This window comes from Pantherophis guttatus, chromosome 12 (assembly GCF_059756535.1).
Source record: "Pantherophis guttatus breed Tessera chromosome 12, ASM5975653v1, whole genome shotgun sequence".
NCBI classification, from domain to species: Eukaryota; Metazoa; Chordata; class Lepidosauria; order Squamata; family Colubridae; genus Pantherophis; species Pantherophis guttatus.
Genome location: NC_142074.1, coordinates 15,686,448 through 15,758,536, shown reverse-complemented (window position 1 = coordinate 15,758,536; position 72,089 = coordinate 15,686,448).

The window sequence follows — 72,089 nt, the reverse complement described above, 5'->3', positions numbered from 1 at the left end:
GAAAAGCTCAATAAATCACATGCCGGCGGGTGTCGCACATTGGTGGTTGTGACACATATTTTGAGTGCCAGGGAGCCGCAGCAGAGGGGTGAAAGAGCCACATGCGGCTCCAGAGCCGCAGGTAGCTGACCCCTGGCCTAAACTTATGCATGAGCCTTTTCCTGTCCACCTTCAAATGTTCCATTATTGATCTGACTTGGTATTTGGTGGAAGTCACAAAAGTAGAAGGGCTAAGTAGAACTTGGGTTCTATCTGTGTAGTTATTTTCAATCAAGTCCTCTTCAGCCTCCCCTTAAGGCTTTGCTAAATGAATAAACCAACTCACTGTGTGCCTTCTCTGTGCAAACAAATGAGGTTGTGGCTCTGTGGCAAAACAAGGATACTGGAGCTTGATGTCCATGGAGCGTCTCAGTTATCCAGGTCATGGTTGTCCCAAAGAATAGAATGGAATGGAATGGAATGGAATGGAATGGAATGGAATGGAATGGAATAGAATAGAATAGAATAGAATAGAATAGAATAGAATAGAATAGAATAGAATAGAATAGAATAGAATATTAGGAGTAGAGTAGAAGAGAATAGGGAATAGAATTAGGAGTAGAGTGGAATGGAATGGAATGGAATGGAATGGAATGGAATGGAATATTAGGAGTAGAGTAGAAAAGAATAGGGAATAGAATAGATTTTAATTTTCCTCGATTTCCAAATCAAGTTCTAATGATATCCATGCCATGTCAATCCTGGACCACGTATTATGTCTGCCCGAGTAGAAAGTGTATTGTTTCTCTTTCCCATTCCTTTCTCTCCAACTATCTATGATACCTAGCTCCTCAACCATTTGAAAAAATGTGATGGGCAATATCCTTTTAGTACTTTTCCTCTTTTTGTCACTCTTATAATCTAGATCCGTGATGTCGAACCTGTGGAGCCGTATCAGTGGGCACACGAGCTCAGCTCTGCCAGCTGATTTTCAGGTCTTCTGGGCCTACCAGAAGTTGGCAAACTTCCAGAGGGCCTCCAGTGGGGTGGAGAAGGCCGTTTTCGCCCTCCCCAGGCTCCTAGAAAGACTCTGGAGCCTGGGAAGAGCAAACAACAGGCCTACCGGGACCACCGTGCCATCACATGCCAAAAGCAGGGAGAGCTCAGGGGGGTTGCGTACGCATGTGCGGGGCGCATTGAATTATGGGTGTGGGCATGTGCGCGCATGACCCTCTTGTGCTCCCCGCTTTTGGCATGCAATGGTAAAAAGGTTAGCCATCACTGATCTAGACAGTTCAATTAAGAGTGAGTAAATATGACATACAATGACATGCATTGTATATATTTTTTGCTTAATATTCAAGTTCTTTCCATTTCTCCGCCTCTCTCTGCTCTTGGCTGTTACCCATTCAAGTGTAGTAGATTGTGTTAGGAAAGATACTTCAACTTCATGGTCTTATACCTTGGACTTTGGCCTTACAGATAACCCAGTTCACACCTCAGATTGTGAGGACTATTTGGCTTTGCGTTACATTTCAGGGCCATTTCATCTAATCTCAGATGAGCATCTTTGGTTCTTCAATAGTTTTGAAGGGGTAAAAAACCTCCATTCAATCATTTCAAAATAGAAACCACCCGATAAAAGGTTTGTCTGCTTTCCGATATTTCCCTAATGTGACACTTTTTTCAATAGGGGAAAATGACATGGGAATAATTGAAGGAGGGAGAGTCTAAAAATATTTTTGCGTGCCCTAAAAGTGCTTTCTATTTTTTCCCTCACTTTCTTGCACCTCCATAGGACTATATTATCTAACATCGGGCTCATTATTTCTGGATTCAAGACTGCTTTCCCCGCCCCAAAAGGCAGGGGGAAAAATTCTTCAGAAAAAGGTAAGATATAATTGGTATTGTGAGAGAGTCTTGCTCAGAACTTGCTTGCGTGGTGACTCTTGAATAGGTCCTGCACATTCCGAGCATGTTAAGAAGCTGGATTTCTTGTAGGATTAAGGAGGTTGTAGTATACTCTGGGGAAAGAAATATGTAAATCCTGTGAAAGTGGCAGGAAACGAGAAAATTATTGCGAAACGTCAGTGTGGGGCGCAGGAATAGATTCAGCGAGCAGCCTTCAAGTCTGTCTGTGAATGTAGGTTGACCAAGCATCTTATTTACAAGAGATAGTCCTGTGCTTGAAGGACTGTGACCAGGATGAGATCACCAGGCTGTAATCTAGAAAGAGTGCAGAGAAGAGCAACAAAGATGATTAGGGGACTGGAGGCTAAAACATATGAAGAATGGTTCAGGAACTGGGTATGTCTAGTTTAATGACAAGAAGGACTAGAGGAGACATGATAGCAGTGTTCTGATATCTCAGGGGCTGCCACAAAGAAGAGGGAGTCAAGCTATTTTCCAAAGCATCTGAGGGCAGGACAAGAAACAATGGGTGGAAACTAACCAAGGAGAGAAGCAACCTAGAACTAAGGAGAAATTTCCTGACAGTTAGAACAATTAATAAGTGGAACAACTTGCCTGCAGAAGTTGTGAATGCTCCAACACTGGAAATTTTTAAGAAGATGTTGGATAACCATTTGTCTGAAGTGGTGTAGGGTTTCCTGCCTGGACAGGGGGTTGAACTAGAAGACCTCCAAGGTCCCTTCCAACTCTGTTATTCTATTCTATTCTATTCTATTCTATTCTATTCTATTCTATTCTATTCTATTCTATTCTATTCTATTCTATTCTATTCTAATTTGATCTTCTGTTATCACTGGATTCATGGGGGGCAACCATGTACAGAGGAGCAGATTATAAATTGAATACATATATAAAATTAAAAGTAAGTCTTTTCAGGCTTAAGAAAACAATGCATATCGGACATTAATACAATTGAGCGAGTCCAGAGGTATTTCACGAGAAGAGTTCTCCACTTCTCTGCTTGCAACAGAATATCTTATACCACCAGGCTTGAAATTTTGGGCTTTGACAAGTTAGAACTACTCCACCTTCGGTGTGACCTAAGTGTAGTACACAAAATTATCTGCTACAATGTCCTGCCTGTCAATGACTACTTCAGCTTCAACCAAAACAATACACGAGCACACAATAGATACAAACTTAAGGTAAACGGCTCCCAACTCGATTGCAGAAAATACAACTTCAACAACAGAGTGGTCAAAGCCTGGAATGCACTACCTGACTCTGTGCTTTCGTCCAGTGGTGAAATTCAATTTTTTTCTACTACTGGTTCTGTGGGCATGGCTTGGTGGGCATGGTGTGCCTTGGTAGGCGTAGCAGGGGAAGGATACTGCAAAATCTCCATTCCCTCCCCACTCCAGGGGAAGGATACTGCAAAATCCCCACCATGCCAGAGGTGGTATTTGCCAGTTCTCCGAATTACTCAAAATTTCCGCAACCGGTTCTCCAGAACCTGCTGAATTTCACTCCTGGTTTCATCCCTAAATCCCCATAACTTTAATCTTAGACTGTCTACTGTTGACCTCACCCCATTCCTAAGAGGTCTGTAAGGGGCGTGCATAAGCGCACAGTATGCCTACCGTCCCTGTCCCACTGTCCCCATTTATTCGTGTCCATTTCCTGTATTTATAATCGTGTTTATACTTATATCTGTAATCTTATACATGCTCGACAAAATAAATAAATAAATAAAATTAAACATGGCTTAGGCCCAGGATATTTGGCGGACCACCTGCAGCCAGCAACAACATCCCATCGCCTGGTTCGCGCCCATAGGGAGGGCCTACTCAGGGTGCCATCGGCGAGACAATGTCGGCTGGCGGCCCCCAGGGGTAGAGCCTTCTCTGTGGGCGAGCCCACCCTCTGGAATCAACTTCCCTTGGGGTTTCGGCTGGCCTCTGACCTTCGCACCTTTCGCCGCGAATTAAAAACTTGGTTATTCGAGTCCCCCGGCCTGAACTGATAGGGTTTCTTATCGGTTTTTAATTGTATCTGATTCAATTAGGCATTTTAACTTGTATTATGGATTGTGATTTTATTGTTGTGAGCCTCCCTGAGTCCGTTGGAGATAGGGCGGCATATAAGCCTAATAAAATAAATAAATAAAATAAAATAAAATAAATGAAATGAAATGAAATGAAATGAAATGCTGATGGCCTCATTCTCTATTGTGACCATTAAGCACTTGCATATTTTTTTATTTTTTATTTTTATTTGATTTATATGCCGCCCTTCTCCGGAGACTCAGGGCGGCTTACAATGCGTTAAGCAATAGCCTTCATCCTTTTGTATATTTATACAAAGTCAGCTTATTGCCCCCACAAACTGGGTCCTCATTTAACCTACCTTAGAAAGGATGGAAGGCTGAGTCAACCTTGAGCCTTGGCGAGATTCAAACCCTGCAGTAATTGCAGGCAGCTGGTCTTAATAAGCTTAATAACAGGGTGCCTTAAACCCCTGTACTACCAAGGCTCTCTATAAGGATTCTTCATTACCTACATTTGCTAATGTAAAGTTTCTAGAGAGGTGAGACACCCGAAGTTCAGAAAACCCTGGAGTTGGACCGGTTGGTCGGTGCTGTAAAAGATTGCAACAGATGCATAAATAATCTTCTGAATTGATCATCTGTCTCTAGTAAAATGGTCTCAAGAACTGAAATGGAAGGACCAAAGGTGTGTGGGGAGGGGGAGGAAATGGTTTGGAAATGAGTACCGTGGGCAAAAAACCCTACGTAGCCCTGGGAATGTTCATGTGTCAAGGAATTAAGGCAGCATCCAAAGCAAGAAGATTGGCCAGAGGGCAGAGAACAGTTCACAGAAGGCTGAAGCAACACCTGCAGAATAATCAAGGAGAGAAAGAATTTTGATGTGCTTGAAAAGTTGAGCATTGCAGGAGTGGAGTGACTGTTTTCTGCAGACCATAATATGAATTATGGATTTTCCTATGAATTAATGGAACTGGTGAAATTCCCAGAGCAAACTGAACCCCTTCAGTTTTTTTTTTTTAGTTTCTGTGTTGGATGAATCCAACCAATCTCATGCAACAGATCAGAGTTTGAGAGTTTGGAGATTCTATGTAAAAGAAAGACCCAAAGATGAACACACAGGGATGGACGGTGTTGTGACCCAGGCCCAAGTAGGTAGTAATCGACGCAAACAGTTCCAAAACAAACAGACTTTATTAGAACAGCTGAGAATTAGCTCATTCTCAGCATAGTCCAAACTAAATTAAAACAAACTCTTCATAACACAAATTCTTCAGTCTAATCACCAACCTTGGTATAATTAGGCAAACTGCCAAAGGCTTCTCTTGGCAAAAGTTCAAAAGCAGAAGACGCCGACAAGAGATAAGTGCAGCAAGACTATCAACATTGTTTTCTGACAAAGAGCACAAGAGCCGTTGCTGGTCTTTTAAGCCTTATGGGAGGGGCCAATCATCTCTTGGCCCTACTCCCGAGTCGTTCTCTTTGCTTTAGCTGCTCTTGCCTTCTGGCAGCTCTTCTCATAGTGCACTAGGAACAGGCTCCTCCTGTTCCTCTGCCTCTCTACTATCAGCCTCTGGAGGCTACGGAGTCTGCATATCACTCCCTGATGGCCCTGGCCCCATCTCTGCCTCTGACGCAGAGCCCTCATCCGGGCCTTCCCCAGCCTCCAGGACTGGCCCATCTTCTTCCTCAGTCTCATTGCTGTCCGACTCTGCTGCCAGCTCCGCAGGCTGCTGGCGAACCACAACAGATGGATGGATGGCTGCCTGCTGGGAACTGAGCCAATTGGATGGATGGATGGAGGGAGGGAGGGAGGGAGGGATGGAAGGATGGAGGGATTTAGGTCAAATGATTTGGATTATATGAATTAGAGATATTAACTGAGCAGACAGACAAGTCTATCAATAATTGATCACCTAACTATGGGGACGTTGCAATGGTCATCAGTGTGAAAACACATCATAAGCCATATTTTTCAGTGCCATTGTAGCTTTGAAGGGTCAGTTTTAACTCAAGGATTACCCGTCTCTAGTAGTAATGCAGATAAGTGCTTTAGTCTGGCAAGATTCGTATCCATAAGCAAGCAGTAATAAAGAAACTCATTGTAGGTACAGATAAACAGAGTTGGAAAGAATCTTGTAGGTCATCTGGTCCAACCCCCATCCAAGCAGGAGACCCTACACCATTTCTGACAGATGCTGGTGCAGTGGTTAGAGTGCAGTAGTACATGCTATTTCTGCTGACTGCAATTTGGCCAATTGAATCTCACCAGGCTCAAGGTTGACTCAGCCTTCCAGCCTTCCGAGGTGGGTAAAATGAGGACCCAGATTGTTGGGGAAAATATGCTGACTCTGTAAACTACTTAGAGAGGGTTGAAAAGCAGTGTGAAGTGGTATATAAGTGCTATTGCTATTGCTAAACGGCAGTCCAGTCTCTTCTTGAAAGCTTTCAGTGACGAAGCTCCCACAACTTCTGAAGGCAACATCTGTTCCATTGGTTGATTGTTCTCACTGTCAGAAAATGTTTCCTTATTTCCAAGTTGAATCTCTCCTTGTCCAGTTTCTATCCATTATTCCTTGTCTGACCTTCAGGTGCTTTGGAAAATACCATGTTTCCCTGAAAATAAGACACTGCCATATATATATATATTTGAACCCTGAAATAAGCACTTGGTCTTATTGCCATGCGCTCAAAAGCCCGAATGGGCTTATTATCAGGGGATGTCTTATTTTGGGGGAAACAGAGTAGCAAGACCCCTTCCCCTCTGTGGCAGCCCGTCAAATATTGGAAGACTGCTATCATGTCTCCCCTGGTCCTTCTCTTCCCTAGACTAGCCATGCCCAGTTCCTGCAACCGTTCTTCATATGTTTTAGTCTCCAGTCCCCTCATCATCTTGGTTGCTCTTCTCTGCACTCTTTCTAGAGTCTCCACATCTTTGTGTTGTTCTTGGTTCTTTGGGCCTATCAGTTTATTTACATTCTTTTCTACTGTGGTTCCAATAGCTGTTTTCTCTGGGCAGTTTATAAACAGCAAAATATGAATACGTGATCAGCATCCTGAAAAGAATAAAACATTCTGCAGCAGCAAGCAAAGGAGGTAATAATATATGCATCCATTTTCAAAATACATAGCAGTTTTAAAAAAAAGAAAAGCTTGCTTCAAAGAATAAAAGGCACTCAGCTGATCACCAAAAAAGTTAAAGAAGGGATCAAACAAACACTTATAGTGGATGGGGATTCATAAATTGGTGATTTTTGCAACACACGCATCGTCTAATGAGAATGGGCTTTCCTTCACCTTCAGCGTGATGATTTCTATTCATTTGCCAAATTTAATTAAAATGTATATGATTGATGAAATCTGCAGAGATTACCCAGGAAGTTCTCATCGGTTCTATCTTCACAGGCTGCACAATTAAAAAATAATGTATATTCTGTTATGGAAACAGAACACTTGCACAAATGAACTCACACACTCAGGCAGCATGACAAGGAATGGATATGTTTTGGATGTAGGTATTGTTTGTTTTCCTCTCATTGCCAAAATGACTTTCTTTGAAGCCTCTACAATGAACCATAGGAGGACGTTTTTGAAGTCCGCGGCTGTAATTACTGTTTTTCCTTTTCAAATGTATAATTAACAAATACTTTCGCTGATGCAATTGATCGTCCTTGTGGGATTTCTTTTTCTTTCTTTCTTTCTTTCTTTCTTTCTTTCTTTCTTTCTTTCTTTCTTTCTTTCTTTCTTTCTTTCTTTCTTTCTTTCCTGGGATATTTTTTTTTAAAAGGAAGAAGGAAAAGGCATCTTTGCCATCCTTCTGGTTACTTTCATCTCAAATACTTGTTTTCTAATAGGAAAATGTAAACATTGCTTGCTTTTAATTAACATTTCTTAAAGAAGTGTTTTACAAACTATAAGCAATATAAATTTAAAGAAGAAAGGAAAGTAGAGAATGGGAAGGAAGGAAGGAAGGAAGGAAAGAAAGAAGGAAGGAAGGGAAGAAGGAAGGGAGGGAGGAAAGAAGAAAGGAAGGAAGGAAAGGAAGAAGGGAGGGAGGGAGGGAGAGAGGAAAGAAGAAGGAAAGAAGGAAGAAAGGAAGGAAAGAAGAAGAAAGGAAGGAAAGAAGAAGGAAGGGAGGAGGAAGGAAGGAAGGAAGGAAGGAAGGAAGGAAGGAAGGAAGGAAGGAAGGAAGGAAGGAAGGAAGGAAGGGATTTGCCACCTCTGTCCCAAAAGACACATTACTGAATGCTTCCAAGCCTCATTACCTGCCACCAACTACAGCATCTCTGCTAGCTGCCAAACAAATGACTGGCATATCCTCGTTATTTTTCATTTATCAGCGCAATTCTTTTCTCTTTATAAGTTTTGCTGATCTAGTATATACAACTAAATTAACCAATCAAGAGACTTGCAGAGTCTCCATTCCTGATTTTTTTTCCCATCATACTTTTCCCCCCAAAAGTTCTTCTGTTTTATTCCCGCAGCAACCTAAAACAAATAATAATAATAAAAAAAAATTCGGGAGTGGCTGGAGTTACATAATACGCCGTACCATTTGTGCCATTGGTTTAAAATCGGCCATTGCGATTTATAGACTGTGGGTTAGGACTTCATAGATCAGCCAAGAGAGCCAATAGTGTTCCCACACATTCACAATTATTCAGCCATGATTTGTGAACTGTGACAAGTGTCTGGCCCAAGATGATTCAGGATAAGGAGGCGATCGCTTCCATACGAACCACCATCCCAAAGAAAAGAGGAAAAACGTCAAAAAGAGATGAGAAAATATGCAAAGATGCAAAAATCATGTATGCTCTGTATGTGTGTGTGTGTGTGTGTGTGTGTGTCTGTGTGTGTGTCTGTGTGTCTGTGTGTGATTCCTACAACTCAGGAAGGACACGGCCCTGCAGTTCTCTTGACAATGCTGTTGGAATTGACTTGCCATTGTGTTCCTCCTAGGCAGTGGTGAAATCCAAATCTTTTTACTACTAATTCTGTGGGTGTGGTATGGCTTGGTGGGTGTGGCTTGGTGGGCGTGGTAGGGGAAAGGAGACTGCAAAATCTCCATTCCCGCCCCACTCCAGGGGGAAGGATATTGCAAAATCTCCATTCCCACCTCACTCCAGGGAGAAGGACATTATAAAATCTCCATTCCCACCCCACTCCAGGAAAAGGAGACTGCAAAATCTCCATTCCCACCCCACTCCAGATGGAAGGAGACTGCAAAATCTCCATTTCCACCCCATTCCAGGGGAAGGAGACTGCAAAATCTCCATTGCCACCCCACTCTAGGAAAAGGAGACTGCAAAATCTCCACTGCCACCCCACTCTAGGAAAAGGAGACTGCAAAATCTCCATTCCCACTCCACTCCAGGGGGAAGGAGACTGCAAAATCTCCATTCCCACCCCACTCCAGGGGAAGGATATTGCAAAATCTCCACTGCCACCCCACTCTAGGAAAAGGAGACTGCAAAATCTCCATTCCCACCCCACTCCAGATGGAAGGAGACTGCAAAATCTCCATTCCCACCCCACTCCAGGGGAAGGAGACTGCAAAATCTCCATTCCCACCCCACTCCAGGGGAAGGATATTGCAAAATCTTCATTCCCACCCCACTCTGGGGCCAGCCAGAGGTGGTAAATGCCAGTTCTCGGAACTGCTCAAAATTTCCGCTACCAGTTCTCTGAACTGCTCAAAATTTCTGCTACCGGTTCTCCAGAACCTGTCAGAACCTGCTGAATTTCACCCCTGCTCCTAGACCCGAAAGTGACTGATCCAAAGCCACCCAGCTGGCTTTGTGTCTAAGGCAGGACTAGAACTCCCAGTCTCCCAGTTTCTAGCCTGGTGCCTTTAAACGCCACCCATATGATCTCTCCTTCCTTACATTTGTCTAACCATGCCGAAACATTTCCTTCGGGCTTGGAATATGAACCGTATATTACATAATAAGCAGGAGCGGAATGAATAACAAACAGAATGTGTACAATACACAAGACGTAATTGGTAATGTAAGATAATAGTGGGCATACATCTAAATGTATTTAGAGTTTAGGAGCTAAGATTGGCTGGGAGGGGGGGGAAAGTCCAATCAGCTATTTTTGGAAAACCAAGCAGCATATTTTTACTGTCTCCAAAGTCACAGCTACTAAGCATTTTAGCATCATTGAACCTCAAGACTGCGTATAGAAATGATGTCTGGGACCATTGATCAACGTATCCTCCAGGAATTTTTCTAATCCCCTTTAAAAGCTATCTAAGCTACAGTCTTGTAAACTAGAAACCTTAAAACCAATTAATCAGAGACTAAGAGCTAAGAAACATGGACATGAGCAATGTAAACATGGCATAGGTCCACTCCCATACAGGCATACATAAGCCCACCTTTCCCACATAAGTAAAGGTAAAGGTTCCCCCTGCACATATGTGCTAGTTGTTCCCGATTGTAGGGGGCGGTGCTCATCTCTGTTTCAAAGCCGAAGAGCCAGCGCTGTCCGAAGACGTCTCCGTGGTCATGTGGCCGGCATGACTCAACGCCAAAGGTGCACGGAACGCTGTTTCCTTCCCACCAAAGGTGGTCCCTATTTTTCTACTTGCATTTTTTTATGTGCTTTCGAACTGCTAGGTTGGCGGAAGCTGGGACAAGTAATGGGAGCTCACCCCGTTATGTGGCACTAGGGATTCGAACCACTGAACTGCCAACCTTTCGATCTTTCGTCCCATTCTTTCCCACATACAGGACCGATTAAAAAAATTTCTTTCATCGTAACGACGTTAGACTATCCACATCTCTTTAACTGCACCACCTTCCCAAAGCAGGTTGCCAGCACAACACTAAACATCTATCAGTCCACTGAGATGAACATTATATGTTGAATTATTAAAGTTCAAACTGAAAGCCGTCAAACATGCAATAAGTATTTATTATTAAAATAACTAAAATAATAATAATAATAATAATAATAATAATAATAATAATAATAATAATAATAATAATAAACAAAAAACTTGATTAATGCAAGATTCTTCAGCCTCGCTGGTGATTCTTGTTTGAAGGTACGCTCCAAAGTTTGAAATGAGATTAATGGGATGTAGTAAATAACACTCATTAAGAAAATTGCAGTCTCGTTAAAGGTTGGGCAGGATGGGTTTATGCAAAACACGAGGCATAAATTACCCAGCTGCATTTTTTGAGACCATTATATCATGCAAACACCAGCCTAGGTGATTTGTTGATGGTTTAATAGGTTGGACAAAACCAAGCCATTGCGTAAATGCATCAACACAATACTCACAACTGGTGTTAAACCAATCCTGAGCATGCCAGCTGTGTAAATACAATCATAGTTCTACCACATCCAGACAGAGAGATTTATTTATTAAATTTATATGCTGCCCATCTCACTATCTAAGCGTGTTTTATATCCAAAACATATGACTTATACAGAAGAAAATTTACACCTCCTCCCTCTTTCTAATCTCCATTGAGATTTTGTCACCAACATACTGTACATAAAGATAAAGGTAAAGGTTCCCCTCGCACATATATGCTAGTCGTTCCCGACTCTAGGGCGCGGTCCTCATCTCCGTTTCAAAGCCGAAGAGCCAGCGCTTTCCAAAGCCGTCTCTGTGGTCATGTGGCCGGCATGACTCAACGCCAAAGGCACACGGAACGCTGTTTCCCTTCCCACCAAAGGTGGTCCCTATTTTTTTCTACTTGCAATTTTTTACGTGCTTTCGAACTGCTAGGTTGGCAGAAGCTGGGACAAGGAACGGGAGCTCACCCTGTTACGCGGCGCTAGGGATTTGAACCGCTGAACTGCCGACCTTCCGATCGACAAGCTCAGCGTCTTAGCCACTGAGCCACCACGTCCCTTTTACTGCGCACACATACGTACATATGAAATAACAACCAATCCAAAGCTATTGGAACCCAGGCAGGCGGTAATTTCCTGAGAACTAGCCTGCGCAAGCCATTATTTTATAGAGGTTGCATTTGTTGGGCAACTTGATTAAGTCTGCTTGGAAGGTGAGAAATTTAACAGCCTGTTCGGTTTGCTGCCCCCCCTCCCCCCCCCCCGGGGTTCTCTCCTGCCGAATGCAGGACCAGATAATAGGTGGCAAAGGCATTCATTAGGTCTTTGGTTCTACCCTTTGCTTAGAGTACTAGTAGGGGTTGGGTTGCTTTAATCACTGCCCTTGAGGCTTGCTGCGCTAAGACTGGCAGTCAGAATCCGATTCCCCTTAAAAGAGAAAATTGGCTACATCATGTTTTTTTTTTTTCGGCAATGAATCAAGTTCCTTCAATAAAGTCGAAGAACCTGTTCAGGATTTGTCTTGCCTTTCTCCTGTCTTCCCCCAACACACACACACATTTTGATTTCTTCTTTGTGTTTTTTTTCCCCCCTTTTGTTCCATGGGCAGTTTTTCCCTAATTGACTCAGTTTGACTTCTTGAGAAAACTCTTTAATTGCATTGCCCCTTCCGTAGGCTTCTTCTACTGATTTACCAAGGCTGATCGCTCATGCTTGCATTATGCTCTAGCATTGACATTTCTCAAGTTGCTTTGAGGGCATCTGCAATCGCGGGGGCAAAGCAGCGCTACAAATAGCATCCTGAGCGAAGAAAATGCAGAGAGGAGACGTTGAACATATTCAAGCGGTTAGCTGGGATGGAAAGAAATAAAAAGTATGGAAGCAAAAGGAATATTCCGCGGAACACAAATGTTCAGCTCCAAGGGGCCACGTGGTCTTCTATTCTGTTAAATTACAAAGAGCTTCTTTTTTTAAAAAAAAAAAATGCCCATGAAAATAGCCACATTGCAATATAGCTTTTTTACTGTACGTTGCAACAATATATATTGTTTATGTGCAATTAACCTCATATGAGCCATTTTTAAAGGTGAATCCTCTTTATAATGCTCTTTTCAAGGCAACTTTACATAATGGTTTTTATATAATAATAGCCAAGGACTAATGTACTTTTTTTTTTTTTAACATACAGTAATTGTAACTTTTTAAATGGATGGATGAATGAATATGTGCTATTGCTGTAATTATATGAAGACATGGACTTACAAACGCAGTGACTTAATACAAACATTTAACATTATTCTCTTTAAGATAGTTTTTATTGAACATTTTCCAAGTTTAAAAAACCAGAAGTAAAAAAGGAAAAAGGAAAAGAAGAAAGAAGAAAAAATACAAATACAAACAAATAAAAAACACAAGCATCACAACAGTGTAATGTAATTTTACAGCTTTCCATATCAACATGTATATTCTGCTGTTGTAATTCACTATTCAATATTTGCCTTCTCGTATATTTTAACAATTCTAGTAATAGTATAATAATTATGTTGGAATACTATGTTATGTTCTGTACATTTATCTTTATATTATAGTCAATGGTTTTGGAAGTTTTATTTCTTGTTTTGGCTTCTATTCTCTAGGCACTTGTACAGTCTATCCCAAATTTTATAATAGTCCAAGACTCTTAGCCTTCATACTTTTGTATATACCTGCTTAGTAGGGCTTTTGCCCCCCCCCCCAAGTAGTGTTCTTTTTTATACAAAGTCAGCTTATTGCCCCCACAATCCGGGTCCTCATTTTACCTACCTCGGAAGGATGGAAGGCTGAGTCAACCTTGAGCCTGGTGAGATTTGAACTTGCAGTAATTGCAGGCAGCTGGCAGCTAAGTGCTATTTAACAGCGCTTTAGTCCACTGCTCCACCAGACTCCTTATTGCACAGTTTTGTGCAAAAGCGATCCTCGCAGCGGTTAGTATGTGTAATATTATGTATTGATAATTCTTGTCTATTTTTGAATCTAGTATGCCTAATAAACACAAATCTGGTTTCAATTCTATCCTATGTTCCGTGATTCCTTCCAGCTATTCCTTAATTTTAAGCCCGTATTTCCTGGATTTTAACATTATTTCTAAGAATGGCTAAAATTACAAGTAAACAGTTGAGGAGTTTTTAGCAAAACTTCCTCCTAATAAACCAACTGGTAGGGACACTTTTAATGGAAAATTATGCATGCTGGTAGTTTCCAGTATTTGCTTCAATCAATTAATGGTTTGAAGTAGAAAAAAAAATGAAAATTGTTTGTTGTAATTTTTTTTGTTGTTACTTATTTATCAGCGTTAGAATATTTACACTCAGAATTGGAACCTTCAAACTTGCATATGAATGTTCTACTTTTAGAGCTAAGCAATAAAATGGAGCGGCGTGGTGGCCTATAGAAGTGAAGACACTTCGGAAGGTTGTGAGTTCAATCCTAGGCAGTGACAGATGTTTCTCTATCAGGGCACAAAGAGAACATATCTGCTGCCAACTCCACATAGGCGTCAGGAAGGGTATCCAGCCAGTAAACGCTCAGCTACATTCAGTCGTCCCGATTCCACCCCAATAAAAGGAATTACAGGGTAATAATAATAATAAAAATAAAAAAACCAGCTAGGCAATGAAATGGACAATTTTCTGATGCTACAAAAAAAAAAAAGTTTTATCACTACAGAATCTCGTAAACTGGTTGAACGGGTTTCAAAACAGGAAGCAGAGTTTCAGCGTAATTAAGTGCAAAGGGATAAAGGTTGCCTCTGCCACCAGCAAACCTAGAAAAGATCTATAACCCAAGGAGCAGATTCAATGAAACTGATTTAGTAGTCAGTGTAAACACCCAATGTGCAGCTGCTGGGGGGGGAAAGGAGTGAATTCTACATAGGAAATCCTTTGGACATGGATTGAATGCAAATCACTGTTGTAATAATGACCTTATACCAATCTATGATGAGAATACACTTGGTTGTCAAAATTCAAAAGGCACTTTTGCTGTTGCAACTACTGTCGCTTCTCAGCTTGCCAACAAACTATGGGGGGTAGATAGAATTTAGGTTCCAGACAGGAAGAATCGGAGTATTACAACATATGGGGGCAATTTTATCAATGGATAGAGACTGAATATAGTCAACAGGCAATGTAAAAATAAGAAATATGGGGAAAATATGTTGTAATACATTAAATTTAAATGTAAGAGGAAAGATAAATATGTACTAAGAAAATGATGATAAATGTTGAATAGGATGACACAAAAAAAATTGTACCCAGATGTTACACTGATTGACTAATGATGAGTTGTTTGTTAAAAATAAAAATTTTAAATTTTAAAAAAAAAAAGATGCCAGCCGTGAGAACCAAGGACACTTCGGCAGGTGTTTGCCAGAGTCAAAAGACTTTCTCACAACAATACCAGGAGATTCCATTGGACAATGTGACCTGGTCAGTTAGAGGAAGGAAGAACCTGACCTTTAACTATGTGGGTTTGCACAGGAAATGGTTAGATCTGGTTTTGCCCTCATCTTTGCCGAAATGATGTTTTCAATAAAGTTTTGCATTAAGAGATTGGATCGTCTCGGGCATGCTTGCTTTGGTTGGGTTCGCCAGTCAGAACATGGACATTGGACTTCATCATCATCATCATCATCATCATCATCATCATAACAACAACAACAACAACTTTATTGTCATTGTACATGTATACACAGTATACCCATACAACAAAATTCACTTAACACCCAAAGACCAGGTCCAACACATATAACAATCCCCAAACACACTCCCACCCACCACAATTCCCCACCCCTAAACCACCCAAACATCCACACAACAGACCAAGTAATGCTGTCCAACAGCTCACTGATGGTGGCCCTTTAGTTCATTGTTGAGTGCAATTTTAGCTCAGAGATAAAAACTATTCAGAAAACGTGTGGTCCGAGTTTTAATTTTATTTATTTATTTATTTATTTAATTTGTATACCGCCCTTCTCCCAGAAGGGACTCAGGCAGTGAACAGCCAAAATTAAAAATACATATAATACAAAAGTTAAGATAATTAAAAAGAATTAAATCATTGGCTTCCCAATTTAAAACCCCCAAGTCTATAAAATTTTAAATCCCAAATAAGAACCATTTAGGCTAGGCCGGCTTGGTAATTGGTAATTGTTCTGTATCTTCTGCCAGAAGGCAACACTCCTAAAAGATTGTAAGCAGGGTGGGAAGAGTCTCTGAGAATGTTATGCAACAGTGAGATTCAAAGATGTTGAATCTATATATATATATATATATATCATTTGGATCAGTCCAACTTCAAAAAGATAATACCGATCTGTGAAAGGTGCGGGAAAAAATACCCAAGGACTGCAATGCACAAGGAAAAATCACAGAATTTGGGCTTGTTGAAGAAATAATAATGAAAAGAAACATGGTAAACATATTTAAAAACCAAACAGGTCACAGGGAGAAAGAGAGGCTGTTTTTTTCTCTCTATCATGATGTTACAACTCAAGGTCACCCGTTGTAGTTAAACAGAGGCAGATTCAGGACCAAGAGAAATAATACTTTTTCACTGAGTGCTTAAACAGTTGAAACAGCTTCCAGCAATTGTGGGTTTTAAGAGGGGAGTGGGCAGAGTCATGGAGGATCAAGCAATAAATTATCACTAAGTTTGATTTACTACCTCCCGAAGCATAGAAAAACATGCCTGAAATGCAGAAGGCATGCTGGATTGTTTGTTTGTTTGTTTGTTTGTTTGTTTGTTTGTTTGTCATATTTCTATGTCACCCACTCTCCGAGGACTCTGGGCGGCTTACACCAAAGACAGTATACTAAATAGCATATTGCCCCCAACAATCCGGGTCCTCATTTTACCCACCTCAGAAGGATGGAAGGCTGAGTCAACCTTGAGCCGGTGAGATTTGATCCACTGATCTGCTGAACTAGCAGTCAGCTGAAGTACTGCACTCTAACCACTGCGCCACCTCGGCTCTTTGCTATACAGCCTGATCCAGTAGAGTTCTCTGTTTGTATGGAACAAGCAGAAATTTATGACGGGGAACAATTCATTTATTTACCTAAATTTGCATTTTGGATCCAACAAGCAACCCAGAATGCAATTATTCAAATGTAGTGTGAAATGTGAAGAGTCTGCACTTTTCAATAGACATTGCCAATTAAAAAAATAAAATACAATACAATATTTTAGGGAAACGTATATCCATAAATGTGTCCATTCATGGAATCTATATTCAAAAATGCATTGTATTAAGGAATAAAATTTGCAAGAAATGTGTTTATTAGATAAAATTGCAAATGAAATGCACATGCTTGGAGAGAGGGACACTAAAAAATACATATATTACGAAGTAAGGGGGGGGGAGTTGGATTTCACATACGTACCAAAATTAGAAACTAAAGAAAGTTCTACAGTGAGAGAACCTGGAACATGAGAAACTGAGAGAAATTGAAGTTGACATATTACCCAAGTCTTAATTCTATCCACAATATCTATCTATCTATCTATCTATCTATCTATCTATCTATCTATCTATCTATCTATCTATCTATCATCTATCTATCTATCTGTCATCTACTGTATCTATATCTATCTATCTATCTATCTATCTATCTATCTATCTATCTATCTATCTATCTATCTATCTATCCAGCTAGCTATCAAATTTATATGGCTGCTTAATTCACAGAAAATGATTCTAGATGGAGTATAATAACTGTCCACTTTATATAACAGAGCAACAGAGTAAGGAACCTTGGAGATCTTCTAGTCCAACCCCCTGCTTAGGCAGGAAACCCTACACCACTTCACACAAATGGTTATCCAACATCTTCTTAAAAATTTCCAGTGTTGGAGCATTCACAACTTCTGGAGGCAAGTTGTTCCACTGATTAATTGTTCTAACCGTCAGGAAATTTCTCCTTAGTTCTAGGTTGCTTCTCTCCTTGATTAGTTTCCACCCATTGCTTCTTGTCCTGCCTTCAGGTGCTTTGGAGAATAGCTTGACTCCCTCTTCTTTGTGGCAGCCCCTGAGATATTGGAACACTGCTATCATGTCTCCCCTGGTCCTTCTTTTCATTAAACTAGACATACTTAGTTCCTGCAACCGTTCTTCATATGTTTTAGCCTCCAGTCCCCTAATCATCTTTGCTGCTCTTCTCTGCACTCTTTCTAGTCTCAACATCTTTTTTACATCGTGGTGACCAAAACCGAATGCACTTTCCCAATTGCAAAGTTAATTTTTTTTTTCCCTATCTGCCACTTGAATACACAAGAAGTCATTGGCCCCTAAGGGTTTTGAAGAACTTTTTATCTGATAGTTAAGAAAAACCCTGATGGTTAGTAAAAGACTATAAATAGTCTTCAGTGCTCAGTAGCGTCTCCAATTCACACTCTACCTACACACATAAGCAATAGGTTTAAAAAAAAAATGTGTCCCATTTGAATGTGAGTTGAGTTGAGCTCCTGCTAGAAAGAAATAACCCAGGGTTACTTTCTAGAACAGACATTTTCTCAACTGCTGGGAAAATGATGTTGCTTGAGGGATTAATATTGCCTCCATGCATGCTTGCTTCCCATCTGGTCAACCTGTAAATAAACCAGAGAGATTGCCAAGTTTTGAAATTAGGGGGTGAGAAGATTAGGAACCCATGCATCCCAGTTTGTTCATAACAAACGCTTTATGATGCAAGCAAAAAGTCTTTGAAACAACAGAGTAACAGAGTTGGAAGGGACTTTGGAGGTCTTCTAGTTTGCTAAACTACTTAGTTATGTTCGTGTTAGTTAACTTTTAAGTAACAGTAACAGAGTTGGGAGGGACCTTGAAGGTCATCTCGTCCAACCCCATGCTCATGCAGGAGACCTGTACTAGGGATTCGAACCGCCAAACTGCCGACCTTTCTGATCGACAAGCTCAGTGTCTTAGCCACTGAGCCACCTAGTCAGGCACTTTGGGATACAAGTGATGATCTTATGGATAATATATCAAGGTTTTGTTAGGAAGTCATCAAAATGTTCACACATTTATGCACAGGTTTCTGAGATTAATTGGAAACAAGGAGGGGAGCAACTGTTTTGCAAGTACCATAGCCCAGGATTAACCCCAGAATTTTAAGGTAGGGCTAGGGAATAAAAAAAAAACTCTGGCTTGAGATCCATGGAAAGCATTGCTGATCAACAAACCTGAACTAAAGGGCTCAGTCTTGTGTAAGGCATGACTTAGGAAATCTGAATGTCTCCTACAGCATTAGAGTTTGGAAGGACTTTGAATTGGAAGGGGGAAAAAAATACAGGAGGTTACAAATATAACACCTTTCTGCCCTTTACTGTTGTGACCTAGGCTCACTTAGTCATTACAAGACACAATTAGTCCCAAACAAAACTATTTTATTATAACAGCTGAGAATTACGTTCATTAGTCCAAATTAATTCCAAAACAAGTCCTTCTGAAAAAGTCCCACACCAGCCTCCTCATTGTCAGGATCAGCCACGATCCGCGCAGGCCGCTGGCGGGCCACAACAGTATTGTATTTTAATGTTTGATGTGAGTGTATGTGTTTTTGTTTTGTTTCTTCCTCTTGTTTTCTTTTGCTGTTGTGTTTGGTTTTAAAAATGGTAAAATACTCAATAAAAAATATTTTTTAAAAAAATAAATAATAATAATATAATAAACATCTCTGATTATAAAGTGCATTATCAAAGACTTCCAAATCCCTCATTGTAAAGGAAACTGACCAGATGATTGCAGGGATCCAGTAACTCCTATGTCCTCAAGACACCAACTTTTAATAAATACTATCACATTCGCCCTCTCTTCTGCCAGCCGAGATTGACTGTTTTTAATGTACATTTCAATTTTCAGTGCTTTAGCTGGCCATGAGGGAAATATAAGAGCCTTAACCGCTTAGCACAATGTTGTCATTATGTCAATACAAGATCATTATAATAAAACAATCCTGTCCACTACAAAGTTTTTTCTTTTAAGTAGTCCTGGAATAATTTGATGCATTTTTTTAAAAAAAAAAATCTATAATTTAACTAAGTAAGAAACACGGTTATGGTTGATTCCATTATCATTATTTTAAACGTGCTATCATGATCATAGCATTGGCGGAAATGCTGTGTTTGGCCAGTGTGTTACAGAGATATAAGGAATCATTTTATGATGAATCAACTCACTGGTCCATGACAGGCTTCAGGTGAAGATCACTCTGGCTCCACTTCAAAAGCTCACAAGAAAAATCCAAGAACTAATAATAAATCATTTCTATCTAGGAAAATGTGGGATGCGATGGCTCAGTGGCTAAGATGCTGAGCTTGTCAATCGAAAGGTCAGCAGTTCAGCAGTTCGAATCCCTAGCGCTGCCAACGGGGTGAGCTCCTGTTACTTGTCCCAGCTTCTGCCAACCTAGCAATTTGAAAGCACGTAAAAAATGAGAAAAATAGGGACCACCTTTGGTGGGAAGGTAACAGCGTTCCATGCGCCATTGGCTGGTCACATGACCATGGAGACGTCTTCAGACAGTGCCGGCTCCTCGGCTTTGAAGCGGAGATGAGCATCGCCCCCTAGAGTCAGGAACGACTAGCACATATGTGAAGGGGAACCTTTATCTTTACCTTTACTAGGAAAATAAGACGTCATAACCAACTGCTGTGCTCAAGCTCTCATTCCTTTTATTTTCTTCCCACCCAAAGTAAGAGATTCCTGGCATACCTCTTTTAGGTGGGCTGGCCCATTAGATTCTGCCCTTTGCTTCTGTGACCTGCAGACTTGTTTTCATATTTCTCACTAATAGTGTGAGAACCGACTCTGACAATCCATTGACTTAGAATTCTTTTAAATAAGTCCAGGCAACCTATGATATGGCCCTCGGTGCAGCTGAGGTTTTGAGGTTAATTTATAAAATGTTCTGCAACTTTTCAGTTCAAAGCTCTTATCTTAGCCTGCTAGCTATAAGCAGAGGAGGATCAAGGAAGAAGATGTTAGGAAGACTGCCTGTATGAAAACAAGGAAACATTCTTCAACTGAGCTGAGGGTCTCCCTTTAATATTTAGAGCAGTGTTTCTCAATCTTGGCCACTGGAAGACGTGTAAAACTCCAACTCCCAGAATACCCCAGCCAGTGTGCTGGATAGAGAATTCTGGGAGTTGAAGTCCACCCATCTTCAAGCTGCCATGCCTGAGAAACACTGAGTTACAGAGTACTGTATCATCACAATTAATTGATAAGCACCAACCACCAGATACGAGCTGGCTTGTGCTGAAAACCTTCTCCACTTAATTTCTTCGGGAACATATAATAAGGATCTACGTACATGAGCCACGGTGGCACAGTGGTTAGAGTGCAGTACTGCAGGCTCCTTCTGCTGACTGCCGGCTGCCTGCAATTTGGCAGTTCGAATCCCACCAAGCTCAAGGTTGACTCAGCCTTCCATCCTTCTGAGGTGGGTAAAATGAGGACCCAGATTGCTGGGGGCAAGAGGCTGACTCTGTAAACTGCTTAGAGAGGGCTGTAAAGCACTGTGAAGCAGTATATAAAGTCTAAGTGCTTTAGCTACTTTCCTTCCTTCCTTCCTTCCTTCCTTCCTCCCTCCCTCCCTCCCCTCCCTCCCAGTGGTTAGAATGCAGTGTTGCAGGCTAATTCTGTCCATTGCCAGCAATTCGATATTGACTGGCTCAAAGTTGACTCAGCCTTCCATTCTTCTGAGGTCGGTAAAATGAGGACCCAGATGGTTGGGGGCCATATGCTGACTTTGTAAACCACTTAGAGAGAGCTGTAAAGCACTGTGAAGCGGTATATAAGTCTAAATGCTATTGTCATTGCCATTACCTTGGAAGAGTTATACAGGCTTATAGGTCAGTATAAATATAACCAAAGATATGATTGTTTTAAACGATAACCATTCATGCTTCTCTTGTTTTTCTTCTATTTTTCCTTTCTCACGTATGAAGTATGTTTTGCTAACAAAACAGCACCTGGATAGAACACTGGCAAATCTAGATATATTCCTAGTGTTCTGACCTAGGCTTCCTGAGTCATTAAAACACATGAGTAGTCCCAAAAGCCTCTTTTATTGCAACAGCTGTGAATTCTGTTCATTCAGAGATGAGTCCCAATTAGTTATAAAGAGTACTTCGGGAGAAGTCCTTCAGGATAATCACCCACCTTTATCCCCCAAAGACCTAATTGGCAAAGCCACACGGAGTCCAGAATCAAATAGAGCTTCAGGCTTTAAACTGAACTGAATGAACAAATGTTGCTTCCTGCAAAGGCCCATGTGCTTTTGTTCCTCTTTTAAGTCTTATGGGGATGGGCCAATCATCTCCCAGCCCTACTCCTGAGTCATCCCTTTTGTTTTAGCTATTCTTGCCTTCTGGCAGCTCTGCACGCACTGGGAATAGGCTCCCCCTGTTCCTCTGCCTCGCTGAGGTCCGACTCTGGAGGCTCTGGAGGCAGCACATACCTTCCAGAAGGCCCTTTCTCTGCCTCCGATGCAGAGCCCTTGTCCAAGCCTTCCCCAGACTCCAGGATTGGCCCATGGTCCTCCCCAGCCTCCTCACTGTCCGACTCACACCCCCATTCAACCTGCCTTTGGTTTACACTCTGTTTTCCAAAGAAGCAGAATTTGCTGCATTCCGGTAGTGGGTTGCCCCTGGTTCGCACTGGTTTTATAGAACCAGTAGTAAAACTAGTGGGATGCTCCACCCACTGACCCCGACATCATCAGAACGCTTCTGCACATGTGCAGAAGAGCGCACAAGCGCACGCGCAAAGCAAAGTGGCCCCATTGTGAACCAGTAGTAAAGGTAAGTAGAACCCACCCCTGCTGCATTCCCATCTGAACCCGAAACTAAAAGAGCCAGTGGTTAGTTTGTTAGACACAAGAAGGAGGCGTGAAGAATTAGATTAGGTTTTTACTACTTCCTCCATGTGCAAGCTGGTAGTCTTTGTATTGTTCAGATTTCAACTTATAGCACCTCCAGCCAGCATGACCAATGAAGGGATTATGAAAAGAGATGTCCCAAACAGCTAAAACTCACCTGATGCCTTCCTAACATAGGCAACTGGATATGTAATTTATTCAGCTATTTGCACAGAGCATTATCGCTTATTGCAGAGGTTATGTGTATCTGTTTCTTCGTTTTATTTAGCCTTCTGAAAATTACAAGCCTGTGATGGAATTTACTGTTTCCGTATTTCTTAGCTCCCCAGGAAAAAAAGAAGAAAGGTTCGATTCCTTACACGGTTTTTTTGGGGAGGTTAAATCGAGATTTCATAGCCTACCAAGAACACAGTCATCTTCTGAAGAACATAGATTGTCCTGTTAATAGGCTCTAACTGACCTTCTGAGACAGCTTATAAACTTTCATTCTTTTCAGATCATTCTTCCCTCCTCATCAACTTGCCCTGACCTGGTCCGTGCTACTAACCCGAGTCATTTGATGGAGACATTTGATGTGGTTCTTGATGTGGTTGCTTTGGTTTTTTTTTTTCAGCTACCCAATGAAATTGGGAAATGTCCTTGGCTGGTCTTGGGCAATAGCTTGAAAATATTCTATTGCATCTCAGAGGTAGAATTGATGCCCTGCAGCAAGGAGAGAAGAGATCTGAAAAACTGCACCCTTTCTTTTTTTTAATATCGTGTAATAGATATATAATTTCTGTACAACCCGGACAAAATTGAGGACGATAAAACTCCACTGTCGATAAACTTCACTGACTATAAATTAAGTCTGAATTTCCGCACTCCCTCAAAACACAGAGCTAGGTGAAGTTGCCTCACTTTGTTGGTGTTGTGGCCTGCCAGCGGCCTGCGTGGATTGTGGCTGATCCCGATGACGAGGAGGCTGGTGTGGTGTTGCGCCAGCAGCCTGCTCAGCCGGCGCTCACGTCAGACAGCGAGGGGGCTGAAGAGGATGTGGTGCCAGAGGCAGAGACTCAGCCAGGGCCTTCAGAACCTCCAGAGGCTCCTTCAAGTGAAGAGAGCGACGTGGAGGAGCCCCTTCTCAATGCTCGAGCATGCAGGGCTGCCAAAAGGAGGAGGTCTCCTCGAGAGTAAGGCTTGAGGATAATTGGCCACTCCCTTAGCCTATTTAAGTCACATGCAGTTAGTAAGTTTCTTGCTGGAAACAACTTGTAATTATCGTCAGAGCATTTTTGGAAAAGTCTTATTGTGTTTTGTTTTCTGGGCTGGTTGCCAACCTTTGCCGGACTTTGGTTTATTTTTGCTACTTAATAAATTTGATAAGGACCGTTGGTGTGTGTCAATATCCTCGGAAATCCAGAGCTGGGGCAGAACAGTTGGATTTTGCTCAATGTCTTGTTCAAGCAATTCATTAGTCAAGTTCAAGTTCTAGAACACCTGCATTAGGAACCTCTCAATACCACCCATCCCCACAAGAAGGATAGCAATAGCAGTAGCACTTAGCCACCAACAATCTAGGATCATGATGGCGAATCTATGGCACGTGTGCCACAGGTGGCACATAGAGCTGTCTCTGAGGGCACGCAAGCCGTCACCCCTGCTCAGCTCCACTGTGCATGCACACGTGCCTCCTGCCAGCCAGCTGATTTTCAGGTCTCTGCCGTACATGTGTGGGGGCAGGGCACATGTGGGAGACACATGCATGTGTGGAGGGCAGGGGGGGGACCGTGGAGAGTCGCACACGCATTGCATTATGGGTTATAAGTGCAGGGAGGCCTACTAGGCCCAAAACGGGGCACGGGGGGTTCAGTGTGGCCCCTTTCATGGCCTGTTTTTGCTCCAAGGAGGCTTCAGGGAGGCCTACTAGGCCCAAAACAAGGCATGGGGGAGTCGCGTGTGCATGCACAGGGCAGGGGGTGCAGGGGGCACCCACATTGCATTATGGGTGCAGGCACTTTCGGCACACGACAACAAAAAGGTTAGCCATCACTGATCTAGGGCCTCTGGATAAATTCTGGATCACAATAATTCAACTCATTGGGATGTCAATCCCATGCTCAGAGGCACAGTTCCAATTACACCATGCATAGAACAGGAATTCTTCCCTCTCTGCTTCCTCACCCTCTCCAAGACACTTTAGAAGGACAGTGTTCTGTTCTCGCATTATCTCACCCTTTCCTAACTGTCAAGGATGACACGATAGCTATTTCAAACACTGACAAAACATTGTCCTCAGTCGTCCTGAAATGATTAAAAAAAAAAAAATAACAATCCAACTTCATATTGTTTTCAACAGAATGATCCAAAAGGATATTAAGACCTCTGGGGAAGGGTGTTTTGGGTGCCAGTTTGGAGAGCAAAGGAGCTTTTAACGACAGAGTTAGAGTGCAGTACTCTAGGCTACTTCAGCTGACTGCTAGCTGCAGTTCGGCAGTTCAAATCTTACCAGGCTCAAGGTTGACTCAGCTTTCCATCCTTCCAAGGTGGGTAAAATGAGGTCCCAGATTGTTGGGGACACTAGGCTCTGTAAACCACTTAGAGAGGGCTGTAAAAGCACTATGAAGCAGTATATAAGTCTAAGTGGTATTGCTATTAAAATACAGCTTGTAAACCTGTAGACTACAAGGATGACCTTAAGCCTACCAAGGATTCAAGCTCTTTGATCAGAAGATACTATAGCTTCCTCCAGAATCTTATATTCTAAGACTCACTCAGATCTTTTAGAAGCTCCATTTTCCGGGGTACCCACCTAATTTCATTGCTCTGATTTTGCTGCAAATTTCAACAATATTGCAAATTTCGACAAGACTGGGACAAGTAACAGGAGCTCACCCCGTTAGGTGGTGCTAGGGATTTGAACTGCCAAACTGCCGACCTTTCTGATCGACAAGCTCAGCGTCTTAGCCACCGAGCCACCATGTCCCCTTTAAAAGGACATTAGCTCACCTAAAAAAGCAGATGTTATCGGGCTATTCCAAAATGATGATTGTGTTTCTGGCCTATTAGAAGCTCAACAGTAGAGTCAAAGCAGTAAGGGAACCATCAAGGGGCTCCTTGGCAAGTTATTATGATTAGAGCTTTTCCCCATCTCTTTCTTCCTCTTTTGTGGTTAGAGAGGCTCCTTTTGAGCTCCCACATCAGAGGATGCCTTGATCAGCCCATCACTTCATTAGGCATCACAGAGCACCTTGATCAAATGCCTTGATTGGAATGTCATCACTCAACTGGCATCGATGTAGAAGTTATTTTACGGGCTCCTCTCCCCTCAAAATGAACAGCTAAATTGTACTAGAAATACTGGTACAAATGCAGAAATATCCCCTCTGGCTTTTGAAGACTTTTAGGAGACAGGGTACTTTCTGGACTGCCTGTCTTCTGAGATTCTGCTATCATTCCACAATTGTACAGAATCCTGCAGCCGCGAATTCAGTTTTTCTTGTAAAAACAAGGAAAGAAACAAAGTCTCTAGACCTTATGATTTGGGAAGTCTACCTTGAAGCAAAGAGGTGTACCGCTGATGTCATTTCAGAAGCAGATCAGGGAAGTGTGATTCCTAAACTACCCTTCTTCTGTAAAAAGGAAGAAATTACTGTCTAACTCAGGGGTCAGCAACCTGCGGCTCCGGAGCCGCATGCAGCTCTTTGGGCCCTCTGCTGTGGTTCCCTGTCAGGTGATCCTACCACTGGCTGGACCCGCCCCTCACCCTCCTCTCCCAGTCACTCCTCGCCTGGCCTGAGAAGGTAAGGGTGACAGTGGGTGATGGAGAAGTGGCCAGGGCAGAGACAGAGAGATACAGAGAGAGGGGGAGAGAGACAGAGAAACAGAGAGAGATACAGAGAGGGAAGGAGGGAGGGAGGGAGGGGAGAGAGAGATATGTCAAAAGGATTTTGTGGTTCCCTGTCGTTTTTAACAACTGGTTCTCTGCCCTAATGACCAGCTGGGTAGGCATGGCTAGGGGGAGGTCATGTGACTGGTGGAAGTGAGTGACATCGAGTTGGCCACGCCCACCTAGATTTTGTGGCTCCCGGTGTTTTCTTTTTTCTGGGAAAAGGGGCCAAATGGCTCTTTGAGTATTTAAGGTTGCAGACCCCTGGTCTATCTCCTTTGATAAATAGCTTACACATCGGTGGTGGGTTGCTCCCAGTTCGTACCAGTTCTATAGAACCGGTAGTAAAACCGGAGGGAGGCTCCGCCCACTGACCCCGACATCATCAGAAGCAATCTGCATGATCCCGTTGTGAACCGGTAATAAAAGTAAGTAGAACCCACCCCTGCTACACGTTACCTTTCTAGTAACTTTCTCCAATTAGATTATATAGAGAAAACCTATACAGTTCCCATCCTTGGAACTGGCTTGTCTGGTATATTGTATTATATTGTATGGTATTGTAATTATTATTTTATTTTAATGACCCCGTAATCCTTTGCATTGAGGTGGAGTCGGGGCAACTGAATGGAGCTGAGTGTTTACCGGCCTGGATGCCCTTCCTGTCGCCAATGCAGAGTTTGCAGCTGATATATACTCGTTGTGCCCAGAGAGAGAGAGAGAAATATCTGCCGCTACCTAGGATCGAACTCACAGCCTCCTGATTGTGAGGAGAGAGCCCCACCTCTAGGCCACTGCATCCCCCCATTGTATTGCATTGTAAAGCTAGGGTTTAATATGTTATTATTAACATTCAACATATAATTAATATGTTGTTATTATTAACATATATTAACATTGTAAGCTGCCCAGAGTTATCCTGTGGTAAGACAGGCAGTCAATAAATTTAATTAATAAATAAGTAGATTTGAGCATATGTTTGTGCATTTCAGTAACAGAAACAGAGTTGGAAGGGACCTTGGAGGTCATCGAGTCCAACCCCCTGCTCACGCAGGCGACCTGTACTAGGGATTCGAACTGCCAAACTGCCGACCTTTCTGATCGACAAGCTCAGCGTCTTAGCCACTGAGCCACCTTCTATCGCACTCTTTTCCTGTGTTGCATCCATCCACATTAGCTTTAATTGTCCTTTGCAGATAGCAATAGTAAATATTGTTTGCTAATTTCTCATCAGCATAGTTTCTGGTATTTATTTCGGGACTGCCCTGAACCACCTTATAAAGAGGAGAGAACTGGTGTCAAACCAGATCAAAAGAAGAAGAAGAAGAAAAAAAAACAAATCAACCGGAAAACACTTTTTGTTGTTCTTGTTGTTGTTGGCCTAAACCTTAAATGGATGATCATTTGCAGAATTTCAGTCTGGTCCCTTACGGTCAGGAAGGACAAAGATAACCCAGTTCATTACATTTTTCTCTTCCTCATTTATATCACTTTAGTTTCTCTTGTACACTAAGCCACCAAGCCTCACTAATTCATCAGTAGTTACTTCAGCAGGCATGTAAATCAATGTGCTGTTATGAAATACCTATAGACAGGGAATTGGGTAGCAAGTCTATTAAATCATCCATCAAAAAAAGTGGAGAGAATCTTCCCACAGTAATTGAGGATGAGGGTAAGCATTGATTTAGAGGTAGAGGAACAGATGACAGACCTGATTCTTATTTAAGCTCTCTCGGTGGCTCAGAACCAAGTCCCTGCAGGTGATGGATCCGACAAAAGTAGGTGGCCATGTATCCTGCTTCTAGGGGACAATCTTCTTTTTTTCATTCTGTTCTTTCAGAAGGACCCATTCAACACATGTTCTGAAGCTGCCCAGAAAAATCTAGCTGGCCAGCTACCCAGTATGGTAGTAGAAACAAAGAAGGTTCTTTCTGCACCAACTCAGGAAGCACAAACTGGCCAAGGAGCTGCTGATTCAGTTCTACGGAGGAACTACTGAGTCTGTCATCTGCACCTCCATAACTGTCTGGTTTGGTTCTGCAACCCAACAAGACAGACACAGACTTCAGAGGATAATTAGAACTGTAGAAAAAACAATGGCTACCAACCTGCCTTCCATTGAGGACCTGTATACTGCATGAGTCAAAAAGAGGGCTGTGAAAATATTTACAGACCCCTCGCATCCTGGACATAAACTGTTTCAACTCCTACCCTCAAAACGATGCTATAGAGCACTGCACATCAGAACAATTAGACACAAGAACATTTTTTTCCCCGAATGCCATCACTCTGCTTAACAACTAATTCCCACAACACTGTCAAATTAACTACTAAGACTATATTTCTATTCTTCTTCTCATCCTTCCTAGTACCTATCTCTTCCCACTTATGGCTATATCCATGTTGCTTGTATCTTTACAACTTATATTGTTTTTATTGTTTCCTAGTATGACTTGATTGCTTATTAGTACCCTCTGACTATCACTAAGTGTTGTATCTTATGATTCTTGACGAATATATTTTATTTTTTCTTTATCTACACTGAGAGCATACCTGTGTGCACCAAAGACAAATTCCTTGTGTGTCCAACCACACTTGGCTAATAAAGAATTCTATTCTATTCTATTGTAACTCAGAATGGCCAAGAATATTGAGAAGAGTTCTTTGTTCTAAAACATCTTCTAATTTTAAGAAAAAAACATAAGAAACAAGAAACATGGAAGAATGCCATTGACAGTAGCTGAGGCACGTTTAACACGTGATCCTAGTCTTCCCCACTATGGTGAGAAACATTGCATTTCTATTTAAAATTATAGCAATTATTTCTAAACCTTGCATTCACACATATAAATTAACACATCCCAAATCTATATGCAGATTTGTTTCTTCTGTTGTCTGCTTTGTTGGCAATGCTCCAGGATCTATCCTTTGCCAAGACAGAGACAAATGCATGCAGCTTATAGGAATGTCAGTCCTTAATGTGATGCCCTCCGGGATTGCAATATGCAGCATGCAGAGCTGGCCAACAACATGAGATCCACTTTTGACATAGAGGTTCAGGAAGGATGAATGGATGCACTGCATTCAAGTGTAGACTAGAAGCATTGCTCCCTTGTACAAGTGAACTAAACATAAAATAAATATAACATAATTGTAGGTCTGCTTCTTTCGAGATATATATAAGCTTTTGCGAGTGAATCACAGATCTAAGCACATAAACAGATCATGGAAGTGCCAAAGAAATATTAGCATCTTGGATTTTGGAGGAGGATGGGGTGGGATGCAGCAAATAAATGTCTCCTGGTGTTTTAGCAGTTCTATTACTTTAAAGAAGTAATAGAAGGGACGAGGTGGCTCAGTGGCTAAGACTGGATCAAAAGGTCAGCAGTTCAGCGGTTCGAATCCCTAGTGCCGCATAACGGGGTGAGCTCCCGTTACTTGTCCCAGCTTCTGCCAACCTAGCAGTTCGAAAGCACGTAAAAAATGCAAGTAGAAAAATAGGGACCACCTTTGGTGGGAAGGTAATTGTGTTCCATGTGCCTTTGGCGTTTAGTCATGCCGGCCACATGCCCACGGAGACGTCTTTGGACAGCACTGGCTCTTCGGCTTTGAAACGGAGATGAGCCCCCTAGAGTCAGGAACGACTAGTACGTATGTGCAAGGGGAACATTTACCTTTACCTTTATTACTTTAAAAACAAACTCATTTCAGTCTACAGAGTCACCAGTCACATGGAAATGGGCCATATCTTCTTTGGACCATCTTCTAAAAAAATTTATCTACTTGCTCGCTTACTTTTCATCCGACTCCTTTTAATTTGCTTCTTTAATCTGTTTTCCTATATATCATCTAACACCTTTCTAGTAACAACAACAAAAAATGCTGCCTTAAAAATGTAAGGAAATGAATTGCCCAGCCTAATGTATTACCTGCCTTCTTGATCTTTCCTACGGGACCTTCTAAGTCTATAATATTGCTGGGGGGCCCAGAAAGAAAATCTTTTTTGATGGCTCTTTTACTAACACGTGTAGAACAAGTGCAGCAAGGATGTGCCTCCATCACAAGCAGGACATCAACCCACCTTCCAAAAAATTGCTACAGAGGCTTTTTTTTTGTCATTTGAAACATAGATGATTTTCTCTTAATGTGTTCAATAGAGGCAGGGAGGCTTTGGGTTGGGTTGGTGTGTTTTTTCTTGGCTTTGCAAGCTAAGTTCGATCGGCTTTAAAGCCTCCTTTCTCCAATCCCAAATCCCAAGATAAATAAGACCTTTCGCCCTTTTTCAAGCCTTCGCCCAGCTTTGAGTAGAGGCAAGTCAATAAAACAGACCCTCCAGGCAATGAGCAGGTTCTTTTTATTTATGTATTCCTTTAAACAGGTAGATGTTATTTGTAACAAGCCAATGTGTGCTCCTTTAAGAATACTCAAACCAAGTATCCCTCTCTCTCTCTTTTTTTTTTTCTCTTACATTCTTTAACCTTTTCTTTCTCCTCTCTTTGACTCCTGTTGACTTTCTTTTCTGGCAATGCGGTTTAACCATTGACTTTCATCCCTAGTGTAAAGAGCTACCCTGTTTTCCCGAAAATAAGACATCCCCTGATAATAAGACCAATTTGGCTTTTGAGCAGATGTGCTAAAATAAGTCCCCCCCTCAAAAATAAGCCCTCCTTGAAAATAAGCCCTCCCTGAAAATATTTAAACGCATGTGAAGCCGGTCCCTGCCATTTCCTCTGGTTAGGGTTAGGGAGACAGAGCTGGAAATCAGGCAAGACGGCAAGAGGATCCCCGTCTTGCTCCACATGCCCCAAAATAATAAGACCTCCCTGAAAAAAAGGCCAAGTGCTTATTTCAGGAGTCAAATATAAAACAGGGTTTTATTTTTGGGGAAACATGGTACCTTTTAAATCAAGGTATAGTCCCCAAGTTTAGGGCAAAAAAAATAGTTTTAAATCCTAACCAGGGGTGAAATCCAGCAGGTTCTGACAGGTTCTGAAGAACCGGTAGCGGAAATTTTGAGCAGTTCAGAGAAGTGGCAAATACCACCTCTGGCTGGCCCCAGAGTGGGGTGGGAATGGGGATTTTGCAATATCCTTCCCCTGCCACGCCCACCAAGTCACACCATGCCCACTGAGCCACGCTCACAGAACCGGTAGTAAAAAAAATTGGGTTTCACCACTGATCCTAACCCTTAGCTTTCATCAGTAGTCATTTTGGAAACATGGAAACAAGAAAGATTGTGTTGCATCCACAAGGAATTTCAAGACCCAGATTCAAGACCCTCCAACCAGAAAAAATGTGATGTTCAATGCTCTTTAGAAGTGGCTCCACCATCTGCGCAAATTAATTTCAGCTGCCATTTACACTCTGGGCTTTAAAAAGTAGCCCGACCAAAACAACCAGCTAAAGTGATGGATGAGTGAATCTGTTTTGAAACCTCAATCCCAAAGACAAACCAAGGAGTGAGAATTGGCACATGAGAAAATTTTTAAGAGTGATCAAAGAGCACATTTTGGACTCCAAGGTAAACTTTTGACTTCCTTTACTGGGATTTGCTTCAATTGTCTGTGTCTAGGTTTTTCTACCACGCATCCATTTACATATCCCAAGAAGGCTTAATTAGGGATTGACAAAGATCCCAATGATATTCTGAGATGAAACAGTGTATTCCAAATGGAAAATATAATTACACCATTTGAACAGTTATTATTAAAACAAGAACACAGCTTATCTCGTCTCTTTTTTGTAACATTCTGATTTGTAGCAATCTTGGATTCATGCAGTGTGCATATATGTCTATTAGTTTGCACAAATGTACAAGCATTCTTCGAGACCGCCTTCTGCCGCATAGCTCCCAGCAACCGGTAAGATCCCACAGAGTTGGTCTCCTCCGGGTCCCGTCAGCTAAACAATGGCGGATGGCGGGGCCGCGGGAGAGGGCCTTCTCTGTGGCTGCCCCAGCTCTCTGGAACCAGTTACCTCCTGAGGTCCGGACCACCCCCACCCCATTGGCCTTTCGAAAAGCGGTGAAGACCTGGCTTTTCCGGCAGGCCTGGGGCCGTTGATCTCGCTCTTGTGATCTGGCGAGATCCGGCCATGGATGGCGTGAATGAGTTTTTAATGTTTTTAATTTTTAAATGTTTTTTATAATGATTTTTTAAAATGTATTGTGAGCTGCCCTGAGTCTTCAGAGAGGGGCGGCATATAAATTGAATAAATTAAATTAAATTAAATTAAATTAAATTAAATTAAATTAAATTAAATTAAATTAAATTAAATTAAATTAAATTAAATTAAATTAAATTAAATTAAATTAAATTAAATTAAATTAAATTAAATTAAATTAAATTAAATTAAATTAAATTAAATTATTAAATTAAATTAAGCACACCAGGGGTGGGTTCTACTTACCTTTACTACTGGTTCGCAATGGGGCCACGCACGCATGGGCAAAAGCATTCTGATGACGTCGGGGTCGGTGGGCGGAGCCTAACCCTAACCCTAACCCTGAAAAATCCCCACTTTTGCCCCTGGTAGTACAATCTTGAGGGTCTCACTGGAGGAAGGGGCATATGACAATAGATCTGGGGTTATATGTGGCTTCTCAGCCATGGTTTGCATATATTTTTAAAATCATTCCATCCATCGTCAACTTCCACCAGCCTTTGATTATTTATTTATTTTTTGAACAGTGAATTATTTGATTTTTGTGAGGGAAGAAAACAATTTAAAAAGTAATCCCCTCTTTCTGCAGTGATGTTGAATGTCTACGAAGTTTCCTTGCGAGAAACTTTTTAGATTCTGTGGCTGTGATGCCTGTTGTTTTAGCCTCCACTGCTCTGAATTGATGGCTTTATTATGTTGTGCTTTTCTCTTTTTTTTTTTAATTTGAATGATGTGGATTTGGCTTTTTGTAGGAGTGTGTATATTTTATGTTGCCCTGAAAGACATTAGCAATAAAGTGATTAATAAATCTTGAAGGAAAGAAAGCCTTTCACTTCAAATAACGCTTAAGGGGGAAAATTCTGAATCTAAAAACCATCTGAAATCATCCGTTTCAAAGACAAAACAATTAGAACCAATATGCTTTTAGAGTTTGCTTTGTCTTTTCCACAACTGCAGTGTACACCACTAAACCCTTCAATGTAAAATCGTAAATGTTTGGATCATTTTACACCTTCTCCAACTGGCCATTCTTAATTGATCATGGCATGCACTGAAATAAATGCATTTCAGTGGTGACATTCAATTTTTTCCCCTACTGGTTCTGTGGATGTGGCTTGGTGGTGGTGGTTTCCTGTGACTGAGTGGGCGTGGCCAGCTCAATGTCACTCAGGGCCACGCCCACTCAGTCACATGACCCACCACCACCAAGCCACGCCCACAGAAGCCGGTAGAAAAAAATGTGTGTATGAGCACCAGAAGGGCTCATAGTGAATGCTGTGGCAGAGAGAATCCAAACTTTTCTCCCTCCATTCACAGCGGAGCTGCTGCTCCCTTTATGGTCCTCCCCCCCCTGGCCCCCTCCCTGCTGTGGGTCGAAGTACCTTAAAGGGACAGGCTGCAGCAGCTCCGCTGTGAATGGAGGGAGAAAAGTTCGGATCCACTCTGCTGCAGTATTTAACTGCAGTATTTAACTGTTGAATGGGTCGAGCAGCCAAAAGGAGCAAGCAAGCCAATGGCCGGAAGGGGTGAGTGGTGACCGGGCGATTGGGTGAGTGGGTGGGCATGGGCAGGGCCAACCAGGGGTGGGTTTTACCGGTTCGGCGAACCGATTCAAATCGTCCTTACCGGTTCGCCTGAGCAGGTCCGAACTGTTCAAATTTCACCCCTGATGCATTTCCATCTCTTGTTGAAACCCTGTCTTTGAAATGGTGGTTAATTCTGTGCACCTCCCTTCCTACACTGATGCTACGATTATCAGCATCTCTTCAAAAAAACGGGCCTTTCCCACCCACCCCCAGGCCCTCCAGAGGCAGGAAACAGCCTGTTTCCCTACCTCTGATGGGCCCAGAAGGCCCGAAAATGAGCTGGCATGCCCACTGATATGGCTACGCTTTCCATCTATGGCACATGTGCAATAGGTTCGCCATCACGGTCCTAGAACTTGCTAATCATACATAAAGTACTTCTGTCACTATTATTCTAGGGATAGATAGCTTCTGCAACACGGTAAAAACAAAAATGAAGTTACAACTTAGAAAACAATAAGTATCAAAAATTATAAAATACAAAGTTGGAGCCTCATGTTTGCCATAAGAATTATGTGACTCCAGAGACCTCTGAAAAGTTGCTTTTCGAGTGACAGTGGGAAAACATGAGCAATAATAGAGAACTGTGTTGAATTTAATTTAAATAATATAGGTTGTTTGTTTGTTTGTTTTTTACCCCCTCTGGCTTTCCTACTTTCTGGTATATAGCAAAAAGGTCAAACACAGCCTTGTTATGTGCCTTGAACTTAGTAAGCAAGCAACTTATGAAATTATTCTACTGGTGTATGAGAAGTGGAGTTTTCTTCAAATCCTTTGATTGAAAATGCATGCTTTTTCCTTCTGTGTTTCTATCAAATCCTCACCTGTTTATCTGCAGATAGAAAATCAGTTCCATACAGTGGGAAAGTAGAGTAATGAGCTCCTGTATTGCAGTTTGTATCAATTTTCTTTTTCTTTTGATTTGTCTGGGTTGGACACTTTCTGCTGTAAAACTGCAAGAAAATATACCTAAAAATCTAACTCAGCAGGAAGAGCTCCGAGTTCTAAGTTCAAAGACTCGTTCTCTGATTGCAATCTGTATTTGGAGAGCTGTCCAGCCTGAGTCAAAGAACTGCTAACACAGAAAACCACTAGAAGTGGAAGCAAGAAATGTGAAATTGTCCCAAATCCTCAGCTTCTGCATAGCAGAAAGTCCTACTCAAGTCTTCTCCTCCTTGGATTGTGCATTTCTCTTGAAATTAGAACCATTAATTCTAATTGTTCAATAGTGCAGCTACACATAATGCCTTGGTAAGGCCACACCTGGAATACTGCATCCAGTTTTGGTCGCCACGATGTAAAAAAGATGTGGAGACTCCAGAAAGAGTGCAGAGAAGAGCAACAAAGAGGATTAGGGGACTGGAGGCTAAAACACATGAAGAACGGTTGCAGGAACTGGGTATGTCTAGATTGATGAAAAGAAGGACTAGGGGAGATATGATAGCAGTGTTGCAATATCTCAGGGGTTGCCCCAAAGAAGAGGGAGTCAAAGCACCTGAGGGCAGGACAAGAAGCAATGGGTAGAAACTAATCAAGGAGAGAAGCAACTTAGAACTAAGGAGAAATTTCCTGACAATTAGAACAATTAATCAGTGGGACAACTTGCCTCCAGAAGTTGTGAATGCTCCAACACTGAAAGTTTTTAAGAAGAGATTGGTTAACCATTTGTCTGAAGTGGTGCAGAGTTTCCTGCCTAAGCAGGGGGTTGGGCTAGAAGACCTCCACGGTCCCTTCCAACTCTATTATTCTATATCATCTAGGTTGGAGGTTGGTTTTCCAAGCTTGTGGGTTGGTTTCTAAACATTTCATTACCAGGCTAGGTAACATCAGCAGCAGAGTTTAGGAGATGTCAGTGTCTACTTATAAAGGCTTCATGATCTTGGGATGAGGAGGTCACATCAGATGATGTGACCTGACATGACCTCCCCATCACAAACTTACAGAAAATTTGTGCTTTTGGGGAAGCTTCACTTGCATAAGAGATCTCAAACTTAAGGTTTCCTGTTCTGTTTCTTGATTTAAGTTCTTCTTCTCTAGTTTGATGGCCATCAGATGTGTGGGATAGAAAGGTTTACCATCTCCTCGTAAAGGAGACAATGATTAGCTGGGCCAAAAACTTCGGACATAATATAGAATTAGACCAATGGGATAAATTATGGAAAAGGAATTACAAATTTACGATGGCAGTAGCCTATAAAGAAAATCTCTATAAAATGTTTTATAGATGGCACTTGCCTCCAGCGAGATTGGCCAAAACGTTTTAAAATTTATCTCCTGAATGTTGGAAATGCGGCCAGAAATTAGGAACCTACTACCATATGTGGTGGACGTGCACAATCATTAAAAAATACTGGTGTAAAATTAAGAGATGGTTAGAAGAAATTACGTAACAAAAGATAGAACTTAAACCAGAGTTGTTTTTATTGGGACTATTCGACTCGAAAATGGGGAAAAAAATGCAATATATAATACTACATATATTAATGGCAGCCAGGATTGTAATATACCATCAGAAGAAATAGTGATTTAAAAAATATTTGAATGCACAGAAATGGACAAAATGACTATGGAAATAAAGGAAAAAGAAGATTCAGAATATTATAATGGGATAGAATGTATAAGTGGCTAGAAAACAGAAACCTAAATAAGAAATAGAAGTTTGAAATAAATATTGACTAGATAATAATTGAAGCTATTAATCACTGTCAAAATTAAACTATGGATTGTGTAAGTGTAATGTAAATATTTGTAAGTAGTATGGTTAAAATAGTTGTTATTAAGAATAGAAAGGAAAAATAGAAGAACGAATTACAGAAGCAGAATATACATGCCGACACCGAAGGCTGTAAAAATGCAATATATTATTATGTTTGTCTTGTTTTGTATTGGTTTTTTTTTCCCTGTATTCTCTGTTTTTAAAGGTGAAAAATGTTCAATAAAAATTACTTTTTTGAAAAAAAAGAAAGGTTTACTATCTCCAACCAATAGGCTCGATTCAATTGGCATACCGGATAGGAATATGGGAATTGAGTTATTCTTGCATCGAAAACTCAGCATTTTTCAAAAACACCAGTTTCATGTGTTACTCTTAAGTCTGAAGTTCCCTCTGGAATTTGGGAAAAGGAAAAGGGGAAAAGAAAACCCTATTAAGATTCATGTTGATGTACATTTCCACATTTATTATATTGGTATTAACTCCTTTACCTGCAGTTCTATCTGTAATATTTTTATCCCTGACTCTGCTGCCTTTTGAAATTAATGGACCAACTACCATCTGTAGAAAGGACAGCAATCTGGAGGCAACATCTGGCACATTTATTTCTTCTGCTTAACAAAACCTGACCCAACACATTCTAAACTCTGCAGAATTACCAAAGATCTTCAATTCCAATGAGGGAAGAAAAATGGAATGAAAGCTGTGATAAAAATGAAAGTGTGGATCAAAGTGCAGCCAATTTCACATGCTCCGTGTTGAGTGTGTCATTCTCTCAAGACAAGTCTATTTCTCAAGGCACAGAACAGAAAAACAAAAACAGAAACAAAATCAGACATGAATATGACTTTTCGCTTTCCCAACAGACATCCTGATTTTACTAGGCTAGGACATAAAATATAGTGTATATAGATCTGTCTGCCTGCCTGCCTGCCTGCCTGCCTGCCTGCCTGCCTATCATCTATCTATCGTCTATTTTCTATTATGTCTGTCTGTCTGTCTGTCTGTCTATCTATATCTATCTCTCATCTATTTTCTATTCTGTGTATCTATCATCTATCATCTATCATTTATCATCTATCATCTATCATCTATCTATCTCTATCTATCAATCTATCATCTATATCTATCTATCCATCTATCATCTATCAATCTATCATATCTATCTATCTATCTATCTATCTATCTATCTATCTATCTATCACCTATCTATCAACTATCTTTCTATTATCTATTGATCTATCGTATCTAGCCAGCCATTTCACATGAAAGTTGACTGAGGTTGCCATACAACACTTAATGGAAAATAAATAAATAAATAATCAAATCACGATTTTAAAAATAAATCACACAAAACAGGAGAGGATCATACTAACTAGAATAAGGGAGCCATCACAAAATCTCCCCAGTTCCGCCAGGCCTGAATCTGGAGGGACTTGAGGAATATTGAGAGGGATGGAGCTAATCTTACTTCAAGGGTGGAGAAGATCCTAGAAAGTGGACACCATGGCAGAAAAGGCCCACCTCCAGGAACCCACCAAATGAATTCCCCGGCAGGGACAGGCCCCATAGCAAAAGTCCTCTGCCAGTCCTGATGGGGGAGACAGATATAATTGGAGAGAAGTAGACACTCGGATAACCTAGTTCCATGCCACGAAGGCTTTAAAGCACCTTGGATTGGATTCAGAAGCAATCCAGTAATCAATACAGCTCAGAGAACAGAGATATAATATATGCACTGTTCTGGAAGCACATGCAACTGTCCATGCTGCTCTATTCTGCACCAGATATTCTTCAAGGACAGCACAACGTACAGCATTGACAGTAGTCCAATCTGGAGGTGACTAGGACATGAATGACTTTGAACAGAGCCCCCTGATTTAGGAACAAGTGCAGATAGTGCACAACACAAAGCTAAAGAGCCATGGTGGCGCAGTGGTTAGAATGCAGTATTGCAGGCTACTGCCAGCAGTTCGATCCTCACATGCTCAAGGTTGACTCAGCCTTCCATCCTTCCAAGGTCGGTAAAATGAGGACCTAGATTGTTGGGGGCAATAAGCTAACTCTGTAAACCACTTAGAGAAGGCTGTAAAGCATTGTGAAGCGGCATATAAGTCTAAGTGCTATTGCTATTGCTAAGGCCCTTCTAGCCAAGATTGCGATCTGCTCTTCAATCGGGATCATGGGAACCCCTAAACTGTGCACAGGGTCTTTCTGGGACAGCACCACACCCCATCCAGCACCAAAAATGGCATAGTCCTAGAACCAGATGGGGTGCCAAACCCAAACCAACTCAGCTTTGTCAGGCTTCAGCTGAAACTGGTTCTTTCTATCCAGACACTCACTGCCTCCAAGCACTGAGAAAAGAAATTCACAGCATCACCTAATTCGGCAGGGGCAGAAATGTATAATTGGGTATATCTTCAGCATACTGATGATATCTCACCCCATGACAATGCATGAGCTTACCAGAGGCTGTGTTAGATGTTAGAAGTTAAATGGGGCTGGGACGTTAAATATAGGAGAGAGTTCAGAACTCTGCAACACCCCACACACCAGGGGTAAAAGATCTCTCTACTCAACACCACCAACTAGAATTAGCACCAGAGAAAGAAGGCAAACCAACACAGCTCCATGCCACCCACCTTAAATTTTCTGAGATGATCTAGAAGGATACCATGGTCAGTGGTATCAAAAGCCACAAAGTAGTCAGGTAGGGCAAAGGCGGATGCCCAACCCTCATCCTGCCCTCATTACCAGTGGTGGTATTGAGGGGGTTCTATCTGGTTCGAGCGAATTGGTAGCGGCGGTGGTGAGAGGCTCCACCCACCTGCCCTGACGTCATCACATCATGTTTTTGACAATCCATGGAAGGTGCAGAGTGATGCAGGTGAGCGATGCGAGCGTGCGAGTGCACTCACATTTGTGAACCAGTAGCGAAGGTAAGTGCTCATTACAGATCATCCATGTATGACTCAGAATGAATAAACCATGTGCATATTTGCTGCTAAGTCCTGGTTGACATCATGCCTGGAATTAATTCTCATTTTGGTATTTTGGATTTAGACTTCGAACAACAAATTTCTCACAATTTGGCAGACCAATCTGTTTTGACCTTCGGTTTGCACTTTCTTGATAACGACCCAAAACAATATTTTTTTTTAAAAAAAATGCATTGTTCTCGCTCGCTCCCTTGAGTTATTTTCTTGCATAAACAATAAATAAATAAATAAATAAATCGAGAGACGGAAAAGGGTGGTGGGTGGAAGAGAGAAGAAAACCAGATTGCTCTGCGCACATGCGATTTGACTTCTCATTCCTAAAACTTACATCCTAAAAGTTCTTTGAAGCTGTAAATTACAGATCTTTGATATGAAAAGTTAATGAAGGCGTCAAAAACCAAATAAAATAGAAATGATGACATGAAAGAGCCTCCTTATGGCTTCAGTAACAAGATAAACAGTTTAATATTCCACATTCCACATTAAAAATAACAACTGAGGAGCTCTGCAGAGACAATTCCCCATGTCAGATGACGACCGGCTGGTGGGTTATTATTATTTTTTTCTTCCACATTAGGAGGTGGGGGGGGAAATGAAGGCAAATAGTGATTTACACACATATGTCTACAACCACATGCAACACTTGCAACTTCTTTCAAAACATTCTCTGCCATCCAACTCAAGCTGCTAGGACAGACACCTTCTACGTTCCTGAAGTGTTTGAAAAATACAATAGGTAAGTGCCACTTTCCCCACAATAACACCCCAGATAGGCTCAGCTTGTACTGTCAGTCTAAACTTGTAATAAATAATGGCTGTTTCAGATGGCATGGTTGTTTTCTTCCTATTCGTTTGGTCTCAAAAGAAAGATGAGAAAACATGGCAATTTCATTAAAGATGGATTGTCTAATTGTCGAGAGAGAGAGAACATGAGAGAGAGAGAGAGAGAAAGAGAGAGAGAGAGAGGGAGGGAGAGAGAGAGAGAGAGAGAGGGAGAGAGAGAGAGAGAGAGAGAGAGAGAGACTTTAGATAAAGATATATAGTGGAAATATTCGGGATCTTTTTTGCTGTCACGCTGAAACATGCTTTTGGAACTGCAACAGAGGGTATTTACCTGCGGACCAGATCAGACGGAAAACTTTTTAATCTCTCTAGATTGAGAGCAAAGTCTAAAGTTCAGCTGAAATGCTTACGGGATTTCCTCTTAGCTGATGATGCTGCCATCACTGCTCACTCTGCTGAAGAACTTCAACAACTTATGGACAGTTTTAGCAAGGCCTGCCAAGACTTTGGACTAACAATCAGCCTGAAAAAAACACAGGTCATGGGTCAGGACGTGGATTCACCTCCCTGTATTACAATCTCTGCACAAGAACTGGAGGTCGTCCATGACTTTGTGTATCTCGGCTCAACTATCTCTGACACTCTCTCTTTAGATACTGAGCTGAATAAACATATTGGTAAAGCGGCCACCACATTTTCCAGACTTACAAAGAGAGTATGGCTTAATAAGAAGCTGACGGAACATACAAAGATTCAGGTCTATAGAACCTGTGACCTGAGCACACTCTTGTACTGCAGTGAGTCTTGGGCCCTCTACACACGGCAGGAGAGAAAGTTGAACACCTTTCATATGCGCTGTCTCCGATGAATTCTTGGCATCACCTGGCAGGACAAAGTTCCAAATAGTGCAGTCTTGGAACATGCTGGAATTTCTAGCATGTATACACTATTGAAACGGTGACATCTACACTGGCTGGGGCATGTTGTGAGAATGGCTGATGGTCGGATTCCGAAAGATCTCCTGTATGGAGAATTAGTGCAGGGAAAGCGCCTCAGAGGGAGACCACAGCTGGGATATAAGGATATCTGCAAGAGGGACCTAAAGGCCCTGGAAATGGACATTAACAACTGGGAAACCTTGACCTCCGATCATTGAGCATGGAGGCTAAAGACGCAGCATGACCTTCTCCAATTCGAAGAGACACTTGTTCGGCAGGCTGAGGCAAAGAGGCAGTTCCAGAACCAGTGAAATCTGGGGGCTGGGCAGGGGACAGAATGTATCTGCCCTCAGTGTGGAAGGGATGGCCACTCTCGAATTGGCCTTTTTAGTCACACTAGATGATGTTTTAGGACCTCTTTCCAGAGCACGATACCAGCATCTCTTGAGACTAAAGGATGCCAATGAATACTGGAAAATAAACAAGGAGAGAAGCAACTTAAAACTAAGGAGAAATTTCCTGACAGTTAGAACAATTAATCAGTGGAACAACATGTGAATGCTCCAAAACTGGAGATTTTTAAGAAGATGTTGGATAACCATTTGTCTGAAGTGGTGTAGGGTTTCCTGCCTAAGCATGGGGTTGGACTAGAAGACCTCCAAGGTCCCTTCCAACTCTGTTATTCTACTCTATTCTATATAGATGTAAACAGGTAATCCTCGACTCACAATCTCAATTGAGCCCAGAATTTATGTTGCTAAGTGAGAAATTTGTTAAGTGAGTTTTCTTGACTTTTTTTTTTGTTGCCATATTTGTTAAGTGAATCACTGCATTTCTTAAATTTGTTAACACAGTTGTTTAGTGAATCTGGCTTCCCCACTGACTTTGCTTGTCAGCAGGTCGCAAAGTTGATCATATGACCCTGGGACACACAACCGTCATAAATGTGAGTAAGTCGCCAAGCTTCCAAATGTAAATCACGTGACGATGGGTACTGCTGCAATGGTCATAAGTGTGAAAAACGGTCATAAGTCACATTTTTTCAGTGCCATTGTCACTTCCAATGGTCACTAAATGAACTGTTGTAAACTGAGGACTATCTGAACCTGCCAGTGACTATGTCCTGCAAAATAACCAATGAATTTAATTTTGTTAACACTGGGCATGAAACCTTAACGGAAAAAAAAATCCTCTTTGTCCTAAAAGCAAAAGCTGAGTGAGGGAATATTGTAATCCATTGTTTATATCTTAAACTTTCCTTCTCTGTGTCACTGTCATCTTTCTTATTTCACAGTTTAACTCACAGCTTCCGTGTGCAGCTGAGTGAATGTTTTGTGTGTTCCTATTAGCTACCAGAGTAGACACGAACCTGCTGAAAGTGATCTTATCACTTCATTTCTAGTCACACAGGTTTTCTCTCTCTCTTTTTCCTCTTGAAAAAAAAATGGTGCACATTTTCTTCAATTACTTGAGTAAATGACTCTTTGGTAGACTCCATCTTCCATCCATCCATCCATCCATCCATCCAGTGGTGGGATTCAAATAATTTAACAACTGGTTCTCTGCCCTAATGACTGATTGGGTGGGCGTGGCCATGGTAGGCGTGGCCAGGGGGTGTGACAGGCAGCACTTGGCCTCCTGTACCCCCCCGGGAGCAAAAACGGGCTGCAGGGGGGACGGCCCATCTCCCCACGCCCCACTTTGGGCCTAATAGGCTTCCCTGAAGCCTCCTAGGAGTGAAAATGAGGCACGTGGGGTCTTCTGGAAGGGGAAGGGCGGGGAAGGGGCAGGGCCAGCCAGCAATTTAACTACCGGTTTGTTTAAACTGGCCCAAACCGGCTGAATCCCACCACTTTGCATCCATCCATCTTAGGACCTTGGAAGGAACTATTCAAATCTCCATACCCTGATGGGTTTTACTTCTCAGCTCAGCATATTACAGAACGACAGAATTGGAAGGGAACCTTGAAGGTCTTCTAGTCCAACCCCTTGCTCAAAGCAGGAGACCTTATACCATTTCAGACAAATGACTCCCCAGTCTCTCCCAGCGTTGGAGTGCCCACAACTTCTGGAGGCAAGTCATTCCACTGATTAATTGTTCTCACGGTCAGGAAATTTCTTCTTAGTTCTAGGTTGGTCCTCTCCTTGATTAGTTTCCATCCATTGCTTTTTGTTCTGCTTCTTGTTCTGCTTCATCATTTATTATAACTAGAGACAATTGGGAGAGTCCAGAAGCTTTGTTCGCTGGTGAACAGCTGGGATGCCCTCCTACATTCACTCCTAAATGCTCAGAAGCTGAGATAAAAGCAGCAAGAGGCAAACTTCATGGGCCAACATAGTAACTACACCAGGACCCTAGTAGAAATTTATGTAGAATATAGAATAACAGAGTTGGAAGGGACCTTGGAGGTCTTCTAGTCCAACCCCCTGCTTAGGCAGGAAACCTTATACCACTTCAGACAAATGGTTAACCAATCTCTTCTTAAAAACTTCCAGTGTTGGAACATTCACAACTTCTGGAGGCAAGTTGTTCCACTGATTAATTGTTCTAATTGTCAGGAAATTTCTCCTTAATTCTAGGTTGCTTCTCTCCTTGATTGGTTTCCATCCATTGCTTCTTGTCCAACTTCAGGTGCTTTGGAGAATAGCTTGACTCCTTCTTCTTTGTGGCAGCCCCTGAGATATTGGAACGCTGCTATCATGTCTCCCCTAGTCCTTCTCTTCATCAAACTAGACATACCCAGTTCCTGCAACCATTCTTCATATGTTTTAGCCTCCAGTTCCCCTCATCATCTTTGTTGCTCTTCTCTGCACTCTTTCTAGAGTCTCCACATCTTTTTTACATCATAAATGTAAATATCTTTCTTTTCCATTCAGGGGCAAAACTGGGTTGGATTTACTATATGAACACATGAAATGACAGATTTTCTTTTCCTCAGTTACTTCCAGGAAGTCCTGCAAAGGTGAAGCCCCATTCAGGAGGCCCACTTGAATGTGCCTGACTTACATATTTATCTCCCATTATTCCAGGAACCTGGTCTGCTGTTGCTTTGAAATGCAGATTGATTGAGATCATTTAGCCAATTCTAGCTTCTACAAAGCCTTTCAAATTACTTGTTGATATGCCAAGCTACATAGAGGATATGCAGAGATTTAAAATGGTTGAGGCTGACTGTGTGTGACACTTTGGCTGGGTTTTGTATCGCGAGTGTTCATTGCATTATGGATAGGCTTTAAAAGCAATTTCTAAATCTGCTCTCAGTCAGATCTTTAGCTCTTTTTTTAAAAAAATAGACAGATCTTATTAAGTCCTGAAAACTCATTTATGGTGATCAATTTCTATATGAATCCTTGACATTATAGAACAAAACGTGGACTGATTGAAAAGGATCATCGTTTTCTAAAACAGATGATGATTTCACAGTGGGTAGCCAATCGAGGCTGTCCATTACCAGTTTTAGCCATTAATTCACATAGTAATGCTGGAAAAGCTACAAAATGAAGCATTGTTTACTTGTTTGTTCAGTCCCAGTAGAGGACTGAATATTTTTAAGTTAATGCAGGGAGAATGATCCCTGCTGCTTCAAAAATGTTTCATTTGCTTTCACTGTAGAATTTTGCAAAATTAATTTTTTTTCGTCTTAACGGAACAATTACATACAAAACTGAAAATTGTGCAAATTGGATTTTGCTTCAGTTCTTGAGTGCTGAGGCATCCTGACTCACTTAAACTAATATGGTTCCTTCCTTCTCATCCAATGATTTTTGGTGGGTTTTCTTCTCCTGCGTTGCTTCTCACATATCTGAGTTACAGTAAAGATAGGAGAAGGCTCAGAGATTGGCAAATTATATTAATTTTGTACATGACCCTGGTTTTCATGAGATTTATTTTTAATAAATTCCTGGTCCGGTGGTTTTGATTCAAAGCTTTCCTGAACAGTATATCGAATATTTTAACTGTAAGAAAGACACATAGAGAGAAACAAATGAGAGAAATCTGAATAGATATGGTAGCATTTTTCATTGAAGTAATATGTCATTCAGAGGAAGGAAGGAAGGAAGGAAGGAAGGAAGGAAGGAAGGAAGGAAGGAAGGAAGGAAGGAAGGAAGGAAGGAAGGGATCTCAATAGCTTTCTTACAGCTTTCTTTACATTGTGATGATTGATTGACTTAAAGACAACAAACAGAAGAAAATGCTTTTTCAGAGCATGTGAAACTTATGTTGAAACTTCATTTTATTTTGCTGCATTTCAATTACATAACATTGTGTGTGTGTGTGTGTGTGAGTGTGTAGAAAATGATGTACAGAGATAGAGACTTGATTGGGTGAAAATGCTGGCAAAGCATTCATGTGGAGAGAAGTTCATCTATTAGAAGAAATCTGCAAATAAATCCCCTAAACTTTGGTGGAAGTTTATTCCTTTCTCATAACTCACATTCAGGTAGAAATGAGATTTGCCCAAGATACAAGAAATGAATGAGTAGATGAAATTAAAATGACACCTTTTATCCTGTTTGGTTATGCACAAAAACCAGCCACATTTGAAGAAGTTTCCTCTACTAATAAAGAGTATAGCTCTTTCCTGCTGCATATAAGACAAAACTCTAATATTCTTTCTCCATCTTCTCAAAAAATCCTCAGAGCTCTGCAATTACCATATCCAGAAATTTACATAGAAGCAGAATCCCTGTTCACCAAAGATAGACAATCTCGCTCAACCTTATTGGCATGTCTAAGATTTGGAGAGGGACATGGTGGTTCAGTGGCTAAGACGCTGAGATTGTCGATCAAAAGGTAGGCAGTTCAGCAGTTCGAATCCCTAGTGCCACATAACGGGGTGAGCTCCTGTTACTTGTCCCAGCTTCTGCCAACCTAGCAGTTTGAAAGCCCGTAAAAAATGCAAATTGAAAAATAGAGACCATCTTTGGTGGGAAGGTAACAAGATTCCATGCACCTTTGGTGCTTAGTCATGCTGGCCACATGACCATGGAGACGTCTTCGGACAGCGCTGGCTCTTCGGCTTTGAAACGGAGATGAACACCGCCCCCTAGAGTCGGGAACGACTAGCACATATGTGCGAAGGGAACCTTTACCTTAAGATTTGGAGAACTCTCTTCCACAAATCTCCCCCCAACCACACCCAGTTCTCCAATTCACCCCAGGATAATTCTACTACCTTACCTTACTAAATACCACCTCTGGCTAGCCCCAGAGTGGGGTGAGAATGGAGATTTTGCAGTATCCTTTCCCTGCCACGCCCACCAAGCCATGCCCACAGAACCAGTAGTAAATAATTTTGAATCCCATCACTGACTGATTACCACAGATTGCCATGATTCCCACCCTCACAGAAGTTGTATATTCCTATTCCAAATTCTATGGGGCTCTTTATTCTAAAATGAATTATTCTTGAAAAAAAAAAAAGAATGAGTGAGAGAGATTAGGATTTAGTTTAACATGTCTTCCATTCATTTATGTATGTAATTGATTCAGAGAATTAAGAAAGAATACAATCAGGCCAAAGAGGGCATTTGCTGGGTGACAAGAAAGGAATTCTTGAAGCAGTGTGTTAAGAGTCTGCAGCAATCCAACCAGCATGCAAGTAAATAATTCAGCAGGATTCATGTATAAAAGAAACTTTTTTATATACAGGAATATAAAGAATGATGCATGTATACAATACCCATGCAGCAGAAGCCAGAACCAGAACTCAGAATCCAGCAGCACAGAATTAATATAATCACAGAAGCATAGAGTCTATATTACAAGGACAAACCAACTCTTATATATATAGCTCCAAGCCATCTCCCATGGCTTACAACAGATCCTGTTTCTTAGTCACCAAACAGTTCTCATTGGCTGACTTGTTGTTATGGCTATCCCAGCTCATAATTTCTTACACACTGACACAGTGGTGTCCACAGGCAATCTATCCCCTACTTATGCCATGCACTGCACTGATGTCTCTAACACAATCCCTTGGATTTCCACTATGCTCTCAGATCTCCAACTTATCTATGTGCAAAAGAGTTTTTAGGAAAGAAAATCTCCTGTTATCCTCTGGACTCAGGCTGTTCAAAGATGTATACAAAGCATTTTACAGTTCTACAGGAGAAGTGGACTAGATAGTATATTCTCTTCCAAATCCTGTCCTGGAATCAGAGAGACCTACCATACTAAACAGAACTGCTGAGATCATCACAAGGTAAGTACCCCATTTTCCCCAAAATAAGACCCAACCAGAGGTGGGATTCACTTACCTTTCCTACCGGTTCGCAAATGTGACTGCACGCATGCGCACGGCCTTCTGCACATGTGCAGTAGTCACAAATTACATCCGGGCACGTGGGCAGAGCCTCCTGCAGTCGCCACTACCGGTTCGTGCAATCTGGAGAGAACCGGCTGAATCCCACCACTGGACCCAACCGGAAAATAAGTCCTAGCATTATTTTTTTCAGGATGCTTGTAATATAAGCCCTACCCCCAAAATAAGCCCCAGTTAAGATTGTCAGCCAGACTGATGCATTTAGTACCATATTTCCCCCAAAATAAGTCCTAACCAGAAAATACGTCCTAATGTATCTTTTGGAGCAAAAATAAATATAAGACGCCGTCTTATTTTCGGGAAAACACAGGTAGATGCCAGCAAATCAAAAATGCAACGAAAGGCTCCTTTTCAAATCTTTGCCTTTCTTCTCAGTGGTCAATTTATTGCTCCCAAAAGGAATTTCCCAGCAATAATTTGGACAAATTTCAGGAAGGAGTCTTAACTTTGAAAAATGGATTTCAGGGGATCAATTTATACTGACCCTGATCTTCTGCAATTATGTTGGCAGTAACTAAGTACCAAGGTTTCTACCATTCTCTGGCATGTGTTTTTTTTTTAAATTCATGGAGAAAAAAGCTATCATCAAATCAAAGCTAAATTGATTGTGCTTACTTTTTAAAAATTTTCAAAATGACTATATCGTGTTTCCCCAAAAATAAGACCCAGTCTTATATTTTTTTGAACCCTGAAATAAGCACTTGGCCTTATTGCCATGCGCTCAAAAGACCGATTGGGCTTATTATCAGGGGATGTCCTATTTGGGGGGAAATTCCATTCCATTCCATTCCGTGTTCTGTTCCGTTCCACTCCACTCCACTCCACTCCACTCCACTCCACTCCACTCCACTCCATTCCATTCCATTCCATTCCATTCCATTCCATTCCATTCCATTCTATTCTATTCTATTCTATTCTATTCTATTCTATTCTATTCTATTCTTCATATTTTTAAAATCCTGCCCTAATTACATTAGGATATAGCTTCTTTGAAGAGCAGAAGCTTCTTTCCTACAATTTCTTGGAAGGGCCATGTTAACTTCACGACTCCTGAGTATATCTACCATGGCCTGTATTCTGATCCTGCCACAAATCTAATTACAAAACATTCACCATCCCTCCCAGGGAGACTCCATGGGGAATCGCTAAACCTCCAGCTAAAATCACAGAAGAAGGAACTAGTGCAAGGTAATTTCTGATATTGCATTACACTAACTGGAAGAAAACAAGGTGTCCTAACCCAATTGGAGGAAAAACAAACATGAGTAAAACTAATATAACAAACAATTAGCCCACATTTAATAGAAAGCATCATTCTGAGTTTCCTACGACAGTTATTTCTTGGAGGTATTTTTGTTTATGACTTCAAAGGTCTGACAAATTATCTGTGAAAGATACTTTATTGGTCTCCATAAATAGAACAGAATAAAATATTTACTTGTATCCTGCCTTTATTGTTTTTATAAACAGCTCAAGGTGGCAAACATATCCAACGCACCTTCATTCTCCTGTTTTCCCCACAACAACAACCCTGTGAGGTGAGCAGAGAGTGATAGGCCCAAAGTACCTGTATTTTTCAGAGTATAAGGCGCTCCGGAGTATAAGATGCAGGTTAGTTTGTGGGGAGGAAAACAAGAAAAAAAATTCTGCCTCTGCCTACCAGCATCCATCGGTATTCATCTGGCTAGCATCCTTGCAGCAAACAGCAAACAGCCTGGTCAGCTTCAGAACGTTATCACAGCCTGATTTAGTACAAACAGCTGATTGGTGGTTGGATCGGCCTCCTGGAATACCGCCAATCAGCTGTTCCAGGCTGCGGGGATCACCAGAGCCCATTATGTATACCGCGAGTGTATGCACCAAGACAAATTCCTTGTGTGTCCAATCACACTTGGCCAATAAAGAATTCGATTCGATTCGATTCGATTCGATTCGATTCGATTCTTCTATTCTATTCTATTCTATTCTCTATTCTATTCTATTCTATTCTATTCTATTCTATTCTATTCTATTCTATTCTATTCTATTCCTAAACAAATGGTTGTAAGTCAAGGACTGCCTGTAAGTGGATCAAGCCAAGGAGAATGAACAGAAGTAGACATGCTACCTCCCTAGGGGTGTTGTTCAACCAGAATGAAATAGAAATTGTGAAGGAAAGAAAGCAAAGAGAAAATAGTGTATTGGTTCGCTCAAAATTATATTTCCAGTCGAATGGCTCAGAAGAAAATATCTCTTTCCTCTTTCCTGTGATTTTGAGCAATCCGTTTGCTAAGTCGGCAGCCTCAAAAAAAAAAAAAAAAAAAAAAAAGAGGAGATGACCACATTTATTTTCAATTTATGAAGTTCCTCTGAGTATGTATTTTTTCTAAAAGGGAAGGTTGGCCACGAAGTAAATAAAACAAAAACGTTACTCTAATCGCCCGTTTATTTAGTTTCTTTTACTCTAATTTTATTCCCCTGTATTTATCAACTTGGAGGCAAGCAAGAGATGCCTTTGAAATGTAAAAGACAACAGACAATGTTATACTCCAGGATGTTTTCTGATGTAAGTGTAAACAAAGAATTGTGACTAGGAAATTTTTGCATCAGGGGTGGGTTCCACTTACCTTTACTACTGGTTCGCAGCGGGGCCGTGCGTGTGCTCTTCCGCGCATGCGCAGAAGCGTTTTGGTGACGTTGGGGTCAGTGGGCGGAGCCTCCTGCCGGTTTTACTACCAGTTCTATAGAACTGGTGCGAACCGGGGGGCAACCTACCACTGGTTTGCATGAAAAAAAACGATGGGATTATGGTGCATTGAAGTCCATTTTAATATGCTATTCCTGGTATGTGATGTTTTGTATACATACAGAGAAAGAAGCACTCTTGTAATCTTTGACTTTTAGGCAAACATCAGCCATAATACTAATGGTTGTTTCGAACAACCATTACACAAATGGCTATTTTATATGTGAAATTATGACTGAAATATTTCTGTACCTAGATTGGTTCACACTGTCAGGAAGTTTCTTCTTAGTTTTAGGTTGCTTCTCCGTTTCTTCAGTTTCCATCCATTGCTTCTTGTTTTGCCTTCTGGTGCTTTGGAAAATACATTCCCCCCACCCCGCTTCTTTCTGGCAGCCCCTTAAAAGCCTAAGAGTGTGTTGCCTATCACACTCTTGGGCAAAGCATGTGAGCCATTTCCTCCTCTCAGTAGTCCATGAAAGTGCATCTATAGCAGTGATGGCTAACCTTTTTGCCACCGAGTGCCAAAAGCAGGAAGAGCGTGGGGGGGCCCTTCCATGGGCGTACCCACACCCATAATTCTATGTGCCCCACCACCCCCGTCCATGTGTGCATGACACCCCCCACCCGTGCTCCCTCCTCTTTTGGTACGCGATGGCACGGTTGCCTAAGTAGGCCCCTTTTTCACCCTCCCCAAGCTCTAGAGTCTTTCTAGGAGCCTGGGGAGGGCTAAAAAAGCCTTCCCCATCCCCCGGAGGCCCTCTGGAGGCTGGAAATGGCCTGTTTCCTGACTTCCAGTGGGCCCAGAAGGCCCGAAAATCAACTGACTGTCATGCGCATGCACGCTGGAGCTGAGCTATGGCAACACTCGCTTACTCACAGATATGGCTCCACGTGCCACCTGTGGCACGTGTGCCATAGGTTCACCCTCATGGATCTATAGTATGTAGATAATAAAGTTGAATAAAGGTGAACAACATTTTTACAGAACTATATATACATTGAGACTGGGTGTGACAAGGAATGGCTGGGAGGGGAGGGGCCAGGCGAGGCACCCCTTGAAGTGAGTGACATTGAGTTGGCCACGCCTACCCAGTCACATGACCATCAACCCACGTCCACAAAATAATCCACACCCATAGAACCGGTAGTAAAAAAGTTGTAGAACCCACCCCTGGTGCGTTCCCAGGCAGGCTTATATCACACACCCTTCTTATCCTTTCAATATTAGAGAGATCATAAAAAAGTTTATTGCAGCAGAGATGAGCAATTTCTTATTAAGTGACCCATGTAATATTGTTACTCCTCCTCACGCAGTGGCATACAGCTAACCTGATGGAGATGCATTGCTTATTTGCATATGCATGTGAAAACATTAAAAAAAACACATTAAAGTTACTCCCAGGAGAGAAAAGAGGCGACAAGAACTTGTAGTAATCACAAAACGGGAGTCTGCCCCATCCCAAAACATTTCACTCTTAATTCCATGGAAAACAGGCCAATGTCTTGGTGAACACTGTCACCAAGGAGTGTGCTTTGCGTATCCTCAACAATGTTCTTCCTTTCTAACAGAGATTGTAAGATCTTTCCACCCTGTCCCCAAGATGCTTGAAACTTACATTCCTCTTGGAGAAGCTTTCTCATCAGAGATAGAATGGATGCCCAGCAGCATGGAATCTCTTTGTGGTGGAGTATCCTCCAAAGTTGCAGGCGGAGGGGATCCTTCCTAGAGAGCAAAGAGACAGTAGCAGGGGTGGGATTCAGCCGGTTTGGACTGATTCGGGTGAACTGGATGGTAAAATTAGCATTTTATATCATCAAACCTGTAGTTGCAAAGACTGGCTGGCCCCTCCCACCCCACCCCACCCCTCCCAGGAATCTCCACACATTTTGGATGCCAGGTAAGTGCAGGGCCCACACAGAGGCTCCAGGAGGGCCAAAAACTGGCTCCCGGAAGTTCCGGAAGTCTGGAAACGGGCCCATTTCCGGCCTCTGGATGGCCTTCAGAGCTCAGGAGGCCGTTTTCACCCTCCCAGAGGCTCAAGGAAAGCCTCCAGAGCCTGGGAGTGCAAAAATGGGCCTCCCGGAAGTTCTGGAAGTTCAGAAACAGGCCCGTTTCCGGCCTCCAGAGGGCCTCCAGAGCCTGAGGGAGGCCATTTTCACTCTCCTGGAGGTTCAAGTAAAGCCTTCCTCTATGGTGCAGGAGGCCGAGTAGGCCACGCCCACCATGGCCATGCCCACCCAGCAACAGGGCAGAGAATTGGTTGCTAAATTTTTTGAATCCCACCTCTGGACAGTGGAGCTTGGAATGTCTGGTAGACAGGAAGAGAGCAAGGATGGACCTTCCCTAGCAATTCACAAAGTATATCTATAGTTATGCAGATGGTTGCTTTAGTCTGGCAAGATTCTGTTTGTAGGCAAACTATAAACTACTCCAAAGTAACTTCTTGTGCCGTTCTTGCTTCTTTGGGGCTAAAACTCATACTGAAACCTCTCTGGTTCCCCACACCTAATCAGAGGAAATTCCCTGAGATGTATTACCTTATAACGTTATTCTTTTAGGGTTTAAGTAATGTGTGGGAAGGAAGTAAATTTGCGGGTTGCTGAAGAAACTATGCTACAAGGAAAGGCAGAATATTGACATTTGCCATGATCATCTCATTGTTAATTAAATTCTATTTAGTCATAAGAATTTCTGAGATTCTCTTCTCATTTGTAAGAAATTTCGAAAGCAGATTCTCTTTCATCAGGCTGAATGAAACTCAATGGCAGAAGAAATATTGATTGCCCCCTTGAATGGAGTTCAAACCAAATGAAGTTCAGATGCAGAAGGAATATTGATCCCTGGCTCTTGCCAACATATAATTCTCACTCTTAGGCCCAGATTTGAAGCCATACTATGATATTACACCTTTAGGCCGGGAAAGTATTTTGTAAGAACATAGCAATTCTGGGTTTGGAGCTACCATCCAGGGCAAATTCACAAGAAAATTGAGATGGAGACATGCACATATTAAAGGTATCCTGTCCCTTAAGATCCCACGAGAAGGGTCTATAGTAAGAATCAAATAGATTGAATGAACTGCAATTCTGGCAAAATTTGCAAGCTGGTATGGTGGAAAGAATGCAAATCAGTTGGAGAGCTAGACTGCTGAATCATCTGGCTGAGTCACAGTCAAGAAAAGCAAAGAGAAATGGGACTTTCTTGGTTGTATACATAAGTTTTGACAGTCAAGTCTCCTCCTGGGTTAGTTAGAGTTCACCTATGCTTTTTTTGTTCTCCCCACTGAAGTGGCTAATACAGTCCTTAAAAACCTTAACTTTTCTTCATCATGGAACCCCTTTGTGGCCATGGACCATGGCCACAAACCCTTAAGACTTAACTCAAGATCTAAATCATAACATTTCTTCAACATTTGCAGACCCCCTGTGATGACTTCTAGCCTCCCAGAGTTGTTCTGATGGGAGCAAAATAAATTTAATAACTAAAATAAATAATACAATCTTTTGTCAGGCTGCAAAAACCAAGAAAGACATGTTGTGATTCTTTCAAGCATATTTCTTTATTGTTCCTCACCCATAGACAGGATCTTGCCAAACTAAAGCAGACTACCAGCCACATAAAGCATATTATCCGAGAACAATGAAGGAGGAGCTGTCTTCACCCTCTTTTTCTCACACAAACTATCTGAACTCAGTGGTCTCTAGAATGAACCCCTCCCTGCTGGGAATCCAGACTACATTCCATCACATCTTTATAGAAACGGATAAAATATTCAGAGTTACCGAAATGTCAAAAGATACAAATCTAATTAAATCATAACATTTCTTCAAGCCTTCTCAGACCCCCTGTGATGACTTTGTGGACCCTCACGGATCTGCTGACCACAGGTTGAGAAGCACTGATGTATGCAATTGGTGCAGCAGTCAACATAAGTAGTCTTTCTATCTCCCCACCTAAAAACCTACAGATTCACAGTAATCACACCTGCATCTCTTAAGCTCCTAATCACAGGAAGGTATTTACTCCAGCTCACTGCCATGCCCTTTCATCAGCTATGTTAGGAAAAAAGTAAAGGAAGCTCTAGTCAGGGGTGTCCAACTGAAAGCCTGCGGGCCAGATACGGCTTGCGGGATGTTTAGATCTGGCCCGGACCTCCCCACAGTGCCTCTGCCAGTGAAAATAGAGCTTGGGAGGGCTGTGAGTGGCCCTCTTGAGCTCCGTTTTTGCTGGCAACGGGTTGCAGGAATCCACTGAAGCTGAAAATGGAGCTTGGGCAGCCCGTTTTCACTGGCAGAGCGCTCGGGCCACCACAGGCACCCCCGACATGAGTGATGTCAAGCTGGCCACAACCACCCTGGCCACACCCCCATGCCCCCTCCAAGGTCAAATACAATCCTGATGTGACCCTCAATGAATCGAGTTTGATATCCCTGCTCTAGGTGCTTTGAAGCCTAGGGATAGGATAGGATAGGATAGGATAGGATAGGATAGGATAGGATAGGATAGGATAGGATAGAATAGAATAGAATAGAATAGAATAGAATAGAATAGAATAGAATAGAATAATTAACACTATTCTGTTTTCTTACAATGTTTCAGAATTTGTCTAAGGAGAAAACAACAAAACTAAGTGCACTACAAGATAAAAGGCAGCCATTCTGGAAAGTTAAGAATAGAATAGAATAGAATAGAATAGAATAGAATAGAATAGAATAGAATAGAATAGAATAGAATAGAATAGAATAGAATAGAATAGAATAGGAGTAGAGTAGAGTAGAGTAGAGTAGAGTAGAGTAGAGTAGAGTAGGAATAGAATAGAATAGAATAGAATAGAATAGAATAGAATAGAATAGAATAGAATAGAATAGAATAGAATAGAATAGAATAGAATAGAATAGAATAGAATTTTTATTGGCCAAGTGTGATTGCACACACAAAGAATTTATCTTGGTGCTTATGCTCTCAGTGTACATAAAATAAAAGATACGTTCATCAAGAATCATAAGGTACAGCACTTAATGATAGTCATAGGGAACAAATAAGCAATCAGGAAACAATATCAATATAAATCATAAGGATACCAGCAACATGGTTAAAGTCATATAGTCATAAGTGGAAGGAGATGGGTGGTGGTAACGATGAGAAGATTAATAGTAGTGCAGACTTAGTAAATAGTTTGACAGTGTGGAAGGAATTATTTGCTTAGCAGAGTGATGGCGTTTGGGAAAAAACTGTTCTTGTGTCTAGTTGTTCTGGTGTGCAGTGCTCTATAGTGTCGTTTTGAGGGTAGGAGTTGAAACAATTGATGTCCAGGATGTGAAGGGTCTGTAGATATTTTCACAGTCCTCTTTTTGACTCGTGCAGTATACAGGTCCTCAATGGAAGGCAGGTTGGTAGCCATTGTTTTTTCTGCAGTTCTAATTATCCTATGAAGTCTGTATCTGTCTTGTTGGGTTGCAGAACCAAACCAGAGAGTTATGGAGGTGCAGATGACAGACTCAATAATTCCTCTGTAGATCAGAAAACACTAAACACAGCCTCTTCTCCTGCTCATCTTATAAAGATATGGACTGTACCCTGATTTCCCTGCTCTTCACAAGGCCACTGACCAATTTGACACCCCCCCCCCACTACTTTCAAACTCTCACCACTTCGTAAACCATAACTCTGCCCAAATGCCCACAGCAGTGCGCAAAACTCACTGAATATTTCCTTCTAGCTAGAACTACTTGGGCTCAACGTAGCTCAGCCCAAACTATTACACAGTTCTCTCCAGCCTCCAGTTATTCAATTTTACAGCTTTTGTTAACACAGCTTATTCTTTTTCGCTTTTTAGGTAGCACGGTATATTATCCCGCCATATTATATTCCACACTAGAATTTTAATTGCATTTTTAATTTTAGCTAACCTTATCACATTTTACAGGTTTTGATTTTATTGCAATCGCAGAGCTTTTACCTTTCCATCTTTTGAATCTATAGAGTCACCGTTCCTATGGTGTTGTTGTTTTTTTAACACACGGACAGTTTTGTTTTGTTTTTTAATGGAATCCCATAGTCCATGTGGTTCCACTTTGTCCTGGGAAAAGACCAAATTAAAGGTATCTCCTGCCGTGGATGTCCCAAAGGGGCAAGTGGACTTTCTTGTTTTTCTTTTGAAGACATTTCACTTCTCATCCAAGAAACTTCTTCAGCTCTGACTGGATGGTGGGGAATGGAAGGATTTATATTCCTTGCAGTCAGCTGGTCATTTGCATCCTTTTAGAGAGTTGTTGAGGCCACTTGGAGGTTTGTCTGAGTCTGTTGTGGCCCGTCAGCAGCCTGTGCAGCTAATAGCTGATTCCGACAGCGAGGAGGCTGGTGTGGTGCTGTGCCAGCAGCCTGTGCAGTTGGCACTGGAGTCAGACAATGAGGAGGCTGGAGAAGATGTGGTGCCAGAGGCGGGGATTCAGCCAGGGCCTTCAGAACCTCCAGAAGCTCCCATAAGTGAAGAGGAAAAAGAGGAGGAGCCTCTTCTCGATGCATGGGCGCTCAGAGCTGCCAAAAGACAGGAGTGGTTCCTCAGGAGGAGGTCTCCTCGAGAGTAAGGCTTGGGGCTAATTGGCCACTCCCTTAGCCTATTTAAGGAAGGACGACAAATGAGGCAATTTGCAGGGAACAACTTCGTTCACTCTCCTTCGCGTCCTGATTTTAGTTCTCTTATCAGTGTCCTGCAAATTGCTTTTGGGCTTTCTGCCAACCATAGTAAGATTACGATTATTTATTCTTTGGATTCTTGTAGGCTGTTAAGAAAGTTAATTAGAACTTTATTTGAAAAAGACTGATTTAATTTAGTAAACTAAGGTTTGAACAGACTTTGTGGGTGCTGCGTTCTTTGGGGTCCGTAGCTGGGGCAGAACAGTGTCCTCAGAGAGTGTGGGGCCATACACATCTTCCTCCATGGCCACCCTGCTTAACGTCTAGATGAAGTCACGAAGCAATGGTTTTAAGAAATGTAGGCTAGAGGTAGTCCTCAAATTATGACCATGATTGGGACAAAGCAGAGTGGTTGTTAAGTGAGCCACACCTGATTTTTTTTTTTTTTTTGCCATGGGCATTAAGCAAATCATGCAATTGTGAAGTGAATCCAACTTCCCCCACTGACTTTGCCCCTTGGAAGCCTGCGGAAAAGTTCACAAATGATGACCATGTGACCCTGGGAAGGCGCAACCATTGTAAATGCATTATTGCCAGGTGCCCAAATTTTGATCAAGGGACCATGGGACTGCTTTGACAGTCAATAGAATAGAATAGAATAGAATAGAATAGAATAGAATAGAATAGAATAGAATAGAATAGAATAGAATAGAATAGAATAGAATAGAATAGAATAGAATAGAATAGGGAGTAGAGCAGAGCAGAGCAGAGCAGAACAGAACAGAACAGAACAGAACAGAACAGAATAAGGAGTAGACTAAAATAGAGTAGAGTAGAGTAGAGTAGAGTAGAGTAGAGTAGAGTAGAGTAGAGTAGAATAGAATAGAATAGAATAGAATTCTTTATTGGCCAAGTGTGATTGGACACACAAGGAATTTGTCTTTGGTGTATATGCTCTCAGGAGAATAAAATACATTCATCAAGAATAAAAAGATACAACACTTAGTGATAGTCAAGGTTACTAATAAGCTATCAAATCGTACTAGGAAACAAATAAAAACAATATAAATTGAAAGATACAAGCAACATGGTTATAGTAATAAGTGGGAAGAGATAGATTATAGTAAGGAAGAAAAGAATAATAGTAATACAGTCTTAGTAAATTATTTGACAGTGTTATGGGAATTAGTTGTTAAGCAGAGTGTTGGCATTCGGGAAAAAACTGTCCTTGTGTCTAGTTGTCTTGGTGTGCAATGCCTTATAGCATCGTTTTGAGGGTAGAAGTTGAAACGATTTATGTCCAGGATCCGAGGGGTCTGTAAATATTTTCACAGCCCTCTTTTTGACTCGTGCAATATATAGGTCCTCAATGGAAGACAGATTGGTAGCAATTGTTTTTTCTGCAGTTTTAAGTATGAGGAATAAGTATGAGGAATGATCTTAAGTCACTTTTTTCAGCATGGTTGAAACTTCAACCATGGCTAAACAAATGTACAAAATATATCTCGATTCCCATTTGGCTTCCTCCTCTATCTCTATTAAACACTTTTATTAAAACCTTTCTATTTAAAACCTTAGTTGGGAAGATGGTCCGATTAATAAATTTATTAAATCTAAACCGTTTTGAGATCGAGTTATCGGAAGGACAGTTTTAAAATCAGCCATGGCCCTGCTCTTTGTAAACCAGCTTAGACATTGACACACACACCAAAGGATTTTCCCCTTAATTGCAGTTAATACAGCAAAAACAAGGCTGGCCTTTGGCTAGATCTGAACATGCCAACTTTGACTGACTATGCTGTTATTAAAAGTATTAAAAGTCCTGCTGGCAGGTGAATGGGCGGAAAAAAAAGTAGCAATCCATCTTTTACTCTGCGAAAAAAAAAAAGACATTATGTTTAAAAATAGTAGGAAAGCAATTTCATGAAAGTCTGGAAAATGAAAGCAATTGCAGATTTCCCTCCCTCCCCACTTTAAATAGAGAAAGATAACAAAGGAGGATTTTTTTTTCCCCTGCAAAGAAGCCTGAAGAGAAATGGATCAAATAGGTCAATATTAAGAATAGAAGAAGAAGCCTGAAGGATTACATCAAAAATCCATGGTCTTCTCTTCCTATCTTGGTGAGCCAGGAAGAGCTTCTGGGAAGCTCCCAGAAGAAGTAAACTAAATGCAAGATGGGGGAAAATAGGGATGGGTTTTTTTGCTGATCTCCATAACAGCGTTATCGTTTGCAAGGTGCTTCGTTTTCCAATTTTAAAATAATGATTTGTTGCAAGAAAGGGGGTTTATTAACACAGTCTGTGCAGCTCTAGCTTGCAGGATTTGAAGACCCTCTTATCTTTGCAACAGCAATGAAAAATTCCTTAAGCTTACATTATTGTCAACTCTTTGGTTTTTAATTATATTCTTCGTTGGTTAATGAGGAAACAGCTCTGCAAATCATAGGGTGATACGGTGGATGAAATAACTGCATGACAATACAAACAGTGTGGATTCTGCCTGGAACCTGCATTGCATATTGGACATTAATACAATCGAGAGAGTCCAGAGATATTTCACGAGAAGAGTCCTCCACTCCTCTGCTCACAACAGAATCCCTTATGCCAGCAGGTTTGAAATGTTGGGCTTAGACAATTTAGAACTATGCCGCCTTCAGTCTGACCTAAGCGTAGTACACAAAATTATCTGCTACAATGTCCTTCCTGCCAACGACGACTTCAGCTTCAACCGCAACAATACACCAGCACACAATAGATACAAACTTAAGGTAAACTGCTCCAAACTCGAATACAGAAAATACGACTTCAGCAACAGAGTGGTCAATGCCTGGAATGCACTACCTGACTCTGTGGTTACATCCCCAAACCCTCAAAACTTTAACCTTAGACTGTCTACTGTTGACCTCACCCCATTCCTAAGAGGTCTGTCAGGGGCGTGCATAAGCGCACCAGCGTGCCTTCCGTCCCTGTCCTGCTGTCCCCATTTATTTGTATCCATTTTCTGTATTCATAATCATGTTTAAACTTATATCTGTTATCTTATGCATGCTTGACAAACTACATAAATAAAATAAAAAAATACACCCAGCTCCTAACTTGTTTCAAAATGGACAATAAAACAAAGAATGAAATATGATGTGGTTTTCGACTACAACTTGTAGAATATAGTTCTGCATAACAAATTTGATGTCCTTTTACCTTTTAAAAGGAGAAAGGGGAGGGAGGGAAAGGGAAAAAAGTGAGATATCATAAAAATGTACGCAAATGATGTAATAAAATTAAATAAGAAATTGATTAAGAAATTGAAATGAGAATAAAGATAATTAGAAAATCGGGGCTGCTCAAATACTACTTTAGATTGAACTGAAAAGGGAAACAACAGGAGAAAGGGAAAGGAGTAGAGAGAGAGGAAGGGAGAAGAGGGGAGAGGAGAGAAGAGGAGAAAGAAGAAAGGGAAAAGGAGAGGAAGAAAAGGGAGGGGATAGAGGAGCAAAGGAGAAGGTTAGAAGGGGGGAAGATGAGAGGAGTGGGGGAAGAGAAGGGGAAGTAGGAAGGAGAAGGAGAGGAAGAACGAAGGAAGTAGGAAGAGAAACAGGAAGGAAGAGAAGGGGAGGAGGAGAAGAAAGGTTGGAGTAAAGGTAAAGGGTAAAAGAGCAGCCCTGAAAAAGTAAAAATAAAAAATGAAAGTTAAAAGAAAAGAGGAATGAAAAATGATAGAAATGACTGTACATGTAAATGTGTTTATGAGAAATTAAAAAAAAACTTTTTAAAAAAACACAAATTTGATGTATTTTTTTTAAAATTTGATTTATATGTCGCCCTTCTCCGGAGACTCAGGGCAGCTTACAATGCGTTAAGCAATAGCCTTCATACTTTTGTATATTTTATACAAAGTCAGCTTATTGCCCCCACAAACTGGGTCCTCAATTTACCTACCTTAGAAAGGATGGAAGGCTGAGTCGACCTTGAGCCTGGTGAGAATTGAACTCACAATAATTGCAGGCAGCTGGATGTTAAAGGCTGCCTTAGGAGGCATTAGCCTCCTACGCCACTCAGGCTCCTATTATTTGAAATAATACATAAAATAGTAGTTGAAGTAGTTTCTTGGATGAGAAGCGAAACATCTTCAAAGAAAAACCTGAAAGTCCAGTTGTCTCTCAAAAAATGAGGACCCAGATTGTGGGGGCAATAAGATGACTTTGTATAAATATACAAAAGTATGAAGGCTATTGCTTAACGCATTGTAAGCCGCCCTGAGTCTCCGGAGAAGGGCGGCATATAAATCAAATTAAAAAAAAAAAAAAGCACCTTTGGGACAACCATGATCTGGATGACTGAGAATCTCCATAGACACATAAAAAAATAGGACCAGCAAACCGCAACCACACAAGTTTCAGAAGGATCTTGACAGACTTGAACATTGGGCGCTATCTAACAAAATGAAATTCAACGGTGGAAAAAGGAAGGTTCTACATATAGGCAAGAAAAACAAAATGCACAGGTACCGCATATGTGGTACCTTGCTCAATAGCAGTAACTGTGAGAGGGATCTTGGAGTTCTAGTGGACAACCATTTAAATACGAGCCAGCCGTGTGCAGCAGCTGCCCAAAAAAAGCCAACACAGTTCTAGGCTGCATTAACAGAGGGATAAAATCAAGATCACATGAAGTCTTAATACCACTTTATAATCCCTTGGTAAGGCCACACTTGGAATACTGCACCCAGTTTTGGTTGCCACGATGTAAAAAAAGTAACACAAGGATTTTTCATAATTAAACAAATCAGTAGAAAATGATAACATAGAAGGTTTTGAGAATTGTGCTATCGTTGTTCTAATGTTACTGTCTAATTTCCTGCATTTCTTTACAGGAGGAAATCTCATGGAGTTCAGCAGTGCTTACTCCAAAGAAAGTATGCATAGGAGTCCAACGTCAACAAATTCAACAACTGTTCAGAAATGTCAAAGCACAGGACTGGCAAATGAAGATGAACTTAAAAGAAAGATAACAAGTTAGAGAAGCAGAGGTTTAAAGGCTGAAGAAATGGATTATTATGACACAGTAAAGTTTCTGAGACACTATTAATCTAACAATAAAATACAGAAGGGGAAAAAATGATAGAATTAAATGAGAAATAAACACTTAAAGGCTTTAAGAAGGCTAGGCCTAATTTAAATCTATGGTTAAAACATTATCAGGCTGTAATAATTAGCAATTACAGTAAGCCATTAAAAAGAGGATTTCAATTGCAATAACATCATTTTTGAATTTTTTTTTAATTGGGCACAATCATTCAAGCTTCCAAGATGACAGCTCTTTCCTGCTCACTTCAGTATAATCAGTACTGTACAAATTTAAGAAAATCGGAGAAGTCATTGCTCAGTCTGTATAGGCAAGAGGCCCAGACAGTTCAGAATAACAAACTACCTTACATAAAAAAAAAAATCAGTTAACTCTTAGGAAAATCTTACCACCATATCCCGAAGGTGCTTTTTCAAAAGGCAACTTGACTTTTTTGTTTGTTTTTCCTTGAAGATGTTTCACTTCTCATCCAAGAAGCTTCTTCAGTTCTGAAAAATTTCAGTCAGAATGAAGAAGCTTCTTGGATGAGAAATGAAACATCTTCAAGGAAAAACAAACAAAATCCAGTTGCCTTTTGAAAAAGCACCTTTGGGACAACAATGACTTGGATGACGAAGAATCTCCATAGACACTTACCACCGTATCTGTAACTGTGTGGAGAAGTAAAATGTTTGTGTTTTATTTCGGTGATCTTGAACGGACTACACAATCTGAGAACTATTGATTAGAGAATTACACAATCTGAGAATTATTGATTAGAGAATTATGGAACCTGTAATTCAGCCCATCTCAACCCATTTCAGGTTGTGAAAGTTCTTGCTAATAACATTTCCATCTGTCTTTATAATAATTCCAAAGAACTTGATTCTTTCAATAACTTCTAGCCTCCCAGAGTTGTTCGGATACAAGACGGGAGCAAAATAAATTTAATAAATAAAATAAATAATACAATCTTTTGTCAGGCTCCAAAAACCAAGAAAAACACGTTGTGATTCTTTTAAGCATATTTCTTTATTGTTCCTCACCCATAGACAGGATCGTGCCAAACTAAAGCAGACTACCAGCCACATAAAGCATATTTTCTGGGAACTATTAAGGAGGAGCTGTCTTCACCCTCTTTTTCTCACACAAACTATCTGAAATTGTCTCTTGCTCCTTTAGAATGAACCCCTCCCTGCTGGGAATCCAGACTACATTCCATCACATCTTTATAGAAATGGATAAAATATTCACAGTTACCAAAATGTCAAAAGACATGAAGCAGCAAATTAAATAGCATTGTGGATTAGGTTTAAATCAGGGATAAAATTCAGCAGGTTCTGACAGGTTCTGGAGAACCGGTAGAGGAAATTTTGAGTAGTTTGGAGAACTGGCAAATACCACCTCTGGCTGGCCCCAGAGTTGGATGGGAATGGGGATTTTGCAGTATCTTTCCCCTGCCATGCCCACCAAGGCACCCCCACCAAGCCATACCACCCCCACCAAGCCACGCCCACAGAACCAGTAGTAAAAAAATTTGAATTCTACCACTGGTTTAAATCAGTGTCATCTTCTAAATTGGCTAAGGTGAGTAAGACAATCCCAAAACTAGGCTAGATATCTCAACCATGAGATCTGAAGTTCAAGGCTAGTGTGAAGTCAGATAAAGCAAAATAAATGATTTAGTTATTATTTAGTTATTATTTTCTTCTTACACAAATCATTAAGGAAAAAGAGAAAAAGATGTTCACAGTACTTACAACTGTGAAAAGCCCTATTTTGTTCTTTGGCCATGAGAAAACTTCACTGATTCATGGCTACAGTGTATTGTATTGTTAGGAGGAACAATTTGTAATCTGTTTGCTGGTATTGAGCGCAACATTTGGAGAAGTGTTAAAAAAAACAGTCTGGTATTAGTCAGAGACGTGCAAATCTGTCTAATGCGTTTAAAAATGGGGACTGAATGTAAAACTCCATTTGTCTAGACTCTTTCTTCATTTTGCAAAGCAGGCAAAGGTCTCAAAATGAGAGTGTCTTTCTCATCTAACTCCGTGCAGTTTTATGAACCTGCCTCTATGCATTTTTCCAAATAATTTTGACCACAGCGTTTATTGTATAAAAAATATCATTCAACAGTCACAAATCCATGATATCTGAACTAACTATGGATGCTGAAAGACCACCAGAGCTGGAAATTTCACAACCCACGCAACAACAACCCCAAAGAAGCAGGCTACTGAGAATCTGCAACTACACAAATGCCTATTGGACAATTTCTCCTTCCAGAATCCTCTTCAGGATTAGGATAGAGTAGAAGCATTGGACATCTTGCAATGGACTACCTTATCTGTTCAGATGACGAGTTTATTGATGGTACCCTAAGCTCTACATTAATGTCCTCATTTTATGCAACTCATCCTCTACTTTCCTCAAACTTTGTTAACTCCTCCCTGTTTCACAGAAGTCAGAGCCTAGTCAAGTCTGAAATATGGTAGCAACTGTTGTGGCCCACCAGTGGCCAGCAGAGCTGGCAGCAGATTCAGACAGTGAGGAGGTTGGGGAGGAACGTGGGCCAGTTCTGGAGTCTGAGGAAGGCTCGGACGAGGGCTCTGAGCCGGAGGCAGAGAGGGGGCCAAGGCCATCTGGTAGTTCTTTGCTGCCTCCAGAGTCTCTAGAGTCTGACATCAGTGAGGGAGAAGAATAGCATGAGCCTGTTCCCAGTGTGCGCATGCGCAGAGCTGCCAGAAGACAGGAACAATTAGGAAAACAGGGTCAACTTGGGAGTAAGGCTTGGAGATGATTGGCCCCTCCCATAAGACATAAAAGAGAAGCGAACGGGACGTGAGCTTTTGCAGGAAGCAATTAGTTAATCTGGTCGGTAAAAGCTTTGAAAAAGTTCTGTTTGACTCTGTGCTAAGTTTGGCCTTGCCCTGCGTATGGCAATTAGTTCTCTGGCAGCATTCCAAGGGAGATAAGGTGGGTGTTTGTAAACACTCCCCTGAAAGACTGTTTGAGAAGCCTTTTGGACTGTGAATGGCAATAATTCACAGCCATATGAATAAAAGAGGTTTGCCGGGATTAAGATTGTGCTGTATACTTTCTAAAGAAGCCTAGGTCAGAACAGCAATCTGGTCTCTCAAGATAAACTATAGCTCCATCTCACCATCCCTCATTGTCTCAACTTCAGTATCTTTCTGCATTGAACTATCTCTCCATAATCATGGAACACAATGGGCATTTCTAATTTTTCGTCAACCCCCTCCCCCCTTTTTTTTGAGTACCATAATTTTATGATGTTGCATCAATGCAGCAGCTACCAAACAATTCAGGTACTTGGGAAGCCATTAAGTCTTTGCTTCTATATCTATTTTGCCCAATGCTATTTTTTAAAAAAATTTCCTACTACTTAAGGAAAGCTAAGCAGAATAATATGAAAGCTTTTGATTACTCCAGTAAGGTTCTCATTCTTTAAGAAAACAAAAGTGAGGTTAAAAGTTGTCATTTCAGCTACTGGAGCTTTATATCCATTTAAAAATTAGAATTGCAAATATGCCTCTGGGGGGGAGAGGGGGGAGAAAAGAGGAAGACTTTTCATCCTCATTAACGTGAACATATATAACCCTTTGCACTTGATACTATTGTTAATTTAGCACAAGACAGAATGTCCTCAAATTCTTGTGGAGCTGATTTGTTTGTTTTTATATTAGATACCCACCGAGGATTTTTCTTACGCAGGTATTAAATGGGGGGAAAAAATTGAGCGCCCAGGAAGAACCTTTTTGCCCATAAATTGTATATCAGTAAGAAGAAATTCAGCAAGCACATCTATCTTAGAGACAAATTGATAATTAAAGCTTCTCTCCTGTCTGTGGAATAGTGGTGAGTGGGACAGACACTATCCAGGGGTGAAATGCTCCCGGTTCGGACCGGATCACCAGATCCGGTAGCTATGGCAGTGGGTGGTTCGGAGAACCGGTAACAAAAATCACTGCCCCCCCCCCCATGCCCAGCTGAGCCATGCGATCATCAGAGGCTTTTTTAAAAAAAATTAAAAGCATTTTTTCTACAACCTCTGCGACCGAAAAATGTTTTTAAAAGTAAAAAAAAAAAAAACCTCTGATGATTGTGCGGCTCAGCTGGGATCGTCAGAGGCTTTTAAAAGCTTTTGTTTTTTTTTTACAAAAAAGTTAAAGGTTCCCCTCGCATATATGTACTAGTCGTTCCTGACTCTAGGGGGCGGTGCTCATCTCCATTTCAAAGCCGAAGAGCCAGCGCTGTCCAAAGATGTCTCCATGGTCATGTGGCTAGCATGACTAAATGCCAAAGGCACACGGAATACTGTTACCTTCCCACCAAAGGTGGTTCCTATTTTCCTACTTGCATTTTTTACGTGCTTTCAAACTGCTAGGTTGGCAGAAGCTGGGACAAGTAACGGGAGCTCACCCCATTACGTGGCACAAGGGATTCGAACCGCTGAACTGCCGACCTTCTGATCGACAAGTTCAGCATCTTAACCACTGAGCCACTGCATCCCTTAAAAGAAGGAGGATGGGGCAAATAAGCTTCCTGGAGCATAAGGGAGTTGCTGGAAGAAATCTTTGAAACAATGAGACGGATCAAAGTAGGGATTGTATCTCTGGATTAGAGGGAAATAAATGAAGAGTGGAACCTGCATTTAGGAGAATTAAACTGGGAACTCAAAAGCCAGCAAATTAGACACAGAAAGCAACGGCTGTCTGGTTGTAATAGAATTAATTAAAATATTGGGACCTGGAGTTATTTCAGGTCCTCCTAGCAGTCACACAGGGCTTTTAAACCAAATGCTTCATTAACACATCAACGCTACCTACAATGTACATTTTCAAAGGCAGAGCGACTGCCGCTTTTCCCTTTGTATGCTAGAAAAGGAACTCAGGCAGCTGGGATGTTGTGTTTTTTTTTTTTCCCCTAAGCTCATCTTTAATGGGTGGTTGGCAGGAAAACAGCATGAAACATTTGCCAGTGTCGTGTTTACTCCCACATAGATTTCATATGCTGAAACATGCAGGGCGCCCCCCTCCATGCTTCCTCTTTTCTACATTTTTTCATTTTTATCTTTGTAAAAAAAAAAAGTTTGTGCAAGGTCTCCAACTTTTTTTTAAAAAAAAAAATGTCCATGCTCCCAATTAGTCTGTATTTCTGGCAATTCCAGACATGAGGAAGTATGTATGAGATTAACAAAGTAAGAAATCTTCGTTGATTTTTTTTTCCCTGTAATGTCCAGAAATGCAAACCCACAAGGTGAGGTCATCATTGTGTACGTAATTCTGAAACTGCAGGTATTTATAAAACGTACAGGCGGAGGAACAAATCCCAAGAAATGGACGTTTCCCCCAAAATAAACTCTATTACCCTGTTTCCCCGAAAATAAGACATCCCCTGATAATAGATCCAATTGGGCTTTTGAGCGCATGTGCTAAAATAAGCCTCCCCCAAAAAATAAGCCCTCCCTGAAAATATTTAAATGCAGATCTCAAAATCAGGTAAGATGGCAATAAGTGCCCCATCTTGTTCCATGCACCCCATAATAATAAGACCTCCCTGAAAATAAGGCCAAGCACTTATTTCGAGGTTCAAAAAAATCTAAGACAGGGTCTTATTTTTGGGGAAACATGGTAGAGCCAGGTAACCTCTGGTTGCAGTTATGTTGAGCAATTCACATCCGGTTTACGCTTTTCTGAAATCGCTCTTTTGCCAAACTTGTCGCCAGAATTAGTAGAAGAACTTTCATTGACATCCAAAGCCAAGAAGTTGCACCATCTGGAGTTCCACAGTATAGAGTAGTAGAGCATCTGTTTTGTAAGTAGGAATTCTTAGGGTTAGTCTTAGCAACTCAATAAAGTATTGGAGGATATCTCTTGTTGGAAAGTAGCCTTAGGCACAGCTAGCCATGCAACATTCTTCATCAAATTTACTGGCCAATAAATCAGTTGACTAAGGTCTCCTCCTGGGGAAAGAGAAAATCTCCAGCCATTTATCAAGGCCACAATGACCTCTCAGCAGTGCTAGTACTACCACTACTGAAAAAAGCTCCCTAAATCAAGAGTCTCCAACCTTGGCAACTTTAAGACTTGTGGACTTCAACTTCCAGAATTCCTCAGCCAGCAAAGCAAAGCTGGCTGAGGAATTCTGGGAATTGAAGTCCACAAGTCTTCAAAAGGTTGGAGACCTCTGTCCTAAATCACCTTCTCATCTTGAGTTCCTCTGCTGAGACCATGTGGAAATACAAGAAGTTTGAGGGGTTGGCGGGTTGCTAGAGACTCAATTAAAAAGTACACCCCTTAGTCACCTTACCTAAAATACCACTCAAACAAAGATCGTTGAAATACCCCTTCCCCTTTGAATCCAAATTCCCTTGCATCAAGCTGAATAAGAACAAGAAAATGAGCCATGCCGATTCCCAAAATAATCACGACATCCGATTCAAGAACATAAATCATGGTGCTGTTGCGATCAACTATGTCATCATTTGCCCATTTGCACATCTTTGTATGCAAGGACATTATATTGGGGTGGGGAGGACAGGAATTGATTGCTGATCAATAGCCAGTAGGGCCTGAAAAAAACAAATCTGGAAAACATCCAGATGGCAATAAAAATCTAGACTTGTCCATCTTTCATCACTGCCATCTAGTTGCTGTTCAGATTTACGCAGACAATGTCTGACAAGAACTCACTTTACAAATTTAAAGCTTGTTTATTGAGCATTTTCCCCCTGGGGACAAGAATTATGGCTCTGAAGATTCAACTGTGCATCTACCGACATCACATCAGTGATAGCACAACATGGGATCATAATTTCCCACTAAGCCTACTTCACTTAATAGGAAATATATATTTCTTAATGGCAAATTGGTTGTCAAAGATTCTGCTAGACATTACCTTCTTAGACTAGGTCTCTTTCTTTATGAATAGAGGGGGTGAAAAGCTCCATTCCAACCAATTTCATTGTTTACATGATGTACAATGACAATAAAGGCTGTACGATACAAAAAGTCTAATTTTTGCAGAAATCTATTTTTAATATGCAGGCATGCACCGACACATGTACAAGAACACACAGAGGTTCTAGTGGGATTAGAGAAGACGTATAGTAGTGGTCAGATGTTCAACTGGGGCAGTTGTCCAAAATTCAGCTTTGCTTTTCTTGTGCTGTTTGGGCTGCCAATCGACTAAATATTCAGTCCCCCTTAGCTGCAGATTAAGTGAAAGGAGGAGCAAAAAACAAAAAAGTGAGGGATTTTTCAGCCACTTATCTCCAGCGTGGCTCTCCGTCTTTTTAAAAAATATCTTGGCAGAAAACGCTGATTGTTTTCATTGATCTTTCTGGCTCCCAGCTTAATTTTTCTTCCCTTTTCTCTAAGTCCTTTTCATAGCCCCTTTCCTATTCTCTCTAATGGCGGCTAATCAGAGCTTTTGCATTGCTGCCGGTTGCCAATTTGTTCCCTTTTGTCAGCTCTGGATTTCTCTCTGGGCTTTGTACCACTGGATGCAAGCCAATGATTGCTCGCTGAGAGAGGGATTCCTCCTGTCTGGCTGAGTCTTAATCTCCCACCAAGGAGATTAAGGAAGTATGTAAGCCAGTCTCCGACTCTTTGGGAATCGAAAGATTTCATTCACGGGAGAAGTTGAAGGTCTCGCTGAAGCTTAGGGCCCTAAAGCTTCTGTTCTCAACTTCAAGATGTCTAAGCAACTATTTCATTGTTTCTGTAACTTTTCATTGCACAAATTTCCCCATTTTGGAATTTCTGCTCCACCTGGGCTCAGTGGCTAAGGCACTGAGCTTGTCGATTGAAAGATCGGCAGTTCAGCGGTTCGAATCCCTAGTGCCACATAACGGGGTGAGCTCCCGTTACTTGTCCCAGCTTCTGCCAACCTAGCAGTTTGAAAGCACTTAAAAAAAATGCAAGTAGAACAATACGGACCACCTTTAGTGGGAAGGTAACAGCGTTCTGTGCGCCTTTGGTGTTGAGTCATGCTGGCCACATGACCACGGATACATCTTCGGACAGCGCTGGCTCTTCGGCTTTAACCGCCAAAGAGCCACCATTAACATGATTTTAATTTTAATTTTAATTAAAACTCAGCAGCACTTTTTCGTGTGGCTGTTGATAAAAATAGGATCACTAACATGATCGCCAACAACCAATGACAGGTATGGCACAAGAAGAAGGAAAAGAATACATGTGGAAACATTTTTGTTAAATACCTTAGTAAAGTTCTGAAAAGTATGGATTTAGAATTAAATACCTCTTTGTATCTGCCTATGGTTGAATGAGGTCCTCGCATTTTCCCTCTCTATCACCAATGGACAGAAATGCTCATCTTAAGAATCTTCTATGTGATGCAAGCAAAGAGACCAAAAGGTACATTTGAAAATGTAATGTACCCTGGATGTGTCACAATGTTTATTATCACATTAAAATGTATTTCCACCCACATTTCTTCAGTGATAGCCTCTTGGAGCATTTCCAAGTGAGTTTTCCTAATCACAGCTAAAGTCAATTAAATTTCAACCACCATTGTACAAATTATATTGTACTTAATAAGAGGGTGTAGTAAACTAAATGCTCTCAAATAGCAGTGTTTTACATCAAATACCAACGCTCCCTTTTTAAAGCCATAAAATATTTGACTTCCATGATTTCGCTAACAAGTTGCCAGCCAACAATAATGTGAACATTCTGGGTGGGTTGCATATCAAAGCGGGGTCAGTAGTAATGTTTACTTTTGTTACCATAAGCAAACTTGAATATTAGGACGCCCCAAGTCCTTCATGGATTGAACCCTTTTAAAGGACTGGGCTTCCATTGAAAAAGTGTGTGTGTGTGTGTGTGTGTGTGTGTGTGTGTGTGTGTGTGTGTGTGTGTATATGTATATGTATATGTATATGTATATGTATATGTATATGTATATGTACAGTATATGTATATGTATATGTTTTCATAGATTTTCACGGGTAGAGGTACGCAAGTTTTGGTGTATTCGGGTCTTTTCCTGTGTAAGATTGATAGTATCTTGGCGACGTTTCGACGAGGTCCCACTCGTCATCTTCAGGCTGGTGTCTTCGGCTTCGTGCTTGTGCGAGGAAAGAAAGGAAAAAGAAAAGAGAGGAAAATATGTGTGTGTGTGTGTGTGTGTGTGTGTGTGTGTGTGTGTGTCTTTTAAAACCTATCTAGAGCCTCTCTAGGAGCCTGGGGAGATCAAAAAATGGGCCTCTGCTTAACACTCTGCTTAACAACTAATTCCCACAACACTGTCAAATAATTTACTAAGTGTATTACTATTATTCTTCTCTTCCTTCCTAGTATCTATCTACTACTTATGACTATAGAATAGAATATAATTTTTTATTGGCCAAATGTGATTGGACACACTTGGTGCATATGCTTGGTGCATATGCTATAACCATGTTGCTTGTATCTTTCAATTTATATTGTATTTTACTTGTTTCCTAGTACGATTTGATAGCTTATTAGTAACCTTGACTATTACTAAGTGTTGTATCTTATGATTCTTGACAAATGTTTTTTTTTTTTTCTTTCTTGTACACTGAGAGCATATGCACCAAAGACAAATTCT